General features: G+C 31.7%; 1 protein-coding gene across 2 annotated transcripts; it reads left to right on the forward strand.

The window, feature by feature from the left end:
• The first annotated feature begins 20457 nt into the window (after positions 1-20457).
• On the forward strand, positions 20458-29307 carry LOC137919424 (sodium-coupled monocarboxylate transporter 2-like). Of its 2 annotated transcripts, XM_068762498.1 has the most exons (10): positions 20458-20737; positions 20982-21106; positions 23091-23243; positions 24143-24362; positions 24786-25056; positions 25363-25451; positions 25615-25723; positions 26264-26425; positions 27194-27375; positions 29000-29307. In XM_068762498.1, the coding sequence occupies exons 1-10, from the start codon at positions 20526-20528 to the stop codon at positions 29295-29297; spliced, it is 1821 nt and encodes a 606-aa protein (XP_068618599.1). In that variant the 5' UTR covers positions 20458-20525; the 3' UTR covers positions 29298-29307. The 2 variants fall into 2 exon arrangements, with proteins under 2 accessions (XP_068618599.1, XP_068618600.1); XM_068762499.1 differs by lacking the exon at positions 26264-26425.
• The last annotated feature ends 42782 nt before the right edge of the window (positions 29308-72089 follow it).

Below are 72089 nucleotides of genomic sequence, written 5' to 3' on the forward strand. Positions count from 1 at the left end.
TTGTTATATCGGTTAAAGAAGGAAATCAGAAATCTACAACGAATAAAAAAATTTAATGAATTATAGTTTATTATAAATTGATAACGCAGTTCAATTACAATTATATTCTCAATATAAGTAAGCCTCTACCATTGTTTTGGCTGTGAGCAAAGTGTCAAACCTTATTCACTTCAATACAGTGGCTACCTATTAGTCTTGTTCCAAAGAAGTATCTTTCCTGAAACGGTTAATTTATAGAAATAATTACTAGAGAAGATTTTCGAATAAATTACAATATAAGTTTCTACTGAAATTGGCTCAAAAATATAGTTAAAAGTTGATAAAGAACGTTATCGACGAGTCTTTAAAATCAAACTGGCTGATGTTCAATAAATTCGCACATAAAATAATTGCATGAAAAATATAAGCATAGATAAAGGCATTAAAAGTTTCAGCACGTTGATATAATAACAAAAAATAAACGCTGTTGTACTGATCTTTAAGTTTGCCTTATTTTGGTATTGTATACCAAAAAATAAAGCGGGCATAGTTGACCATAGAGCGCTTCCAAGCGGTCCTATAGGAAATCAAGGGAGGCGTATGTCTAGACCTCCTTAGGCTGAAAATATAACGATGCTGATTGTATGTCATATATTGTTGTTCAACATTGGATTTTATATTTTAGTGAGCTTTTTTGTGTTATATTCTTGTTTGCCTCCTCGGCGAATTAAAAAATATCACAACGCTCAACTATAATAGGTCAACCTAGGTGACTCTGTTTCTTACCTTATATACTAAGATGGCTACAAGGGTAGCGGGAGACGGGTTATTCGTTTGTTAACCGCCGAAGTAATAAGAGTTGGGTAAGTATTATCGATTTTATATGTTAAAGGGAATTTAAGATCGTTCTTTTTTGTTCAATCTAAAACTAAAACAAGTTCTATTACACCTTAAATGTCTGTCTTGGTAGTAAGGTATATAATTAGAGAATATCACAACGATGAAACATATGTATTATTATTTAATAAAATGTGTAAATATGTTAAACGTGTATTTGTACTAACGGTTATTGTATTCCCACTGTTGAAAAGCAAGCTTGTCGATTTAGTAGTGATGGTTAATGCGGAAAATTTTGTGATTTTTTTTCTCAATATACATAAAGTTCTTCGGTAAGAAAAATACTTTATCATTTTTAATTACCGTGTTTATCTAGTTGGTACTAAACCTCGAAAATTTCATTGAAGTCCGAAACTTCTACTTCACATACCCTTACCAGATCATCAGATTGTAAGTGCCGAACAGAGTCTACAATAGACATAAATTTTTAACCAACCATCACGAAACAATATTTGGATTAAATTAAATCTGTCCTTCATAGACTTTGATTAGTATAACATTACCATTACTGAGTGAAACAATTTTACTGAATACAAAACTGTAATATTTTTACTTTAACTATGTTTTATTATAAATAATATATTCAAGAAGTGATGATTAAACTGGTAGTTTTATGTTAAATGTCTTTTGTCTTAAACGGTAAACTGACATATAGCTTCTTTAAAATTCAAATATGTGATCAAGATATTTCAGAGGATTTATTTACGTCTCCTAAAAATGAATGTAACAACAACAAACAACATTATTTACGATTATTTGAATTTTTTCAGCAATCTGAATGAAATTTACAAGTTTTTCCTAATGTCATAGGATCAGCAAGGGCGAAAAAAAGACGAAAGGCCTTAACAAAATTATGGTTTTATGTATAAAACTCTCATAAGAACGATACAATTGTATCAAATTTATTTCTATTTGTTTATATAGCGCGTTTATTCTTCGTCACAATACTGCAACGTATTGTTTATATTAGTTATCTTTAAACAGTATCCCTTTTGCTTACTTCAACGACATGTAATTGTGAAGCAACAACAGTGCTCCCTGCTCTGATGAAAGTTTGCTCTCAAGCACCATTTATTTGAACAATATCCACGACAATAATGTATGGAGATTAGGTAGCGGACAGACGCGCGCCCGCCGCTTGATCCGACGAGATACATCAACGTCGCGCTGGACAGTGGACATCCCCCTTTATGTTTGCCAACGTACATTCTACCTAAGTATGGAAATGGACTTCGTCTCGTATTTCGTAGATAATGTAATTTTACAACATTATAAGATTGAATTTTAGTTAAAGCCGTTTCACAAGTGTTAGAATTTTCTTATTAAAATATAATTTAATTTTTATTTATAAACGATATTATTATAGTTATTTTAATCATAAAAGGTACAATTATCAAAATATTACAAGTTAAATAATTTAAGACAATAAATTTAGAAGAAACTAAAAAGCGGAAAATTTAACTTTTACACGAAAGCTTCCATTACCGTGTTACATTTCTAAATTATGTGTACTATGTTTAAATTTACTTAATTATGTATCCTAAGCTATAAAAATCTTTAATTGTTAATGTTTCTGATGTAAGTAATTGCACATTTTTTACTCCGTCTATATAAATATCAATTAATAATAAAATTATTTAAACTCTTGTCTACACTTTGCATCCATGCTAAAGAGTAATTGCTTGGCAGACATTCGGACATGGCTTTGCATACCAAAGTATACTTGTTAGCGTTTGATATTAACGTTGACTCTTAGGACTTTTCATTGTTTTTTCTAATTAAGTAATTATTATTTCTTATTTTATGTATTGAAATAAGGTAACAGAATGATAGTTGTTATTTGATTCTGATTCCGATTGCCGTTGGTGCCGAAAGATTCTTGAGAGACAACCACGAGATCCTAGACGCGGCGTAGGTAGGCCTTCCGTTAGGTGGACCAAGGATATAGTTAAGATCGCAATAAGACGTTGGATGCAGGCAGCTCAAGACCGGTGAAGTGATCTTAGAGGTAAAATATATGACCATATAATTAAAAAAAATATTTTAGTATTTCTCGTGGTGTTCAGGTCTTTACGTATTTTCATTTCATTATTACTGTGTGACACAGAGCAGTGACCTTTTGAAACATCTGCTAGTGATATTTATATCTGTTATAAAACCCTAAAGTCTATATGTATAATCTGTGAATATTAATAAAATATGTATTCGAGATCTAACGAGTTCGAAATGCCTTTCAAGCTGAACTTATATTGTAAAGGCTTTACTAATAAAAATATACCTCTAGTCTTCATGACGTAGAATGGTGTTTAACGAGGAAATAAATCTGCTAGAAATGGTACAAAAGATTACCAAAAATACACTGAAAACTTACGAGGCTTTAGTTAAATTAGTGAGGAACTTTGCAGGCTTTTGCTATAACTTAAAGTTAAATATTTTCTATTTTCGCAATATCTATAAAAATATACATCGATAAACTTTTGTTTCCGAGAACGATTCGTACCTGATTAAGGTAATTTATTTTAAATAAATATTAAATCAAAGTGACTTAGCGCCTTGAATAAAAATTATTTATAGTAGTATAATAGTATTTAATTTAAGAATAGCATTTTACCTTTGAAAAAAACCGTTTAAATGTTGTCATACAAGTCTTCACATTACTGCTCTTACAATTTTATTTTTAATTTATTTATAGTAACAAATAACCATTAAACATCTTTAATTTAACTTTTAATACGTATTATAAAGTCTATAAATTTTTATTTGTTTATTTAATTTCGACAAACTATACGACGCTTAAAATTTTAAGATCCTGTAAAACCTATGTTTACTTAGATCACATTCAGTTATTCTTTATATCTGCGGCGTGCTTGGGACAATGTTTTCGTTCGATCAGTGGCTCGTGCCTCTGAAATGAAATTGAGTATTAGAAACGCAGTCGACGCAAGGACTATTTTCAATTTGTGTGTTAACTTTGTGCTTTGTTCGAGCGTTACAAAGTTAATGGCGCGTTTGGTGTAATGTGCCTCATCCCACACCAAATTATTTTATCTTAATTATAACAACATGAATAAGGTCACTTATTACAAGGCAGAAAACATGACAATGAGACTGAGACTCCTAACTTAAATCCAAAAGTATAGTATCTTAGGATTCTTCATGTCACCCTCTAGGGTACCGCAGAATCTTTCTGCCAACAAACAATGAGTGTAGAAACTTTATTCTGTATTAATGAGAATCAATTCTGGTGAATTAATAGGCAGAAGAGTTGTGTTGTATTCGACATTAGGAACGGAGCAGAGACTTATAGTAAAGAGCAGCTGGATTCGATTTTGTAGATCTTCGTATCTATATTTTCAGAGAAAGATACTTTTAACTTGTCAATTCAAACACCGGGTACTATATTATCGAAAATTTAAATATTGTGATCAAACGTAGATTAGTTCAGGATCTAGCCAGCTCATTATTATCAGTAAAACTTAGGCCATGTGTAACCTTCAGATAAGAATATTCGTTTCGACATTTTATGCTAAAAAAATAAAATATTAACCGGCGTCCCAGGGTCTAGGAGTAAGTCGAATCCAACAAAGCTGGCCTTTATATATACTCATTAAAATAAATCTGTTTCTAGATTAAGTTTACATTAAGTTTATATACTAAATATATTTTTACGTTATAATCGATAAATAGAATAATAGAGTGAGAATATGAGTCTGAATAAAATCGAATAATTAAATAAGTCATAAGTGCAAACTAAAAATAATCAAGATTAGAATTTATTAGAACCGTAAGGGTAGTTCAATTTTGGTTCCGTGTGTAGCAATAATGCGTAAAAAACTCATCTCCGCCACCCGACGTCCCCCGGCGGCCCCTACACCCTGACTACGGTGAAATATGATGTTTTCCCACTCCGCGCGGACGCGATTAGAAAACTCGTTGGAATGCTTGTGTTGTTCTCTTATGGGTGGTTCAGTTATAGTTTCTGCGATAACAATATTAACTGTCTTTATATCGACTTGACTACCCTGTAATGTTGTCTTTAATGTAACTGTATTTTAAGTAATCAGTTTGTTATTTAAACAAAAGTTAGGAAAATAGAGAGGTTGGTAGCAAGAAGAACTTGAGATATTACGCTTGATTCACCATCATCATCATTTCAGCCGCAGGATATCTATAGCTGTACATTGCTCTTTTTTTGGATTAACTGTAATCTTTCTGTTTATTAACACATTGAATCTCATGTTACAATTTCAATTTATCATAAAATAAGTACCAACGGTATATTTACTCGTATTTATGTAATGTTTCGAAAATTTGAAGTAAAAACTGTGAAATATCTTTCTTTAAAACATATTTTCCGGAACACCCAGGTACAGTATCCATATTCCAAAAACACCACATTTTTATTGTTTATGTTATAAATACTTATCAAAGAGCACAAGGTTATTTATTAATGCATGTACGAATGTAACAAAATTATGAATTAAGTTAAAATAGTTACGTGTTTATCTAAACATTAAGATTTTTAGACACTGATCTAGACTAGACAATGAAAAATATTTCAGTACTTTATTTTCGTAGATACGTGTGTGTGTTATAAATTAGCGAAATTGCACAAAATTATAAGTATATTATTAAAGTTTTAGTATGTGCAGATATTTTAATATGTAAATATACTGTGCTTGTTACTTATTTCTTTGAAATTAAAACTATAACAAACATGACTTTGATATTGAAACACTGATTAAATGCACTAACACTCAAATCAGAGTGATTGTTTATAGGTGTGATAGCTTTAATAGATGCTTGTGTATCTCAATTATTTTCAATAAGCTTTAAAGCTCTTAGACCTATTTCCAAACATCCTGTATAAAGTGATATGTATATCACTTTGAAATATGATATATTTAATTATGTTTTATTGTAATATGTTAGTCACTAGCTTCTAGCTATACTAAATCTACAGTGACAAACAATAATTAATTTTATAAGTTGTAATCGCAATTTTAAAAACGAAATTTCTTTCCAAATTATCATTAATTTATATAACATTTATGAAACCATTAGTTTTTGGGTAAAATGTACAATACAAAGATAGATATATAATAAAAACAAATACAATACGTAGATATATAATAATTGGGAACAAATGAGACATACATTCACTCCTTGTAAGCTTTTACATCTAAAACCAATCACTGTGTAGACATATAAATATTGTAAATCTCTTGGTAACACATAGAGGACGCACGGACAGCTCATTTCTTTCCGTTTTGATAATATTAGCATAAATCACGGACGCTGATCAGTCCGTGTCGAAGGATCGTATCCTATATATCACGCTAATGCTGATATGATATGTTAAATAAATAGCGACGCCTAAAGGATATTGGCTTTGGGCGGGAATCGATAACGAATGTGACAGGAGAACAAAGAATAACACAAAGGCAAGTGTGCATGGCTGTCTTAAATTATTAGTTCATAGAATTGTCTTCTATTATTATTAGTTTATTATTTGTATATTAACTTGGTTATTCATTTGAATCTTTCTTTTGTATTTAACTGTTCGACAACTGTCATATTAACCTATAGTTTTGGCAGTATATTCAAAACTAATAATAATGTTCTTTGCTATAGGTTCAGATTAATAATTTTAATTATTAATAACGTCATTAACGCTTTACTAGCAAAATAGTTTAATTTTGAAACATTTTTAAATACAAACACCTGCATTTTAAGTCTACACCTTTTCGACATTAAGAAATATGTGAAACCGTTTTTTTAAAACAATTACATCAATGGATTCAGTTGTTTTGTGACTGTCATAATATTTTTAAAGTTTAACTCCGAAGAAACGATTTGTGTGTGTTCATTGTGCGAATATTTTGTACATTAAGTGAAACCTTCTATTAACAAAATATTGCTGTGAGTAATATATGTGTAAAAAATTTTTATTTATAACTATTGTACATGTCCTGTAGAAGAGATAATAATTAGTTAATATAGTTAAACTAGTTTTATAAGAGTTTATAAGAGTGTCTATTTTCGTCAAAAAACTTTAAGTAAGTAGTAAGGCAATTTTGTGACAACGTGTGTTCATTTATATTTTTATTTGTAACATGAGTCAAAATAAATTAAAAATTAAATAAAATACTTATTGAGAATTTATTGGGACGACATTTGAAGGACAAACCGTAACAAAGTAGATTCATAATAATTGCCTAATAATTAAAATAGACGCCGCGGTAATGATTATTTTCATTGCTATTCTCTCAATGACAAATTTAATAGAAAAAAAGGTTGTTAAGCCGCTGTAAGGATGTTGAGGTATTAAAAATAATTATATTATTACTCCATGACAATATTTTAATGAACTGTCGGAGATTCATTTAATATGTCTATAGTCGATGTAATTGAATAACTGTTTTTTTTTGTAACTACATGCAGTGTTTATCAAAGCGATCAAAGGGGCTGATGGCTTCTTGATCCTATAAAAAATATTATGTAATGGTACGAGATGAGGTTCTTATAGGAGACCTTGAACTTAGTTACTTATTTTACTTATTTACAAAAGCACACAGGAAGCAAATGCATTAAAATGGTACAGTTAAACTTTATAATAAAATGCATTTTCTAAAATTCTGATGCACATTCTTATTTGAGTTGTGTACAGCATTCACGGGCCTGGCAAACAGCATTTGTCCGTTCTTAAGTTAGATTGGGTAGAAATGTTATTATTTTATAATCTTTAGCTTTATAAACAATACATAATAGAATCGTCAAGATATAGGTTTTAATGATAAAAATGTGGTTAGTCATTGAAATATTTATTAATTCCGATCAGCTGACAATATATATACATATCCACACAATCATTACCATCAACTGAGCATTAGGATGTCCACTACTGAATATAGGCTTCTCCTATAGATTTCCGGTTAAATACGGCCTGCATTCAGCGACTTTCGGCGGCTTATGGTCACCTTGTGAGTAAATGCACACAACACAATATAAATATTTATAGATACAATACACCAATCACAAAGTATATATTATTCTTAGTTCAAATTAAATTACGTCAGTAGATAAACAACGAAGCAGAGAATAGGGTATTACGAAAGTTGAAAGTCTAATAAATGTTTGTTGTATCCGGTTAAAAGAAAATTTGAAACTATAGATCTTTTAGATATCTGTCTATGGTTTACTAAATCGATATAAATATTTCACTAGATAGTAAATAAGGTGTGTCGCGTTCTACAAAGAAATTACACGTGCCTCTCTATCGGGTCGGGGCGCAGGGGGACAGTGACGTCACCGTCGCGGCTGCTACGAATAAATGTGATGGAAATTGGAGGATTTGTTTACCCATATTCTTCTCACACTTTTGACACTAAAAGGCGGAGCGGGTACCGCTCTATGTCTGTGGGTGTGACTATTGTCTTGTTAATGTAACAGTGTGCGTTCGTGAAGTAATAGCATTTATGCTTATACAGTATGTACGTGAAATTGTTATTTAAGTTTATAACTTTTTGTGGAATAAAATAATTATTATAATTTGTAATAGTATCACTATTAGTGTGATTTACTATCACGCTGTCCACCGCCTGCTTCGCATGGCGCGCAATTTCATTTGTAAGTGTAATGTCATAAAATCTCTGCTTGAAAATTTTAAGACGCCATTAATACTAATTAAGTTTTATAACACCTATATCTATTAGAGTTATATTAAGAAAATATGCATTTTTTTACTGAAGGCCCTCTTAACCTCGCTTGCGGATATAATTACGCAAAGTCCCGTCTTAGCTGACTTTTACTTGGTAAAAGAAATATTTCGGCAAAATTACAAGTCACTAAGCTTTGCAGGTCTAGGGATATTGTGATTAGTCATTAAATGGTCTATATATTATAAATAACTCGTATATATATTATAAAGTGATTGTAAAAAAGGATGTAAATTTACCAATTAGAGTTACAATATATCAAGCAATTAAGCGAATACAAATCAAAGTTAAGATGAACATTTAAGTCATTACAACATAGAGTAGCTTATGTTTTGTACTTATGATTTACAGACATGTAAAACATTTATGGCCTGTTGAATTACCAAAGGGCAGGCCACATGCGGCAGAAAAGATGACCTCTGGTGCCTTAAACTACTGTGGAGTGGAGACCACGGCTGGGTAAGCGCAACGCAGGAGGTTCACTCACAAGGTTGACCGGCAAGCCAATTCCAACTGGCTTTATTGGCAATCCACGAGGGAGGCATATGGCTAGATGTCTACGTCATACAGCTGAAATGTAATAATATAAAGATGGTTTTCGTTTTTATTTAAAGTTTTAGCTAATTAAAAAAAGTTGGAAGCGTTTAATTTGGTTCTCAAAAATTTATTTAGGTATATAATATTGATAACAATCATCCAGTTTTATTTGTCCGTGCGTATATGAAGTTCGCATGTATTTATTATATAAACCAATCGAAACTGCCGCTGCGATATGGATGCCGAGAACCGTGCCCAATTCAATTTATTTAGCAATTTTCAGAACAAAATATCAGGAAAGTGTATTTATCAGAGATCGACAACGGAGGCGTCGCTAAGCCAACACATCTATCCCAACACACCTCACATACAAACTAGAGTGCGATTACCTAATATATTCCGGTGTCGTGTGCCTCGCTCCATTTTTCTATTAGTTTCGGCAAGGGTGGCCAAATCTTTAATACTTATAGGACGCAATATATTGAACTTTGCAAAATTATTCAGCCTGTTATATAAAATTAAGTTAATTTAATTAATTTTAATAAAAATTTAAATTAAAATAAAAAATTATCCCTATGGACATTGTTTACATGGCGATTATTAGGAGTATTTCACTTTCAAATACAATATTAACAAAAAATGCAGTGGTGAAAAGCAACAGTGACGATACATCTAAAAGAGAACGAGAAGAAAAATGACCCGTGGAAAAAAGAATATTCCAGTAAAGGTATATTCACTCACTTATTGATTAATAATAATCAAGCTAAGTAAAGGTATTTTATATACAGGGGCATAAAATATTTCAAGTAATTTTGACGTTCGCAGGATGCGGATTTGTTTTCCAGTGCATATATTGATAATTCCCGTATGTCATACGATTTAGTGTATTTGTGGTGTCATTACTATATAATTAAATTATCCATGTTTTTTCCAATTTCTTAACAGCTGCGTACGCTTAATACAAACATCCATTTTTTCATTTCTTATTAAAGCAAAAAATGCATTTGAAAGATTTCTCATATATCTTGGTCCACATGTCTCTTAGGTCCAGCGGACAGAGAACTACAAATAGAAATACAGTTTGAAATACAGGGTAACTTCTAAACTTCCCACTTAACACGCTCGATATTTTTAGATTAGCCATTAGAAATTCACCATGGTGGTTGTACACTTCATGTCTGTGAAATTTGAACGTTGATATTTTCATGATCTTTGAAAAAGTAATGTCACCAGGATCGCGAAATTCGAAGGTTTGGTGATCTATCGGCAAGTGTTCTAAAGTAACAAAATCGATAAAAAAAAATTATCTGCGGTACTTTGGTATTGCACAAGTGGCTTATTGTTTGCATGTAGCAACGAATAATACAAGGATTAGTTAAAAGCAAAAAAAACTGCTATAAACACGAGTGGGCTATTAAATATTTTATTGTCCCCGGTAATTTTAATGCGTTCTATATTGTGAATAATTTTAAATGTATATAGTATAATAATGTGCTAAGATTGTCAATTATTATAAAAAAAACTATACATGGTAAACCTACTTTCAATTCCTGGAGATCGGCGGGACAGTAGTAGGAAAGTCTATTTAATTGAAAATGTCACTTGAAATAAAACAGGAGAGAGATTTTTAGCATATATATATTTGATGTTAATTTACAAATCAATAACGCTTTTATAATTATGTGAGGATAAAATATTCAAAAATATCTGATTCGGTAATATTACGATATGGCTTATTCTATTTAAAACACATAACAATTCTTTAGCAACAAAAGTATTGTGGGAGTTTCTTTAGTTACTTCTTTTCAGAGCTAACACACTTTGAGACAATAGTGGTGGACTTAGCCACCTATTGAGCCAAAAATCAACCTTATGAAAGGACAGGCCAGGGAAAGGTCCTCAAGGCTTTTCCGCCTTATCAGCAGGAGTTCGGTAGCCTGACAATCCAGTGAAATATTTAATGTAACAACAGAGCCGAAATTTCCAAAGCAGTCTTTAAAACTAGTTACTAAAAAAATTCACACAAAGTGCTAAAAGCGCATTGCCAACTCCAATCAGCTAAAAACAAAAAAAAAACTATAAAGCAAACATAATAATTCAACATAATTTAACATGTTAACCTATTTATAATGTTTACTCATAGCAATACAAAGAACTGTTCATAAAAAGTAAATGGCCTTTGCGAAATAAAGAAGTCCCTTTTTTCCTATATTATTACGAGAATTCCTAATAACGTACTGAAATAATGTAGCTCATATACGGCGCGAGAGGAAAACTTAATAGAAAGGTTGGGACACAGACCATGCTTATCTAAGAGCGCGTAAAATTTATGTTAATGACGCCTGCGAACGGGAAGCGGCGTACAGTTAAACCAATGGAGAGAAAAACATCCCTCGACATTGCGTGCCTATTATATGAACTATGGGAACCATTTGGAAAATATTTAAAAATCTCAATACATTCAATATTTATAAAACATAATATTATAAGTGCTTATGTTTCTTCCTTAATAAACGTACTACAGTCGCATAAAGAACCACAAGGAGAGCTATTTTCTATCCATGCAGAAATGAAGAAATTCATAGACGACGAACTAAAGTAAAGTAAGTTGAAATAATAGCGAGCAGGCGACACAGACAGATGAGATGACCGGACAAGCCTTAAGGTTCTGGAGCGCAGATCAAGGACCGGCAAGTCCATTAGAACGTCTACTACAAGGGCTACGTGGACAGAGTATTTAGTTGTTAGTAATTTATTAATATGTTTATTAATTTTCTCAAAAATGTTTTCATTTCCATACATTCTTCATGTCTTTCGTCCTTCTAAAAGTCTTTCATTGTTTGCTCTAATTTCCTTCACAGTACCTCTCATTCCTATTCACACTTTCGTTCCATACATCGCCTTGCTACCATTGCGTTTTCTTCAGGGTTCTACAATTTTTTATTTTTTTTTTCTTCATTCTTTAGCTTTCATACATTTGTTTAATGATTTATTTATTCTTAATTTTTATTAATTTTCTAACTATCTATATCGCGTCTAAGTTACATTTCTTATATCACAGCATTTTATCACTCCATTTTTTATACTTTTATTATTATTCTTTTTGATTTAATACCTTTTATTATTCTTCTTATTACCTTTTTGCAGAATTCCAAAAAGATCTGACGACACTCCTCTTTAAACACCAGTGAGACGATGTTCTCCTTTTGTACCCTCTCTGGTCACCGAGATTGTTATTCTGTTCTTATCGCACCAAATACGCTGGGGGCAGGTCACATCCAACCGGTTTTATTGGAAATACATGTATGGCTCTAGCAGTAAATGTCTTACGGTTGAAATTTATTAAGACTTTATCAACAAGTAGTTACAATTAATACCACGTAAATATTTATTGTAAAAATTAATGGCAAAGTAAACTTAACTAATTTCTAATTAGTTGATATATTTTAAAGCATGACTGTAGAATGTCGATTTCATTTCTGTTCGTTATTTATTTACCTCCATTAACGTTTTGAAGCAACAGCGAATAACACCCCGTGCCTTCGGTTTTAGGTTGCATTGATGTCAAATATTATTATTATTTCTTATGGTTATATACGTTACAATACTTTCGGAAGAATTTTCTGTAGAAAATTATCTAAAAGTAGCCGAAAATTCTGCTTGGTGTCTTTACAATATAGAATCTCTGTTGAAACATTAGCTAGAGAAAACGGATGCTCGGGGAAGGCAATTCCTTTCCTCTTAAAAATATTCCTTGGACAATATTTTATATCCATCTAGAACGCCTCACGCTTCTAAACATATCCATTATAAAATGTTGAAATTTAAATTCAAAATATCTTTATTCAAGTAGGCATTTACTTACACTTTTGAATCATCAGTTTTTTAAACATTATAAGTAGTAAGTACCTGCTCGGAACGCTGACTTGTTGAGAAAATCTGGCAATCATGTGTACATCATGGCATCATGTAAATGAGTTAACAAATCAAGGTCCACGCATTTCGATTAACGAAAAAAATGTTTATACTATGATAAAGATTATTTAATAATGTACTTTTAATTTTAGATTTAAAACCAATAAACGGATAGTTTAAAATATGTTGTGGAACTTATAATAATAAATAGAATATATGCGTACACCCAGACCCATGGAAGATTTGTTAGCAAATATAAGCTATATTGTGTATATGTGTCATTCTTATTCTAGAACACAGTTTTCTCTTGCTAAAAATTTGCTACCAGGCAACTAACAATGTTTAAAGACATAATCAGTTGAGACTTTTAATTATAAAAAGTGACTGACTGCAAAATATTCTTCAGAAGTATAACAACGCAAAAATGCTACGCTTCGAGCGTCCAATTCATTTCTCTCCATATCCGGTTATCGCCAGTTTATCATACGCCTCGAGCGCACTGTAACTGTACCCAAGATTATTTTAAGCTTCATCCCTCAACGTTTGATTAAATTGTCAGTTTTGATTTATTATCTGTACTGAATAGTTTTAGAATAATACAAATTTTATTAAGGTTTATATTTAGAGTTCGCTGTAGAGGAACAAGCCGTCAATCCGTAAAGAAAGATTTCTACCCATATCTTAAATAATGTTGATTTTTGTACCAGAGATTAAATATTACCCATATGTTAATTATCTTCACAGGAGACATGAGATGATACATTTCATTGGCTCGATAGCTTTCTTAGCTACGATATCCAAAACCGAAAAACGGTGATGTTTAGACAGACGTAAACTCTAAAACAGTTCCATCTATTTGCCCTATTATAAAATAATAGTTCCACCATTATGATTACAGCGATATTTTTACCATCATCTTTACAGCCGTACATCAACGGCTGTACCTCCTCATATATTTTCACCCTAGATTTCTAATAGAACCGTTTGTGATAGTAATGGTATAAACATATGTGTAGACGTTCTTAAAAGTATTTGTAAAAGCAATTTTACAACAGATCTTCTAACATTCACGCCACACGTGTTTTAGTGTATAATTTATTAATTTAAATTATTGAAAAGTAAATTGAAGTAAATGGTAAATTCTACTAGTTTAAAAGTATTTAATTATATTTCAAAATTCTAATTCTTGCGCTGCAGTCAGGTGAATCACAATTAATAAAATAATTAAAAGTAAGACCGAGCCAATGTTACTGTCGAAGCGTTTACAGAATTTGTCCGTGACAAAAAAAACAATTGTATTATCACAGTTTTTTAAACACATCTAATAATAATGCGTATCAACATAAAATTGGAGAGAACTTGATATTTTTGGAAGATTATCAAGATTATGCCAAGAATCGATGATACCAGAAAGAGAGAAAGGTTTTAGAACTTCGATGCAGGTCCGTAGGCTAGTTATAGTAAATTACTTCATGCACGAATTTACAGAAAATTCGCAAAAGTGCATTATAGAGTTGACCTTCATCCTTTATCTATCTAAACACATGTTTATATTTTTACATAGATGTCATTAAAATGACCAGTAAGTAATATTAACATTATTTAAGTATGCAAATGTTGGATAAAAAAATTACAAGATCTCTTAAAAATAAATCAATATAATCATTAACTATATAAACTATACAATAATTCCATAAGCTTATGAATCTCGTGTAATATAAAATGATTAGTGAGGTTTATTCACTTAGTTATTTATTAAATATCTAACGCCACATACATCAGAATTGAGTCTCTCTACTATTACAAATAAAAGGCATTCCGCACGCAGAATAAAACCTGAAGATAGAAAAAATATAATAATTCAAAATGGCGTCTGGCCACTTAATAACTGGCTGACACCATTGGGAAATATAATTTAATTTTTCTTTCACACTATCTCCTTTACTCTTTGAAAAGTTATACACTGCTATCCTTTTCTTGTATTTCCTTAGTTCGACTCCCTGCCTCTTTTCTCCTGAAGCATTTGCTTGTTCGGGAGGCCCCGTGTCACAGTGTTCTGGACAAGAAATATTTGCGATATTGTGTATTAGGTGATTTGTGTGTACGGAATGTACGCAAAACAAATTTATTGCACTACTACATTTCCATTAGAGGGATAGTAGGTTTAAAAAATAAACATAAAGAACAAACAATGCTTATTCACTTTTTATTACAATGTAAATATACACATATAAATAAACATTACGTTTCACTGCATTAGTTCATAATTTACAGTTCTAACGAAATTTTCATTTACTATTAAAGCACCGCTTCATGTTTATTGGCATGTTTACTAATGCATCACATGTTTCTAATGCCTTTTATTTCTTGTTTTATTATTTAACAATAAATTGTTGGAATAATGTTTCAGATACAATGCGACCTACATATCTATCTAGATATTTACATCAGTTAATTCCCCCATCTCCTTCCTTCCATCGGACGACAAGACGCAGGTATTCACGATATTAATAGACACTTGAAATCTTTTCAACCCGCACTAAAAGTTTTGATAATACTTTTATAGCGCGAGCAGCCAAGGTTTGTAACATCCTACCGACGTCGTGGTTTCCAGTTAACTATAACTTGGGAGACTATAATTCAAGAATGAATACATTTCTTCTAGGCAACTAAGTAGCATCGTAGACCTCGTCATTACTTAACATCAGACAAAACAGTGGCAAAATGCTTTTGGTGCTAACGGTCATAACCACATAGTATTACAAATGTCGGTAATCAATGCCGATGTATGTACAACCTCTATATACATTTATATGGGTGAGTAAATAGCTCTTTTAAAGTTTTTACGATCTTTTTTATTTCATTTTTTAGTATTGTGTACAGCAATAGTACGAGAGAAAAGAGTTTACAATAAAACAAAAGATGCGCTAAATTACGATTTTCATACATTGTGTACCTACCAGAGCCTATAAAACCTCATAGAGCGTCTCCACTTACCATAAGTCAAGGCAAAAACTGTATTTACGGAGGTCGCCTGGGGGCCAGGTGTGAGCATAATATTCTAATGTCGGTAAGAGCGACCCGCCATCCATAATAATATAACACCCGCCACCCTCACCTACACAGACCGCACTAAGTTTGTCTTTGAATACACACGTACTATTTCATATGTACCAACACGTTTGACACATAAAACCTATTTGTACGTTTGTCGTGTACTTTAATAAAAAACCTAGATAATGTTTACGATTACTTCATAACTTTAATTACACTCAAAATTCGCTTTAGCGGTATCCAGAACCCAAAAACTGCAACCTAAAGAACGACACTCCAGGTAATGAAGTAAAGAAGAAATCTTAAAGGTGATGGTATAACTTAAAGGTGTTAAAACATTAATATTTTAATTATTCGATGGCAAAGATTAGCTTCTTTATCATCATCGTGTCCGTCGACGGGCGCCTCCTGATGCACATAGGCCCTAGCTCAATACGAGATCTCCACGATGACCTATCCTGCGCTCCCTGCACCTGCTACTTCCCGCGAACGTAACTATATCCGCGGACCAACTACTCGCAACATTACATATTTTGGGAAGAGTAAAAATAATAATAAAGTACCGCTTACCTGTCTTTTATTGTTGAAATACTCTTTTTTAGAGATCTTAGTGACTACTATGTAACTATAATGTAGTTTCTATAATAATCTAATAATGAAACGACGTTCGCCAGCGACAGACATCTTATATGCCGAGCTATACTTGTAATATTAACTCTAATTCCCATTGTAATAAGGAGACAATTACTATTTAAGGGAATAATCTCTCTCTCCAATAATTCATCTATGGCATTAATAAAAAAAAACATTAGACAGAAGTTCGTTTAATAATATATAATTGTCGTCATCGTTTCAGCCCATAACCGCCCAATGTAAGACGTAGGCAGCGAGGGCGGCTTGTTCTTAATTGCCTGTGAATCGGGCTGTATTCGTATGGTGATGGACGTTGTTAGCCTTTCTGGTTTTTACAGCTCCTTCGAACATAGGTCTCGCGAATTTAAAATCCACAAGCTAATAAACTAAAACAAAATACTACTACAGATGTAGCGCTGGACGTGTTCTGGTTACTAATTGAAAAATACTCGGTTGTCGTAGACAGGCATGAACCTTTTCTCTGAAAACCTTAAGCAGAATCGATATCAGAGTTGTGAGAGGATCGTTTTAAGTAGCAGGTGAGTGTGCTACGTTGCACACGTATTCGTGGACGGTGCGATTAAAATTGGTTCCAGCTGCGAATCGCTTTATAAGTTGCTTGATAATTGTTGTCGAGTCGTCTGGAAACTTAAGGGGGTGTATCGGTCAGGACGGCGAGACATTCGAAGTTTCGTGGAAGAATTGTGTTATAGGTTACAGCCCCCGCAAATAAAGATTTATTCTTGTGGTGGCAGAGCGAAATAAATATGAGATTACACGTCTTATGAACTGAGCAGGATGTTCCAAATCTATGTTCAAAGTATAAAACAAAAACTACTTATTAATACTTAACAATTCTACTGTTAATATTCACGAATCTTTTATTATTAACACTTCACAACTCTCCACAATTCTTGGGTAGAGTTAATTTCCGATGTATTAATATTTACATTACATAATTTATTTAAAAATATACATTTTAATGCAATGCCCTCTAGCAATATTTACACCAAACTACATTCAGTAACAATACATAAGATTGTAAGTAGTATTATGAAGTGCACAAAGATGTCGCTTTTCTAAACTATGAGCGAGTAATAAAAGAAAGATCTAATAAACACAAATAAAAATAACTACATAGTTTAGTTATTAGGTAGCATATTTATAAAATATAATTTTACTGGTGTTCGTACGAATTTATTTATTTTAAACACAAATGAGAGTATAGTTTCATAGTGTTTTACAGGTTATAAAAGTTAAGGTTCTCGGAATTATGTAAACACACAAGACTGATTTAAACGAATTCTTTTTAACAGAAATATTGACTCTCTGTTGGCGGTCATAGTTTTAAGAAAGGTGGCAGCACATTCGATTGAAGCGTTTGTTCGTTGTTTGCTAGTATAAGAGTAAAATAGCCAGTACATATGAGTATTTGAGATAAAACTGAACCTATTAATACAACAACGAGAAAAATAAGAGTAAGGGCTAAAACACTTCTTACGGGTTTATATTCGTTTTTAATTTATGACTTTTTTGTAAAAGGGTGGCAGATTTTTTTGTTTCTAGATTCGAGAACATGGTAAAAGCTACCAACAAGTATAAAATAAAAAATATCTTTTGTTACTTTATACGAGTACATGTCTAGTTAGATCTATACATTCTACTTTTAATGACGTATGAATTGCGACAGATAGCACTACTTACTCCATTTTAGGATATGATATTTTTTTTTACTTTTTTGTAACTTTTATATTTAGACATAAAATGCCACCATGAAGTTATAATTTCGTCATAAGCGAGTGATATGTAACCATTTAAATTAGTTTTCATTTTCAACGCGCCATCTATCGAGATGTTTCAACAAGTTTTTTTAATTCCTTACTAACTTCACAGAGTAACTGTCACTATCTGACATCTGTGTGTGTGCTTGATGGCGCCCCACTACAATACAAAAAAGGAACGCAAACAGCAGCAAATAAAGTTTCTAAAAGAAGTAAAATAGTCATTTCAAATCATCAAATCTACTGTTCAATGTAACATTCAAAGAATTGATAAATACCTAGTCTAGACATAAATTGTGTTACTAGCTGTTTACATACATTTAAAGAAACATTAAAACGAATTTCGAACATCAGCTTCTACGATAAAAAAATAAACTTGTTTCCCGCCATTATTGTATATTTTTTTTAGAAATTATTTGTTTTTAAAATGGAGTGTGGCACTAAAGAGAATAGGATTGCAGTAATTGTACTGTACAAAGAAGGTAAGGAACCAGCTGACATTTTTGATACATTGAAAAAGCTAGGGATTAGACAAATGTTTGTGTATCGTACCATCCAAAGAAACACTTATTCTATGCTTTATATTACTGAAATTTTTGAACAGCGACATCTATCATTTAGTTGAGAAAACCATTGAACACCAGGGTGTGTTATGAAGATCGTTTAAAACCGACTGGGTTAAGTAAATGATACAGAAATATCTAAGATCATCTAACACAAAGTTGTACGAATGTCAGAAATGTTGCCTGCGTGTCTGCAATCATCTAATCAGAAATAAGAAACAACATTGTGTATTTGTTTAACGTCTATTGTAGTATTTACACTTTGATTATATGTGTTTATTTAGAAACACGCAAGACAACTATAAAATATTCTTATTTTTTTAAAGCAAAAGTGGTAATATTAGAATTTTTTTTTAATATTCATTATTATTATATCTGTTTGTTACAATTATAAAAAAAATTAAATTCCTTGGCTACTTTTCCGAACGCTAACGTTTTCCGAAGGTTCAGTAATGTTTGCCAGGCATTAGCACCCAATCAAGTCGAGGCTCGGCGTTTACGGGCGCCATTGATACAGTGAAAATGTAATAGTCGTAAAACACTCAAATATCACCGATATGTGTGTTTGGCACTAATCGGTGTAGCATAGCTCCTGAAGACGCCCCGTGGAGGGGTGAAACACGTGTTGAGTGATTTGGTGTTGGCGGTTGTGTGATTCGCATTGTTTGCCGCATGCGCATTTATCAGCGGGCTGGCGGGCGGTGCATTTCATTGCACGACTACCACTGCATATGCGGAAGTGGCTAAATATTGGTCCTTTTCTTACATCACCGATATTAATAAAATATGATATCTGAACGAATACAATTTTTTAAATTTATTCTTTAATTTTGAATGTTGTCAAGAATGTTTTAATAACGTGTTTATATACTATATAACGTGTATATATACTATATATATTAGTCAGAGAATTTACTTAAAATCGACAATATTAAAAACATTATTGCTTAGTAGCCTTTGATAGCTAAACTAATAAAAAAGATGAAAATTAGTTGTATTAAATAATATACTGAACCTTAGACTACAAAAATGGTCACGGTTGTCGGTTCTTTATTAATATCTCCTTCAATCTAATATTCGTTTATCTGTGTCAATAACTAAAATAACACTTTAATTTTACATAACATTCACGTGAACATGTTTCTTTAAGAATTAATGGTTAAGCATAGTCATTGATTTGTCACTTTATATTTTTAATGTTATTATAGCGCAATCAACTAACAAAAAATATAATTACAAGAAATTTAACAAACGACTTTCAATAAAATCCTTTTCGCGCTTGTTTGGACAGAAATTGACGAGAAATCCGCCTTTATCTGTAATGTCTCCTTTATTGTTGTTGAAATAGAAACATTGATAACAAAGTTGCCGAAGCAAAAAGACATCATTCCGCACCCAAGACAGATTGAGTGCTGATTTGTTTAAACATTTATTTTAGTTTTATTAAAATGTACGCGAGGATAAGAAATAATAGCATTACAGCATCACCCATATATTTCAATGTTGCTGAATATTGTTTGTTCGGAATTAACCTTGGTGTTATAATTGGTGTAATTTTGTATTTTATTTTCGTGAATAAAAAGTATAACACAGTTGCCGGATTCCTTTTTGGTGGGAAAAATATGTCCGTCATATCAATTTCTCTGGCCCTAATTGCTAGGTAAGTAAATTTTTGATTATTTTACTTCGTAATTTATTTTGAAAACGCAAATTAAAAACATAATTTAAATTATTAGTAAGATAGTTGTTGTACTGTCTCTAAAATAAACTAGGAAATATTTTAATAAGCACTAATTGAAATTAAAAATAAAGTGAAGAAAGACGAAAATGAATAGAGGAAAATTTATATTTTTATATTGACTGCAGTCTTATTTGATTACTTGAATTCAACTTTAAATTTGCAGCCATTTAACAAGTATTACTCTGTTGGGAGTGCCAGTCGAAATCTACCTCAGAGGGACGCAGTACTGGGCGTCAGCTCTATCACTTATCGTCGTCACTTTCCTTACAGCTGTCATTTATTTGCCAGGTAAATACCAACGAACATATTTAGCTTGGAATGCTATGAAGTCATCTTATACAATCATCATGTTACAGATAACTTAGGTCTTTATTTTACTATCATGCGGCTGTTATCCGATAGTTAAAAGCATATTCACTGGTGGTGATACAATAAGGAAGTAAAATGCTTTTAATTTTAAACGGTGCACCGTATTAAGCGATAGGCCTAATTTTGGCTCACTAAATCGATATTTGTTCATCTCACTTTAGCCTATTTCAGTGTTGGTATTAGATCACAAAGTAGTTAAATGCAGTGGCGTACCTAGGGGGGGGGGGGCGGTGGGTGCGGTCCGCACCGGGCGGCACTTACCTTGGGGCGGCATTTTTTATATTTACTTATAGTGGTAAAAAGCAACTTTTTCATTTCAAATTTATTTTCTTTCTTGAATAATAAATGATTATTATAAGTTTGATAATTGATTTATATAAATTATGATTAACTTTATGATTTCGAATATTATTCCTCGGTGTATATAAATGCATTTTAGTGTAAATTTTGGATTCTAATTCAGGAATAAGATAATAATTTAATTTTATTGTATTCATTAAAATTCGTTGAATTCGTAAAAGGATCTTTACGACTTTGTTCGGCAATTTTTCCTAAAATTTTTTGATGTCAGTTTATAAATGTCATTTCTTTTGAAAAGTTTGTATGATTACTTTGAAGTGATATATCAATATTTTTTTAAATCAAAAACTACTATTTGATTGACATATAATAGAAAAGGCGGCAAACTGGAGATCGCCCCGGGCGGCAAAAGTTCTAGGTACGCCACTGGTTAAATGTGTTAGTAATTACGTAGCTATCACAGTAAAATCACGTAATACAGGAAATTCTTTCAAAATTTTATTTGAAATTTATTTATTACACTCACTACTAATCATATTTTACACTCAATATAGTTTATCATAATTTAGGCTGTATGACGTCCCCGATTAGATATGGGTCTCTTCTATAGATTCCCAATAAGACCGATTGTAAACGCTTTGTATCCAGCATCTTCCGAGGACCTTGACTGGGTCGTCTATCTATCTTGTGTCTATCAATACAGAAGTGTAGTAACAAGTAGTTAATAACCTTTTGCTAAGTAGAACGACGGCGGTCTCCGCCGCCGTCTCATAAACCCTGATGATTATAAGAACCTTGCCTTTAAAATAAAGATTATAAAATATAATTCACACCAATGATTAGAATACTATAGCGATTCACGGTAAATGATATTAAAATAATTAGGCCCGAAATAAAAAATAAGTTCGCCTTGTCAAGTCTTGCTGTTAGCAGTCTGGCATGATATCATAATCAATTATGCATCCTGCTTTTAGGAACCTCGACTTTTCAGTAGCCAGTTAAAATAAAATAGAAAAATACTTGATTATTGGAGTACCTACTCCTGCGTATGTAGTACCTGATCATATCAGGCTTATTGGTGCTTAAGATAATCTAACAGCTGTCTCAATATTTAATGGTGGTTAAGAACTAAATCCAGAAATATATACCGAACTATTCATGTACTACAAATGTCCGAATTGTAGTTAATATTTAGAGTTCGAATCAGAAATAAGGAGACCCGCAGAAAATCTAGAGTAACCAGCTCGAAGAAGTGCTCGTCTGAAGTAGCAGTGAGTGGAGCACATTGCTCGTACAACCGACGGTCGTTGGGACCGAAAGGTTCTCGAGTGACCACCACAAGTCGTTAGAGGCAGGTATGGGTAGGCTGACGGGACCTCGCTGGATGCGGGCAAGTCGGGACCATGGCGATCTTTGAGGAAGGTCTATATGCCTTGCATTAGGCGTCTATTAGTTAACATGATGATGTTGATCATATTTAGGGAATAGGCATTTATAGTTCCACTTTTCAATATATTCCAGAGGCCAAAGGCAGAGATATATTAGAATTATTTATTAACGTTTCTCCGGATATGACATCTTATGAGATGTTTTGTGTTTTCAGTGTTCCATAAATTACAGCTTTCGTCTAGTTTCGAGTATCTTGAGATAAGGTTTTCGACTCACACCCGAACTATTGCTGCTGTCCTATTCGTTATCAGTAAACTGATGCTTCTGCCTATCGTGCCCTACGTACCTTTATTGGCATTTAGATTGGGTAAAGTATATGGTGCAATTTCTTTTTTATTTTATTCTCTTTTTTCTACACAGTATACATACCAACAATTGTATTTTACGATTATAGCTTCTTTATTGTTTTTACATTAATTTTTCAATCAGTACCTAAAATTTAGAATTTTTCATCAATAACTTCGTTTTTCTAAGAGAATTTTAGAAGTTTTTTTTGTAAACCATTCAAATTAATATTATCCTAGAAAGAATAACGATTAATGATTATTTCATTTACTTAGTTACGACAGAGAAAGCTTGTGTTTTTAAGCTGTAATTAATTAAATTGTCTAAGCACAGACTCTATAACTAACATAGCAACTAAATATATACTTAATAGTTATGCAAAAAACATGTTCAAAAGTGCAAAGTATGTAAAGTAAATTATGTAAATTTTTAGGTATTTAAAATTAAACACATTTATTTTACTTTTCTTCACGATTCTTTCAATTTTGGCAAATAATTATTTGTTGTCAGTAATTCAAAAAACATTTTGTAACTTTATCTTTAATTTTTTTTAATATGTAATAAGACAAAAATGAAATGGGATCTCGGGTACAAGTATCGAGAGCCATAAATATTTTTTTTAAAAGCCGCAGGTTCCTCCCTCTCCCTTGGCATAAATTAAACACATATTATTTCAATGGCTTCAAACGCTAACTAATTTTAAAAAAATAGTTTGAAATAACTAACGGCATGTTGAAAGTAAGCGTCATCGGTTTCTATTTCTGTTAGAAAACAACGTTCTGGCTAACAACCCCTGGGTGAATCACAGAAAGATTTTACCAAATTACCAAGATTCATAGGGGGCTACAACATTTTAGTCATTACTAACATTCCCCAAAAGTGTTTGAATTACCATATAACTTTTTTGCAATATAATTTCAGTTACCAACCCATTAGCTGGTCGAATAACAGCAGTGATTTGTGTATCATGCGCTACTTTTAGCGCAGTCGGTGGCCTCCGTGCTATAGTTAGCATGGGTATTGTGACAACATTCCTCGCTGTAGCTGGAACCGCTCTGCCGAGTGGACTCGCTTTATTGCCAATGGGATTTAAGAGGATGTGGGAAATTGCGAGTCATGGAGGGCGGTTGGTGCTTTACGAGTAGGTAGAGTTGTATGGATACATAAGTAAAAAAATCAAAAGCTTTAAATTATAATATAATGTAATGATCTATCTGTGCATACATTACTTGAGAGATTTACAGTTATGTACTAAAACTACGAGAGTTTAAATTAAGTAGAAATATTTATATTGCTGAGTAGAGGTCAGCTGAGAAGGAGTTTTATAAGATTCTAACCTTACGAGAGGTTGATTGTGCGATCGTTATAAAAAAAAATGTATGTTCAAAATCTAGCTAATTCTTGGTAAATAAATAGACAGCAAATTAATATTTCTTTCTATATTTTGCGTCATACTAAGCAGACGGTAGACTACAAGTGTTCAATTAAATGAAACTGAAGCAATGTCGTTATATCTATAATGTTAACATAATATGTAGTTTCGTAGATAAATCATTTATTTTAGTCCAGATCCTGAATTGGCGCATCACACGTCTTTCTTTGCTGTGACCCTGGCTTTAAGCACCAATTGGCTATGGAAAACAGCGCTCAGCCAATCAACGCTCCAGAAACTCCTAGCAGTGCCAACTATTGGAAAAGCAAGGCTATGTTTGGCAATCTCATGCGCAGGTGTTATTCTAATGAAACTGTTGTCGTGTTTTCTTGGCCTTGCGTTGTACGCTTGGTATGCAGGCTGTGATCCGCTTCGCACTGGACAAATCAAAAAGCATGAGCAGGTATAAATTTAAAGATTTACTTCAATTTAAATTTTCTTAATCGCTTACAATTTATTCTGGTCTCATTTGTAATGATCGATGGAGCTTAATGTTCTGGAGAGGAGACCATGGACCAAATGCAGCAGTGAACAGACGATCTTGTTATCGACCACGGAAGTTACTGGAAGCAGGCTTATTGCTATACGTCTTATTGATAAATATAGATATATAGAGAGAGGCCGATGTTCAGAAGTGGAACTTTTATGCCTAAAATGATGAGCTAATGTATGAATAAATACTTACAACTTTACCTTTTATATGTTGTAGCTAGTTCCACATTTCCTGAACAACTTGGCAGCAATGTTTCCAGGAATTTGCGGTATATTTATCATAGCCATATTCAGTGCTACTGCAGGGTAATTATGTCCATTTATTAAAAAGCCTTCATGAAATAGTTACTTACATTCCGTTCAATGTAATATATGTTTATATTATTATAACTACAGTTTCAATTTCATCTAGATCTTAAACTAAAAAATAATAAAAAATTGAAATTTACAAGTCTACCTTAACTTTCAGATGTATAGCGTCTTTAATTAACTCCATATCAGGAGTTCTCTTTGAAGAATTTATTAGGCCATGGATGCCTCAGAGCACAAGCGAACTTACGTGCTGTAAAATAATGAAAGTAAGTAATTGAGCCAAAATCAGCCGCACATCGTTAGTATTTGAGAACTTTTAGTATGAATAGTTAATTGAGGTCGAAGTCCTTAAAAGATTTTCCTACTCCGAAGGAAACAATAAAGTATGATTTTTGATTTGCTAGTGGAATAAATACAAATTAGTCAACCGGCTTTATTGGTGTGCTCACAGTCTCTGAGCGTGCCATGGAGAGGACTATTCTCGAGATTTCTCTGCAATGTTGAACGTGGAATGAGGAGATCTATAAACGACTGAAAGAAACCAATACAGAGGGTCGGTAGAATTGAAGTGGCAGCGGGCAGGCTACACTGTGCCATAACAGGTAGCTGCTAGGGCTTTAAGGTTTTGTCCACTATACCAAGGATGGGCAATCACAACCCAGGATATCCACCCATAAGATGGTGATGATGATAAAACAACCAGCATAACAAAATACAACTGATATTCAATGCTTTCGTTAAATCTCTATGATGAACAAATGACAAATTTTTATTCTGTTTAGTGTACGAAAACATTATTTTTTTAGGTTCTTTGCGTTTTAGTTGGTTTCTACTGTGCAGGTGTTGTATGGACAGCTAAAGAATTGGATCGCTTGCAACATGTCGCATCGGGCGTGACTGGTGTAACCGCTGGCACATTATTAGGGTTGTTTACACTCGGAATAGTATTTTCCCGCGCAAACTGTTCGGTTCGTAACAATCAATACAATTTTATAAAATACCTTTACAATTATATAAAGCGCCATCTGTGGATTGATTGATGCATTTGCTAGACTCTGGGTATGTAAAGTTCATTATTTAATTGACTATAGCGTCATCTATTTTAAATTACTGTTATTAATTTCGAGCTCCGGGAACTACTTGTCAAACGTAATTTTGAAAGAAACGATAGATGACGCATTATTACAAAAATTCAGATAAACATTACATGATGCACATGGCGTGTGTTATGTCGTTGATTATATCTTGATTATAATTGATATTAGCTGAATATCTCTCGTATGGCAATTATAACGATTAGTATATGAAGGCGTGGTAAATATGACTAATGTTATAATCTAACAATCCTTTATAAATTTGGAAAATAAATCAAGTTTGTTTGGCTAGCAAAATTCAAAGTATTATTTAGATATTGCCTTCATGTCCAGTTACGATAATGGTAAAATTTTTATAAAGGGTATGTGTAACTAATTATAATAATAGTAGATTCGGTTTCATTTAGTCTTGTACTCTCTCCTTTCTGTTCCTATTGCACTAGTTATCGATGATGGTTATCTAAAATATTAATTTAATCTCTCTTGAGTATATGTTTGTTAGTACAAGAAGCATATCTATTATTGTCTGCGTTAAAAAACTTTATATGTATGAAAGATATTTGGCACGAATAACAAATTTTAGCGCTAATTTGCTATTCACATGAAGAATGATTAACATTTTGTGTACTGTCCACGCAACAGGGCGCGCTGAGCGGGTGTCTATTAAGTTTGCTACTCTGCGGTTGGCTTTTGATAGGCGCTGAAAACGCTCTCGCCACGGGTGCGTTGACCTTTCAGGGCAAGCCTTTAGTCACCTCTGGTTGCGGTAAAGCGAATTTTACGCACATTTTCGCCAACATGACAACAATTATTCCCAACGCAGCGTGAGTATCTAATTAAATGTTATTTATAGGCAGTTAACTGTGAATTATTCGCGTTATAACGTACATCGTTGTATCGCGTAATTAAAGTGCTTAAATTAACGAGTTTTTGTCAACGGCAGTCGGTTAATACCAACATGTTTAGCATTTTTTTTGTGTAACTAATTTAAGTTCATAGATGTTTATACAAGCAACACGATAAATTAATCTACAATAATCAAACATAACAGAAAAAACTATCTCTTCTTGAATTATTGACTTTATTCGACCTTAATTAAAATAAAAAAGTTTATAAGCAATAGTTAAATACGTATATATTTATAAATAGAACAATAAAAAATAAAAAGATTATTTTACATCTATTTTACTTGACGTCCCATCAATAAGTCGTTTGAAGGCCACCACAGTTTATATAATATCTATTTTTTATAAAAACCGTTTTAGTCTCCGAATTACTCGTATGTAAATAAATATGTTAACAGAACGAATATATTACTCTGTGAATAATTTTATCTTTAGAGTATTAAATCTATTGAAGATATCTATTTACAAATTTCATAATTTTATTGTTTTAAGAACTTGAAATAAATATCATTTTAAAAAGATGCATAATATAATCTTCACATTTAGCCACGGCTTTTCATATTATTGATTGAATCATATGAATAATGATAGCTTGAACAATTTATTTTCATGGGAGGCTTTCAGTTTTGTAATAGCATTTTCATTTATTTACTTTTATTACGTCTATATTTTATATAAATAAATATAATAGATGATAGCCATTTGTGTCGACAGTGGTTTTAAATTGTAGAGACGTGAACGTTAAAAGCTTTTTTTTATTAAATGTACATTTCAATATTAGAATGACAGAGACATATCACGAAAAATCGAATAAAAGCATTTTCACTCGCAGTTATTTACTTTTTGCAACACCGACAGGGTGTAGTATTTCGTTGGCGTATTTCAATTTTTAATATTTTAACCAAAAAGTGTAAGAACAATTCTAATAATATTGGCGTAAATGTTTTACGCAAATGTTATTGTTACTGTTATGGGTAAGTTTTTTATTGATTACGCTTTGAAAACACTTAAAATAGATATAGATTAATTTTATTTCTCTTTAGATGTTCTAAAAAGGACTGTGATATGACGAAATATTTATATTCCATAAATTATCCACTTAGGATTATTTACGGTGACTCCTCGTGTCCCTTTCGTGTACGTCATGAGAAGAATGGTAGAAAAGCTAAGTTTTAAGATATAAATTAGAATCAAATTGAGCTTTGGAGATCCTCTGTAATGGCATCCTTCCAGTTAAAGCTACAAGACTTCCAAGCGTGCTATGATTTGAGAAAAGCCCACAACAAAATCAGATATTTTTTTGGGTATATTTTTATAATATCCTTAATTCTCTAGAACATTAACGCTAAAGCTGTATTATCACTTCACAAATCCTTCACATCATAATGAGATTTTATTACAAGTTTTTGTTAAATAGACTTGATTTTTTGGAGTTATTACATGGGAAACTTTTGTAATACCGTACATAGTGTTCACAAAATATTTACTAACTACTTAATGGAATCTAGAGATATGAATATTAATTCGTAATATCATTTTTCAGGACACAACTTCCAGTAAAACCGCTACAGTCACTATTTCGCATATCGTTCACTTACTGTCCGTTCGCGGGAGCAATTTCTGTACTTTTAATCGGTGTTCCTATGAGCTACCTCACTGGGAAGTCAAGAACAGATTCAATGAATCCCGACGTCTTCTGTCCTCTTACTCAAAGTTTTCTGCACAAATCAATTACAAGAAGCGTTTCTGAGTCAATGGAGATTGGAGCGCCGAATACCCAGGAAGTCTACATGGCGTTAGATGAAGCACTGAAACATTTAAAAGAAGTTATAGAAAGATAATAAAGTTAATTTTTACAGACTTTTTAATAGTTTATTTTTAATGGCTTATATTACAACGTAAATAACACCTTTACAATCCAAATAAGTAAAAAAATAATTGTTCAATTTGATAATAAAGTTTTGGATCTCTGTAAAAGAAACGAGACAATGATAATGGTTAGAATTTGCCTTCTGAATTATGGTTTCAATATCTTACATAGAATTCTGCTTAACGCGCCTTATATAAACTTAGGACGTTTGGCTGGGTGGAATTTACTATATTAGATATAACCTTCGAGATTTTACTAGTACTGCTAGTAAGCCAGATTTATCAGATATCGAAGTAAGCATGTAGTAAATAAAAAAAATTATTTTAAATGAATAACTACATATGTATTCATATACCGTAGAAAAAAAATAAATACTTGCTAACAGAAAAGCAGTCTTCTAACACATTTGGTCAAAAAGAGGCCCCGAGTAATTTTTGCTAGAGCCGGTTTTTATGATATTATTTTACAACAGTCAATTATATTAAAAAAGTAACTTAAAAAAACTGTTATATCTTTTATAACCATGTTAAAAATATAAAAACGTGTAAATGTAAAAGTAAAAGTCGCAATTGTTGAACTAAACCCATGAACAAAGAAATATCTCATAAACAAAGCTTTATTGATCATTGATGTCTCAATGGGTCTACGTTAAAGTTCCCCTTTGCAATGCAAATTATAATTGCAGTCTAGTTATAACCTGCAAACGGCTTTCTAAGAGGAACGAATCGACTAGACGGAACTTAAGGAATGTATGTTAATTCACAGTTCACAGTTCACCGTTCACAGAGAATTTCCTCCAACTTACGTAAATTGGTAGTTAAGCAAGCTTCAATCCTCTGACAATTCTTTATCATAAAAGTACATATTTTGTAAACAGATTAAAAAATTAAAAACCATGAACAAGAAAAGTTATAAATATTTATTCGTTTACAAACAATAGTCATCTATTTTTTGTTACAACATCTCACACCCTCCTTGCTTACTTGTCACCTTATACACACCATCTTTCTTACTTCTCTTCCGCTCCTAAAATACTACAGAAAATTACTTCTTTATATTATCGTACAGTTTTACAGTTATTTTTCTCCTCCTTTTTATCTATCTCATCTTTTTTATTCATATGCTTGTTCATTTTGTATTATTTTCTATTATTTTTAGTTCTATAATATGTTTATATTCTAAAATACAAAAACAGTACAAATTTTACTATTTTTGTATTTTTTATTTTATTTTACACGTTCCACGACACTTACTAATTTGTTTAATTTTTATTTATGACTTCATAAATTACTTCACTGCTACACTTCAGGAACGGAATGAGACTCTTTTCGTCGCCCATCCAGGAGGTGATATTTCCAGCCTCTATCTTCTTTCCTACCTCCATTTCAGTCTTTGCTTCGAAATGAGTGACAGCCGGTGACCAGGTGCACGGTCTGGTCTACCCCCGGGAGGCATAAATATTAATGCCTTTGTATTTGAACGGAACAGTATGTTGTAAAATAATTTGCTTAACAAGTAACATATTTTGACATATTACTAGGCGTATATGTTCTTATTTCAAAATCATGAGTAGCGAACCATAGTAACGCTTATTATCGTGTGAACGTTTTGCCATCACCACTTAATGACTCAAAGCTACGTATGTATAATTTTTTACATCGTTGACAGCTCCGTCCATGTATGACATGAACGCCTTGAGTTGAGGCTTGTTATCCTATTACACTAATGTGTTTCACCATTGAAGGCTTTGTCGTCGTTATCAGTTAGTATCATATTCATACATTGATTGACGTATACAAAATAATATAAAATCTGTCATACGAATTACCATCGCTTTTTTCAAAGCTTAGTTAAATATTATGTGAGAATAACAGACAAATTAGCAAAATAAATTCTGACAAAAAATAAAGGGCATCCAATATGTAAAATGAGCAATGTACCACTGGTACTCATTTTAAATTGTGTCCTCTTTTTGTACTACTTTGATCATCATCATCATCATTCCATCTGTAGAAAGTTCATTGCCCTATAGGCCTTCTCGATAGATTCGAAATTTGATTTCCGAAGTCCGCTTCCTAGAGATCCCGTTGGAAGTGTATTGCATCCAATGTTTTCCGACTATTCATTAAGGTCGTCTGTCTGTGTCTGTCTGTCAAGGTACTATTTTAATATTACAATTAAAAGACGATGCTCAAGTTGTCTGTCATCCAGTCTAAACTTGTCTTACTGGAACCATATCTTTCTCATTACATTTTCATATAAAATATGTGTTATTTTAATATTTTATAAAGTAATGTACGTATAATGTTAAATATTAAAACATTTTTATTTATTTATAAAAGGTACGATTTGCGTGCCGTGTAAACATTATGGAGAAAGGCAAGAAGCGTTTACGACTTACCTTATACATGGGACATTAATTCCAACGTTTTATCTTAAGTGGTTAGCGCTTTCAATAATGCGGGGTCGGTAGTTTCGTTTGATTAAATATCTATGTTCCTCAATACTAATACAATTCTTCTATAACTTTATATATTACTTGTAATTTAAATAAATGAGCTTTTTTTTTAAAAAAAAAGCTATGTTTAGCACAGGAATCTAAGTTTCGCGGATAAAGTAAAAAAAATATTAGCAATGTACTTTGCTTCGGATTTAACGAATATTAGTGGAAGTAATATGGCAGAACAGATGGCCGCTAGACTTTTACTGTTCTGGAGCGGAGATTGTAGAAGCGCAACGTAGGACGTTCACCCATAAGGTAATCGAATCCTTAATCCAAATGATGTTGTTGGAAATCTATCGAAAGAGGCCTATGTTCAGCAGCGAAACTAAGGAACAATTAAGAAAGGGACTAATATATAGCTACTTCCGCTATGCAGCAGTAGTCGTGCAATGAAGCCCGCCGATAAATGGGTGTGCGGCAAACAATGTGAAACACAACTACCACCGTTATTTCACTCTACACTTGTTTTACCCCTCCACAGGGCATCCTCAGGAAATGTTACACCGACCAGTGTCAAACACCGAGTGAATACGAGTCACGGTAAAATACGGTGCACTTCATTGCATGACTACTGCTGCATAGCGGAAGTAGCTATATATTAGTCCCTTTCTTAGTTATGATGGACTTTCGCAAGGTAACGCCTGAATCTATTAGATATAAAGAACGATTATCTGTAAGACAAGAAAGTTTACCGTACTTAATTATAGCTCCCCTACATTATGTAATTACTTGAAAGATTAAGACATTTATTTAGACATTTTAATATGAAATATTTTTACAAGCCCTATTAGTCTATTTTAGTAATTCTTACAGTAATAAATCTTATGGGTTACTTTTAGGGTGTCAGGCTCGTATCGATACGTTATTGTGCTACAAAAGGGTCCTGTTTAGAGAAATATGTAATATAAGAGCTAGAGATTCTTAGAGAACAGTTTATGATAGTACATACTAGAAATATAAATATATATTAGTATATACATGCACATATATATAAATATATATCGCCCCATGTATACACACATACTACAATATTATTAATATAAGAAGTCTTATGGTTAACGCTACAAATAACGTTACGCTTGTTTATCTTTTCTCTAAAGTTCGTAAAAGTAGTGACTTTTTTTGGATAGTTCTGTATGGTTTTACAATACAGTATCATAATGTGTCTAAATTTTCATTATTAAACTTAAGATATTTAGTAAAAAACAATTACTAATTTAATAATAACTATAAAGGGTTTTTTATGATAAAGTTTACGAATGAATTGCTTCATTTCTTGTATTAAAGATATTGTGAAAGTGATCACAAAAAACACATAATTTATATATAATAATAATAGTTTTTTATTATTTTCAGTATGCGAAGGAGCTTTAGGTTTATCAATTTTAGTTTCTATGGTTCGTACTCATGGTAATGATTATTTTCAAAGATTTAATTTATTATAAAAATGATAAAATTTTTATTTATAATAATTTTTATAATTCCTTTATGTTTTTTAAAAAATAAATTTTGAATGGTTCAAATAATAATAATAGTGATTATATTTTTATTTATAAATTTAAGTATTAATATTTATAATTTTAGAAATTTAAGATATATAATAGGTTGTGATTTAATTTCATATGGATTAATTTTACTAAGAATTTGAATTTGTTTATTAATAATTATAGCAAGAGAAAATTTGAATAAAATAAAATTTTATTCAAAATTTTTTTTATTCAATATTGTAATTTTATTAATTATATTATAATTAATTTTTAGTGTAATAAATTTATTTTTATTTTATTTATTTTTTGAAAGAAGATTAATTCCTACTTTATTATTAATTATTGGATGAGGCTATCAACCTGAACGAATTCAAGCAGGAGCTTCTTTATTATTTTATACTTTATTTGTTTCTTTGCCTATATTAATAGGAATTTTTTTTTATTTTTCATAACTTAAATTATATAATTATATATTTTTATAAATTTTTTAGAATAGATTATTTTTTATTATATTTATCTATAATTTTAGCTTTTTTAGTAAAGATGCCTATATATTTTGTTCATTTATGACTTCCTAAGGCTCATGAAGAAGCTCCGGTTTCAGGTTCAATAATTTTAGCTGGAATTATATTAAATAGTAATAATTAGAAGGTTATGGACTTTTACGAATTATAATTCTTTTCCAAAAAATTGGAATAAATATAATGTTCCAATATCTTTATGATTAGTAGAATATAGTCATTTTCGCTAATAAAATGGCTGAAGTATAAGCGATAAATTGTAAATTTATTTATGAGAAATAATCTCTTTTATTAATTAAGTCTTATAGTCAATAATGATGTAAAATTGCAAATTTTAAGGAGTAATTTTTTTTTACTAAGGCTTAAAGAATTTCTTTTTTTATAATTTTGAAGATTATTAGTTTACATAACCTTATATAAAAAAAAAGTTCTTAAAATTATTCCTAGTAAAGAAATTATACTTAATAAATTAATAATAAATAATGAGTTAATTTTAGCAAAAAATTTAAATCATTTTATTTTTAGATAATTAAATATTAATGATGAATAAACAATTCGAATATAATAATATAATAAAATTAAACTTATTATGATAAAAATAAAAGTAATAAAAAAAGTTAATTATTTAATAAAAAATTAATAATAATTCATTTAGGAAAAAATCCTAAAAATGGCGGTAATCCTCCTAATGATAAAAAATTAATTAAAAAAGAAATTTTAATTAAAGAATTTATATTAATAATAAATAATTGATTAATAAAATAAACATTTAATAAATTAAATAAAAAACATATAATTCTAATTAAAAATGAGTAAAAAATAAAATAAAATATTCATAAGTTTTCTCTAATTATTAAAGCTGCTAATATTCATCCTAAATTATTAATTGAGGAAAAAGATATAAGTTTTCGTAAAGATGTTTGGTTAAATCCTCCTAAAGCACAAATAATAGCATTAAGAATTATAACTATAATTAAAAAGTTATAATTTATATAATAAGAATAAAATTATGGGGGAAATTTTTTGTCAAGTTATAATAATAAAACAATTAAATCATGATAATCCTTCAATAATATTGGGAAATCAAAAATGGAAAGGGGCTGATCCTATTTTTATTAATATAGAAGAATTAATTATAATAGATAAAAAATAATAAATTTCAAATCTTTTAATTATAATTATTTTAATTAAAATTGAAAATAAAAAATTAATAGAAGCAATTGCTTGAGTAAGGAAATGCATGAGAAATGCTGAGTTTGTTGTAGGCTCATCATAAATCAGCGTGCGTTTGGGGCCCTTACACCTTTAAGTAGGAATATGTTGTCAAAGGGTGCTCAATCTGGTATTCTATTCATAACAGATACAAGTGGTCACTGTAAATGATCCTATAAGGGTCATAAATAAAAAAATAAACTTCCTTGTTTTCGTACCCTGCAAGGTCCACGACTATATTTATACATTTATTTTTAAATTTGATTGAATTAATTAATTTCGTGTTTGTGAAATAAAATTCTGAACAACAATAATATACGTTAGGCTAATGCAAACATACCTTTACAAAGTGTAAAGTTTTAGGAATATATGTAATAAATTTATCGTACGTACGTATCCTTACCGATTTTCCTAATCAATGCATTCCGATAACTACAATTAATCTTAATGCTTTCCATATGAATGGAACTATGACCGTAATTGGGCTATTAGGCATATTGTCGCCGAACCGACCATTTTGGAACCATTACCTCAAATTGCTATCGAGGAAGTCGAAATGATCGTTCCGGTAACTATAAACTATAATACTATAATGCCATTGGTATATATGGTGAAATATGGTTTTTGCGTTTATTATTAGATGATAAAAATTCTTTGACAAATCTGTTGTTTATGTTAAAGAGTTGATAAAACTTTAAGGTTTAAAACTGCGGACTGCATTCGTTAGTCACGGGTTCGATTTTGAAAATTGGAAATATAATCTGTAAACTATCGACGAAGGAAAGAAGATCTTAAAATTTGTAAAGTCTACCAATCCCTTTGTAGAAAAGCCTGGTCTTACCATAATTGGATGCTGGATGTAGGCTGTTCCCGACCGTTCTTTATCAAAACCTATGAGGGAAACCAGTATCCTGTTGCGAACGACCTACCGTTCAAATGATGATGATTATGTAATAATAGTAGTGTTTTATAGTATGAAATATGTGTAAACGGAGAAACTTGAATAGATATAACATAAAGATGTCTAATTTATATGCATTTTGGGCGAAGTTATTGAAGCAGGTGGTTCAATACCTGCCAAAGCCCCTTTAATATAAAATATATTTGAGTGAGCGTGTGCCAAGCTCCTCTCATAACTACAAAAGGCAACAGAAAACGGAAATTCGCTTTCAAAAGATGCTTGTAGCGTAAATCCTAGTATATAAATAGCGTATAAAGTTACATAATGCTTAGAAGCATTCGCGTTACCCGCTTTTTAAACCATTGTTATTTGTGTAATTTGTAATATAGGATCTCTAAGACGGTGAAGAATAGTCACGGTGTGGTTGGAGATTTGATATCAAGTAACGAAAATTGTAGCAATAATTATGCAAAATTGTCATGCAACATCTTTCATTACTATAATTCGTCTGAAATTATTTCCGTACACTAGAAAAAACAATCTATGTTTGGGATTTATGTATGAAATTGAATAAGGAATGACGAGATCTGTAAGCGGATTAAAATAACCGACTTTAACAAGCAGAATTCAAAGTTCTAGTGGTTGTGGGTCGGACATATAGAGTGCAAGACAGCCGCCCGCTAGAGTCTTCAGGTAGAGTAAAGAGTAAGACCACGTATCGACTAACTTAACATCCACACAAGGTTGGAAGACTTTGTTAAGGTCGGTAAGACGGATGCAGGTCGCTTCCAACAGATCTTATTGAAATCTATGTGGAGGCCGATTTCGTCTGACGTGATGATTAATTAATTATTAACATTACAATACCGTGATATTATAGATAGGATAAGTAATAATGCAGCATTCAATTATCTATATCTCACCAATAGACTGTAAGACTTGCTGTAAAGCTATGCTAGAAGCAATTTGTACGATATTATATCACATCTCAATGGAGGGAAAAAATAACCGCTCCAATCGTACCTACCCAGACGGCCTCTAGCAAGGGTGTATTGCAACAAAACATAAACAGAACAAAGGAAAAACCGTACACCGTCTACGAAAAGGCGAGTATTAAATATTCTTCGCAGTAAGATGACTGTGCGCGCAAAACGATTTTACATGTCAGATAATAGCACCCGCAAATGGTGCAAATAGAGAAAAAATCAATAAACGAGGCGTAGCGTTCTCCTGTCGGTCTGGACATTTACACTTTTGTCTCATTTGTTTAATATTCGTCCATTTACATAATAGTAAACGATATGTAAAACTGTTAATTTTAACATAAGTATTCTAAAGCACACTGAAGGAAGAACAAGAAAATCTAATTATGTCTTTAAGATCTTCGTTTTGACATTTAACTAAAATGTGTTCATATTCCTAATTTACTAAACAAAAACGAGACCATTGAATATATTTTTACTGTGGGACATAGAAAATTTATTCAACGTTTAATAAAATATTTTTGTTTGTATGAATTATTTTTGAAGTTTTTCTACAATATTTTACATAATTTTCAAGACGTATAGTGATCTTGCAGAGGAACACTGACAAAATGTTATTTTCGTAAAGCTTAATATTAAAATCAAAGTTATATCACATATTATAGCTAATGACGACGGTATTATAAACATCCTGACATATCTATTTTTGTAATAGTATTAAATGAAATGAATTGTATTAATAATATGTACAAATTAATTTTAAAAATTGTAAATAATATTTATTAGTTTCTCATTAAAACAGACAATTGCGGTTCTGATTTTTAATATATTTTACAGGGATATTTTACTTTTATAATATATATATATATATATATATATATATATATATATATATTACTTGTACGTAAATGAACCAGATCTCACGTGAAATGAGCAGGTTGTTTCCAGACCGCAATTCATTTGGTGTTCACCATATAAATGCCAATGGATGTGTGACATCGCGTAATTGCGGTATATTGCTGTTCAATCGACTCTGGCCATTTGGCAGGAATAAGGTCAAATGTTCGTTATAGGAAAGCAACCAATTTAAATTTAAATAAATAAATCAAATTGATGTATCATATAGAGGTTGATTGTTTATGGGTTAGTTTTAATCGGATAAAATTTAGATCAAGCTTCATAGTTTTTATACCTATTTCGAATCAATTTGTATAAAATGATCACCTTGAAATATGTTACAATAATTTGTTTTTTCTATTGGAATGCGGTAGACCTATAATTTCTGGCAGTACAAAGTCTTCAGGGATAGATATCCGAATGGAAATGCTTTTTATTTTTGAATCCGTTAATTTTTGGATAGGATGTTACACATATTAACTGACGTAAAACGAGCTTAAACCTTCAAAGCTTTTACATATATAACCAATTGCTCTCTATATAATATTTTTAAACTTAATCTTTTCAGTTATTCGGCTATTTTAGAGTTATTAAACAGGTTTAACTCTCTCGTATGCCTGCACTGGTTTCTGTTGTAAATAGTTTAAAACTTTTTCAGCGGGCAAGTATATATGAGAGAAGGATTTTTCGGGAAAGTTTATGGTTAACATATCGTTTTAATAATAGAAGAGTAGTTATAAAAAGGTGTATAGGTGTATGTATATGTAATAGGTATAGAAAGATATTATCGTGTTGGTGTTTTTAGGTCAAATATAATGCATTGTTTGCTGATTAAATGCTGAAATTTTATAGGTATATATGTATACAGATTAAATAATTTCACGAATAAGACTAGAGGCTATTCTCAATGATTATATATTATACACGTGAGGGACTTATGTTTACTCATTCTTGTCAAATTTATTCGGTGTTTGAAAGTTGTACTTATTTAAATTACTAGATAATAAAACGTAAAAGTTAACGTAAAAATTTATGACTCAAGCTCTGCAAGTCTATGGCAACCGCTTTCTTTAATAAAAAGCGTATCAAAACGTGGCGGTAAGTGTTAAGTCTTTATCAACATTTTTACGTATAAATAAAAAAATATGAGACGTTAGATACTCAAGTTAATACTTACTTTTGTTTATCTAGTTATTTTTTATTTATAAATGATTATTAGTATTTATTAATAAATATCCGAAATTAACTTTTCTAATATTCTAAAGTGATAAGTCAATCGAGGTTATAAAAAAGATAACCGGAAAATATTCATAGTCACTAGAAACTTAAGGCTTTATGTTAGAACCTGCCTTTGTCTGTTCACAATACGCGATGCGGTTTTAAAAATTTATGTAGCGTGTCTTAAACCTTGGCATGGACTATCTGTAAGCACAACGCTCCCTTTGTCTCAAGCCTGTTGTAGAATTTGAGAGACAGCTTGTTGTATGTTCTAGGTTTTGTGTAATGATACGAAAACGTCATCTATTTTGAATACATGTTTGCTTTTATCTTTTATGAATAGTATTATTAAAAGCCGCGAACGTTGAAAAACATTTTCTGGTAATCATATAAACATCGAGAACGTTTCCGTTAAGTGTATAAATTTAAAAATATTTTTTTAAATAATCAAAATTCGGACAGACATCAAGTTGCGTTTATCAGTTATCAATAATCTGCAAATAAATTTTCACGTTAATTTTATTTTATTCATTCAAAGTAATCCTCCAAATCCAAATCCTCCTATCCAATCTAAAGTAACCTGTGAAAGAATGAGGAGACACGGAGACAAACGAAAGTAACTGCAAATTTGCAAATTTAGGTGTCGTAGGTGAGATGCCCGTTGGGGTTTTTGAATTTTTTTAATGGAGACCATTGACCGTCAAGTCCAGTGTATGTATCTTGTGGATGGACGTCCAGCTGACGAAAGATGATGATCGTTAAATTCGATGCAGGCCACTTCTCACCGGTCCTATCGGAATTCTATTAGTGAGGCCTATGTCGATGACTTGTGGACATTATCAGAAGAATTTCCTGTGTTTGATTAAAACAAGATTTAAATTTACTTCCTTTATAATAGTATCTTTGAACTTAGAAAATAGGAGTTCCAATAGATATAACAAAATACTTTGTCGGTTTTTTTTACAGTGCTCTTTTTACCAAATTTCATTAATTCTGTAATAAGAGCAATTCATTATTAAATTTTATTATTATGTGAAGCTAATTTCCGCTGCAAACATATTTTTGTAAACCAGAATGTTGCGTTATTATTTGTACAGAACTAATGGCACGGGTAAAGCTTGCCACATTGTATCCTGTACGGCGGCGTCCCGCAGGATACGTAATCGGAAATATAAGCCCGCAACCCGTATTAAAACAGAGTTCAGACGTCGACATTTTACCTTTAGAAAGGAGTTAGAAAAGTTTTTCTCGGCTACAACAAATCCGTGCGGAGCAAAGCGTTGTAAAAAACCAGGTAAAGTTGACCAGAGATATGTACTGTGGATTCGCTTTTTATGGACCATGTTTTACAATTTTCTGGTACAGTTTTCGATTTTGCAATAATTAATATGTTACAGTAAATATAAATTAAAATATAGAAAGAAAATATTATATTAATAGAATTAAATGCTATGTTATGTTATGAAATCTGCTTCTACTTTTTATCGCTTCTTTTCTTTTTTTGCTAACTATTGTACCTCTGTTTTGTCTCATACATAATCGAAGTTAAACCTCATAATGGTTTTTCGTTGTATGTACGAGTATATGTGTAAATTTGGGTTCGGTCTTTTACTAACTTCGTTTTACATTTTTGCAATGTAGTTTAGAAATATTACCATAAAGCCTACGATATATACTATGTAACTTGAAATATTAAATACAATGTGTACAATATAAAAGAAGAAATATATTGAGTAACGTTATACAATCGACCTCGACTATTAATGCGTTAACTGACCCGGTATTAATCTCGATTTCCATAGGTATGGTTCCGGGCTAGTAATTGATCTATTAGGCATATTGTCGCCGGGTTCATGAATTCGAAACTATTACCTAAAATTAGCACAGAGGGAGAAAAATGGCCGTCTCGACGGAAGATTGACCGGTAAACGTTTGTTTGAATATTACATATGCACTAAGAAATATGAGGCTGAAGGTAATTGGTGTGCTACATATGAATATAAATCCATTTTTATAATAGATTTATATGCGTGCAAAATGTCTATTAATATATCATTTGATTTCTTTCGTTGGACATCAGGATGCACTAAGGATTTTGCTACTAGTTTAATATTGCAATACCCAAGAAATGGAACCACCTATCGTGATCGCCTAGTAGAATGATATGATGAATATACAATGGTCATATATATATATATATATATATATATATATATATATATATATATATTGTGTATTATGTACTAGAGAGAAAGATACATGTCGATGCCAGATCGTATTGTAAAATTGCGTAATTTTTAAAAATCAATTATTGTATTGTTAACATATAGTTTTTAATCACTTAATTGTTAAGACAAGTTTGTTATAATCATCAAAATTACAAAAGTCGCAAGAATGAGAAAAAGAAATGAAGACTAGTCTTTAGGTGATAATAAATTTAGGCCGCAATAATATTTAGAATTCAATATTTTTGTCGATTCTTGAAATACTTTGAGAATAGGATGATGCAACATTTTTCTGACAAGTCTAAAACCTTCATTGTTACTAATGATATCACTGTAATGTAAATATGTAACGACTTATAATATTTTGTTTTGAATTATTTAAAGTTTAAATTAATTGTAGCTTAATTTAGTGAGACGCTTTGCTATCATTTTTTTCAATCGATAATTTATAATATTTTACTAATATTTTAAGGTTTTCGACAGGCATACATGATTAAATATAGAGATAGGAATTACAGAACCTATGATACGAGTAATTTACATAATGTTATACTGTTATAGTGCCAAAAATAAATTAAGATAACTTAATGTCTATATTTTGTTAAAATCTAAATGCATAACAATGTCTTTTTTTCTACTGTTTTAAAAAGGAGTGAATTGCTAATACTTATGACTCTAATCTTGTTGGATGTACTGTTTATCCAACAATAATAATAATATACAAGAAAGTTTGTTTTGCGAAATTACGATATAAACACAGTATCTATTACGCGAAGTCACCGACAGAAATGCTTCGTAAACAACAAAGGACATCATTTCTCCCCTGCTGAGTGTATGTACAAGTGCTTGACAAATGCATTAAATTCATACCGCAAGCGACCGATTTAGAGCTGTTACTCGACTCTTACCTTAAAGAATATTTTATACGAAATAAACTCGTTTGCTTCTTATAACCGTAACACGCCGTGACTTTCCGCCGTATTAAACTTCCATAATTCCTTTAATTTATGAAATTAAGTGGTTATATAAAATAGAATTTGAAAAAACTGAATTTTTGAATACGCTTAGTTACCAGACGACAAAATATAACACGGTGACTGAATTATTTTTTAAAAGAACTTTTAGTACCTCAGTTTGAAGTTGCATTTTTGTTCATACTATCAAGTGTTAAAACGAGCTAAGAGTTCATGTAATAAAAAGTGTTAAGTGTCAAACATCCCCTCCAGAGTTGTCCAAAAACAAATTCTTTTCAAATATAGAATATACCTTCAGACATGATTAATTTTGTCAATATTTTATAAAATCTGAAAAAAAAACAGTAGGAATAGGCAATACTTAGGCAGAAATTTGAGTAAATACGCTAAAAATAAAAAAAAACTTCTCTATCTCGTTTCACATTCTTCATAATTTATACATCACTGTTTAAGAATTTAATTATTTTTGATTGAGACTATAGTTGTTGTTACGTATTTATGAGCAGTTCAGAGATGTGTTTATAAAATATTACAATAAATTTTTCGTCTCTTTCATTGCCGGGAGCTCTTCACTCATTATCAAAAACACACGAATTAGCTCGAGCGTCACCGCAGGGCCAAGACATTCGTACGGCAGATCACCCTGAATCCACCGCCAGGGTGTTGTTATGGGATGTAAGACGGCATAGTCTCCCTGCGGATGAGGAGCTCCGAAGTTATTTATCTTTCCCACTCGGCTGTTTTCTTAAAATTACTTTTTTGTACAAGAAAATAATTGCACCTATGAATCGCAGATATATTGATATAACGTAAGAAGATCGAGATCTAGATTTTCATAACTGGATGATATGTTATCATGGAAATTTTAAAATAATAAAAAACTGTATTTGAAAATTAGTGTACTTATTTTCGTTTAAAATTCGATTCATACACAAAATTATGTGTACGGAAAATACAATAAATAAAAATCTTACCTCTGGATCTATTTCGGAGAAACAAACTTTTACTCCCCTTTTTATTAGTATTTTATTCATACTTTAATTTTACTATTACATTAATTTAAAATTAATATTCATTTTGATTTTTTTCTTATTAAGAAGTAATTAAACAGAATAACCTAGAAGTAAAAAATAAGAGATTTAACATAACACTTAACACTGAACAATATTGAATTCCTAGGACATGGTTATTATTCACAGTGCATTGTTTGAGCGGAGCGTATAATTCTAGTCTCTGCGAGTCTCATTTAAAAAACAATATATACAAATTTAGTACTTCGGCATAACTTACGAATAAGTATTTCGACTTTAAAAATAGACGGAGAGAAACAATAACTATTTTTCCTAACGAAGCAATGTCAGTGACTCGCTGTTATGTCTAGTTTAGTTACGGTTTTTACATTACATATATATTCACTTGTACTATAAAAAATATGAAATAAGAAGCAGTGAAACGTGGCTTCTCATTTCGGGCCTCATTGGTAAGTTTGCAATCGCACAAGCCTTGGTTCAACGAGATCAAATTAGGGGGCGAGGAATAAAAGTTATTTATTTAGACCTGTAAATTGGCAAGTTGTAGCGGCATAAGGCAGGTCACTTAAGTTTCTAGAGTGAGACAACGGACTAAGTTGCACGGAGAAAGACCACGAGGTTAACAGATGACCTTGTTAAGGTCGTCCAAAGACGCTGGATGTAGGCCGCTTCTCATCCGTCCTTTTAAAGTCTATGGGAGAGGCCTAAGTCCAGTCGTGGATGTCCTATGGCTAATGTTATCAAAAGAAATATAATGTAACTAGTTTAGAATAACTCATAGTATAAACAAATTATCAATAACTTTATATACCAATTTTACATTAATAATGTTTTGTGCAATAGAGTAGTTCACTGTAAGAGAGACGACCGTTTTCATATCTCCTGTCTCTATTTGAGGTTAAAGATAAAGGGATTTATCCGGCGACGTAATTCCTAATAGGTCAATTATGAGTCGGGGCTTATTCGTATGGAAATAGAGATTATTATCAGAGACTAGTGCAATTATATCGGAAATAAATTGAAAAACGGTATTTACCTCCTGTTCTCTATTTGTTAACAAAATTCTAGTAGTCGTGTATAATGTATTGATTGCAAATGAATATCAATATCTATATAGGTGAATATCATCAATGAAAGCTATGTATTATCAGATATACTAATCACATGTTTCACGTGTTTTAGAATTGTTTTCTTTATTTGAAAAGGCACAGGCATAGGAACTAGCACTTTCAAATCGACAATAAACATATACTCGTAATGGCGGTAGTGTTATCCGAACAGGAAGCAACCATCGTCACAGAAGGCAGTTTTGTTGAGAAGAACCGATGGGAATCTTAATAGTTATTCTTTTTAGGAATATAGTAGTTTTATAAAGAATGCTTGACAATAATTGGATTCCAGAGTGAGAACCAACAAAAATTTAATTCCTCGCATTAACATCAATATAGTATTCTTGAGTAGAATAATAATTTTCTTAATATTGGTTTTAAATCTCTCGAGTAGAAGATCTGAAATTGACTGTGGAAGTTTATTGTACATTCGTATACCTTATTCCATAAACGATTTATTTAATTCTTGGAGACGAAAACTATGAAAATACAACTTATTTTTATTACTTGTATAACAACACTGATAGACGTTTCTCTAGTTATTTTTATTTTTATTATTCATTTATTTAAAATAATAACTAATTATGCGTAGAAATAAAAGTATTTGCATATTGGCGAACAAAAATGTAATTTACAATTTGTTTAAAATTACAATTAGACCTATTTTACTATAAAATTTATTTTATATGAGACAAAATATTAATATCTGAACCGTGTTTTGTACCTGGTGGGCTAATAGCTTTGTACTAATAATATTTACCAAAAATCTGCTCAATTCCTGTACGGAATGCTTTAACATTCTCCTTAGACAAAGGTGGAATGTTGTCAGTAAAGTTCACGTGCATGTCTGAGCGGGACGTGTGACGTTAATTTCGCAATCGTAGCACATTTCTTGTATCGCAAAGGAAATTAAACACTATATACAAATATACTTCTTGTATATTATATGTATTGCGTACTAAATATGAAACATTTAAAATAATTTATTAATTTACAACATATTAGGGGGACCGGACAGTAATGTCGCTTTCTTCAGTTAAAATCACACGACTACATTTTTAGAAACTTTTTATTTCTTATTATCAACAATACATTCACCATCGCTATCAACGACTTTTTGCCACCTATTGTACAACGTTTTTCAAGTACGTAATGTGCTACCAAATGACAATCAAAGTTCGACATGCGCAGAAACGACATTACTTTCCGGTTGCCCTAATACAAAATAATATTTTATTATTACTACTACTATTATATATTTATATTCTTATACTACTATTATATTAATAATACACCTGTAAAACTTTTAAAAAGTTGAATACGCTCATTTTTCTGCAAAAATCAAGGTCACTTTTAAGTTATACTTTCAAAAAAGTGATCACTGTAAAATATGTTACATTAATTTATATCTTGTATTGGAATGCAATGGGCCTATTGGCCTGAATTAGCACCTGTCCCTGCAAAATTTTGGAATTTTGGACTTTGTACAGACAGTTAAGTCATTAGCCTATCGTAATGTAACATATTTCAGAGCTGTCACTTTATACAGGGTGAGTGGAAGTAAGTGTAAAAGCTTTTTGCTGCATGAGCTATACATTTACCCACTTAAGGCTTTTACGCATATAATCAGTCACACTGTTTAAATAATTATAGGACGGAGGTTTAAATATCGATTAAAATGGCGAAATTTCGTTGCTACACAAGCCGGCATCATAAACTTGACTACATCAAAACGGTGATAACGGGAATAGTTCAGATAATTTGGGAAGTAAAACAAAGTTTGAGGTGCATTAATTATATTCTGTTAGCTGGCGAGTGCGAACTTTGAAATAAACTTTAGGTAATGAACTTTCGGATTTCGTGATTTGTGGTTACGTGAAGGTGTTTACACAAAGGTGAATGCCGTGTGTGCTAATGATCAAAGTGTCAGGCTTTTATTACGTAAATGTTCTGTTTGTTCTGAGTTTGGACAAATAATTTTAGGGTGCTAATTTTGTAAAAGATGCTTATTTAAAATACGCTTTAAAAGAAAAAAAATATCATAGATGCACTGGTTGCGAATAACATAACCGAAGCGCTACTTTTTAAATATCACGTTTTAAATGAGCTGAGAAAGAGGACGTTGGTTATATGTTTGTTATATATTGGTTATATGTTCAAGAGTGGACGCAGTACGGCCAAAATGATGATGTTACACTTCAGGTTGCTTCCGTAAATTTGACGTCGACCATTACTAAAAGAGGATCATTATATCTGTTGATTGTTTTAAATAATAACCAATGATTTAATTATAGACTTGTTGTGTCCGCTGAGCAGTGGCAGCCCAGCGATAGAGGACTGAGATGATGGATAGATTGCGATCGTAGGTCGGAGTCTTGATTCGCGGGATATCATCTTAATTCATACTTTATGCATTAATTATATAGAATAACCATTACTCACAAATAAGTTTCCGATTAAGGATGGGCAGGATACCATAATACCACATTGAGTTTGAGGCAGGCTTATGCCTCATAGTAAGCGTCTTTGGGCTGAAACGACGTGTCCGTAAAATCTTAGTGAGTTTACAATAATTTCTATTCAAAGTCTGTATTATAAATGTGATCATTTATATGATGTTTTCAGTAGATTTAGATAAGGCTGTTTAGATGAATTATATTTTTAAGGCCCCCATTTTTTCATGTTTCACGTTTACCTTCTTTTCCACATCGCCTTACTTCCCTCACCATTCCTGATTACATTTGGTTCTCATATCACAGCGTATATATATTTCTTCTCTTTATTTGCAGTTTCGGTTTATTTTTTTATTTAAATTGTATCTATTTATTTATTCCATAATCATCGGTAGACCTTACTCTTTTAGATCTCTTATATTGTGGTGTTTACTCAAACAGCCGTGTCGCTAAGTGATTTATATTATATTCGTGTAATAAGGTCTTAGCTAGTAATTTACTGGACTAATGATATGTACCATCTCTTATATGAAGGTAACAACCGCAAACAAAATGTTTTGGAGTCTTGTGTCAAAATGTTATGTAGTAAACTGTATAATGTGCAAAGCGTAACACATGTCAGAATATTTTATAAATAAAATCAAAACTATTGTAATTCCGGGAAATTGGTAGTCACTTTTATATACAGTTTGATTAGTTATATATGTAAAAGCTTAAAAGGGATGACTGTATAGTTATATAGATTTGATATCAATGATCACACCTTTTCAAAGTTTAAGAAATAATGCGCAATTTATTATTTTTGATGACAAATTATTTTTTTTTTGTATTTAAAATTCGAATTTCAACGTATTAAAATATTTTTTTCTGTCTATCCATGGGAATATTTCCAGAGTGATCATTTTATTCAGGATGATTGGGATATGTAATGTGAGATGGATTATTTTTTATATTATTATGGATACATGTTTGACATTTTTTTACATTAGGGGTATTAACGTGTTTAATTATTATTACCCAAAAAACCTTTTGGGTTACAGGAAATGTGTAGCTCTTTTTTGTCACTATAAATAAATAGTAGTTGCGCTAATGCTTGTATTAACAATAATAACACACGGGCTAAATAAAGTAAACAATGTTTTTCCTTTTACTTATTTTCTTATATAATGTTTGTACAATTCCTTAGTTGTCGTTGGCAAGCCAATTTATTTTTATCGAATGTTGTTTAGAATTCTGTTTTATGAATTAGTATGTGATGCAACGCCAACAATATTGTATCACGTTCAGGCGTGGTTATTTAAATTCCGGCGTGACAAACATTAAAAAGTCTCCTATTGTTACATGTATTATAATATTCATAAATTTACATCGCAAAGAATTTATTTTTTCGAGTTCAATGTATAATATACCACACGACTAAGCTCACTCGAATTTGAAAGCGTAAATAGCTCATACGCGACTAACGGGTGGAGGTGAGTTACCTCACCTGCAGGTAAAGGCGAGGACATCGATGGTGGTATGATTTAGGCGGTGCATTTACGTGTATACAGAGACTTTTTACAATTTACAATTTCGACGCGAATGTCACTGACGCAACAAACACATATGACGGCGTCCGAAATCAAAATGGACATTCGAATTTGTATACGAGTGCACATGAATATTAATAATTTCATTCGAAAGAATTGTGGCAGCGGTGGTCAGCATTAATAAGCGTGAACGCTACGAACTTTGTATATTTGGGCTACAGCATCTCAAACATCGTCCCCTGTGACACCGAAATTAGACGGATAATAAGAAAAGATAACGGCGCCGTGGGAAAATTAGGGATTCTATGTAAAAGAACATATAAAAAATATCCTAGCAGAAATTCGTAAAGGCCTTAGTTTTCTCTTAATTCCTTCATAGAGCCGAGACATGGAAGATGAAAAGTAACCGCTGTAGATGCGTAAATGCTTTCGAAATTGCTACTAGAAGAAAATGCTGTGCATCCCCTTGCCGGAAAAATTAACGAGCTAGAAAGATAGATGGCCTCTGTATTGCATAGGCCTATATCTTTTGCTCACAAACAGTTCTTGGGAATTTTAGTTACCTTGCTCGAAAAGATGGAGGAGACTTCGAAGGGGTAACACCAAGGGGGAGAAGCCCAATGCGCTGAATAGATTTAACCGTAGCACTCTAGATAAAAAGTTTACGATGTCCTACCTGTAGCTAACAATCGCAATCAATGACGCAGGTTCAAAAAAAAGTGATCCACAGAGGGTTTACGATCCTCAGAAATAAGGATAACGACGCGAGGAATCCATGAACTTATTGCGTAAATTAAATGTGAGTCAGGGCATGTGTTCGGTACTATGTTTTCTTGTGAAATCTACTTTTAACCGAATAATATTTTACACCACTAGATGTAACTAAGAATTAGTTTCGTTTTTGACCAATTTGCAAACATCGTTGATTAATAAGATACAGCCATCTCCTGTACTTCGTAAAATTTATGATTAAGTTCTATCCACTCTTTAACATATATTATTTAATCTTTTTATATCATTATGTGAAACAGAGTACTCGCAAAAACAGAGTACTTTGAAATATATTTTGTTATTATTAAATAATAGAAAAAATAATAATCATCATTGCGATAGTTAAACTAACATATTTAGTTTTGTCTAATTATCAAGTTAATTAGTCTAATCTCTCGCCGAACTAATATTACTAATGATCACTTTATTTACAAATTGTGAATTTAGTTTCACCTTGTAATTATTCAAATATTTCGTATTAAATAAATAATTAACCTAATATTGTTGAAATTTTCAAAAAGAAAAAAAAATGGCTTGTTTCTAGTAAACAATATCTTTAAAGCGTTAGCACTTACTTTATGTCACACTTCCATAAATTTCAAGTAGTATAATTGCATATACAGGATGATCGGTAATAAAAAGTTTTAAACCTTTATATATCTCTCTCCTCTTTAAAGTGATCACTTTTAAATATCTTATAATTATATAGAGATATTATCTTTCTTATGTAAAAAGTGGTGGTTTATTGTTAAAAATTCTAGATTTCGAGTTTTGATCCTCGGTTTGCTCAGCTATTTATATAGAATTGCAACTCCCGGTGTAATAATTATTGACAGAAATTTTGATTATTCAATGACAAGAATTCAAAGGGTATCTCACATTTATCTGTGTGAACGAGGCCTATGCGGTGTATAACTACTGTTTTTTATTTAAAAAAATAAACTTAGTTCCAACAGAAATTATAACAAGCATACAAATTTATTTAACACATCATATTTTTATAATAAATTTCAGTTCGTAGCACAAGTAAGTGCGTTTTATTAAAATTTAAAATTGATTGACTGGGGCTTATTTTTTACACTATTATATTGTTTTTGGTGTAAGTCTAACGCGCTGCCTACAGCGCCACCGACGCTAATAAAGTTTTGGGTGTAATATCATAAAACTAGCTAAGTAACTTGATACCACGAATTGATATGGATTGATGTATTAACGAAAATAGGACTTCCTTTTAAAACTAGTTTTAATTTTATTTTAATTCACAAAACAAAGGGGAGTACGTATCAGAGATCATTTTTTATTAATTATTATTATCGCTTCTCGGCCTATTGACTAATATCAAAGTGTAGTTTCGAAGTGTATTGTATTGTAGTGTTTGAATTCCAAAACAAAATCAAAGCTTAAAATAAAAGAATAATTCATAAAAATCTAAATTTTAACGAATCGTATTCTTTTTTCAAACTCATCACTTCCCTATTAAAACTTTGAAGTCTTGCAAACGCTGTTGAAACATTTTTAAGTACTGTACTTAAGTAGAAACTTGTAACACATTTTGAATAATATCAAAATAGATTACGAAATTTTTCAAAAATTGCTGATTTATAAAGTTTTAGTATTAACCTAAAGTTGAATTGTTACCTCATTATGAAAAGCACTTCAATTTTAAAATTATCGCAGTATAATGTCTGACCTATACCAAAAATAGTTCTATTTGTCAATTTATCTATTAGTCATTCATTTAACCGCCTCTTTAACATAAAAAATATCGGACTAAGTTTGGAATCCATTAGGCTAAAGATACGTTTTGATAAGTTGGTTAGTCATTTTAAAATTTTATTATAATGTGCAAACCCATTCTTTTTTTAACGGTAAAATTTGGTCAGAACATATTTTTTGATTTTAAAAATTTTGGTAACAACATTTTTTATAAAGTTTGATAATACTTTATAAATAGCGCTAAGGGGAAATGATGTAGAAATTATTGAGTAAAAAGTCGGTGTTATTATTTTCGAGAGTTGCACGGTGAAAAAAAGTATTCTTAATGAAAAAAAATTTCGCTTTACTTTTCTTCTTGACGTCTCCATTTTATTAAGGCGTATGGATTATAATGATACATCAACTTCAAGTCAAATAATTTTTATTTCATTCTTAATCAAGATAAAACGGAAGGTTACGTTGCCCATTTAGTTAAAAGAAAGTGATTAAACACAAAAAATCTTTTATTGTATTAACAATAAACGAATTTAGTAAATGGTAACATTTATTTACTTTTTAAGCTTTTGTCAGTAAATTCACAATAATTTCAATACTATGCAAATCTTCTTGATATAATTTAATCTTTTTACACTATAATGCAATTTAATGTTATGACACCGGTGCAGTTCTGGGTGACGTAACTTCTCAGCATTCTATGGATACCATGAAAGAGGAGATCCGCAGAAGAACCAAGATCACCGACGTAGCTTGAAGCATTGCTAGTCTGAAATAGCTGTGGGCGTGGCACATCGCTCGTGCAACCGATGGTCGTTGGGGCCGAAAGGCTTTCTCGAGTGGCGTCCAAGAACCGGTAGACGCGGCGTTGGTAGGCCCTCTACAAGGTAGACCGACGACAAAGTAAGGGTTGCGAGAATCCGCTGGATGCTGGCAGTGCAGAACCGGTCATCGTGGCGATCTTTGAGACAGGCTTATACCTTGCAGTGCGCGTCCATCGGCTGAAAAAAAGAATTAGAATTTATTAGATTTATCTGTTACATGTTTTTAATTTTTTTATTATTTTTCTCTTTTTTTGAATATATGTATGAATATATAGATTATGCATAATTAGATTACAAATTTTCATGAATTCTCGGAGAAAAAGGACATAATTTGTTTTACGTCGAAAACAGTAGATTTATCGACATAAACTCTTGCAATTCGCCATTATGTTCAGAAGCCGGTATTATTTTTGGTCCAAAATTCAAATTCAATTTAAGGCAAACTCCTAGAATTATTCAGGAAAGTAGGAATAAAGTTAAGAATAATGCACTTTAAACTAGGTAACCATTTTCTTGTAAGTGCTTTTATGCGAGGTCTACATTTCCATAATGCTTCCGGCATTCGTTGTTTTCAAGTACGTCATTTGTTATCTAATCGACTCATTCTTAAGACTTTTTACGGAAATTAAAAAAAAAAACTGAATGTTTTACATAATAATTAGTTTTATTTTGTATGTAACTAATCTAATTTGCTAAGAAACCAAACATAAACTGTACTGAACTAAATTTATACAGACTTACATTGGTTAGTGATAGTCATATTTGATGGCAAACTGTAGCAAGTAAACCTTGCACAAAAAACAATGGTATATCTACGGTAAATCTCGCTTCTGCTAGGTAGAAAGACATATAAACGGAAATATAAATATTCCTATTTAAAATCTATAAAATAATTTGTCTAAGGGTAACAGAGACATTGATTTTAAGAAACAGTAAAGACTCAAGGTATTTGTTTATTAATGTAAACTTATGGGCTATTAACGTCAATTGCGGTAAATATGGTGAATAGCTTTCATACAAGTACGATATTGATTTTAATGGTGCACATCATCATCATCATCGTTTTAATTATAGGAAGACCACTGTTGGACATAGGCTTCATCGATAGATTTCTAATAGACTTTAAAAAGCCCTACATCTACCGGCTTCTGAAGATCTTCATCTGGTCATCTTGTGAGTGAAAATCTTACCTTAAAAAGATAAATATTAATGCAAAAATAATTGTTTCAAATCACTAGTAAAGTGTATTCATTCCGTGCATTCGAGAGGAAAAAAGAGAGTAACGAAAACAACAACAATTCTAAGAATTGAGAATGTCACATCTGAACTGTGAAAAAAATGCACTCGTTGATGTATTAATGTATGTATTTTGAATTCATAAAAAGTAAACAGTAGTCATGTCATAATGAGTCTTCGTAATGACTTCAAAGTCAAATTACCTTTCAAGAAAAATTCTTGGTTTTCGCGTTGGTAACAATCCACCTGCCCCCTACAGTGATAATTCTGCAAATAGATTATTTTAAATGCTGTTAACGAGTTACTTCCAATAAAGTTTTTTGTATAAACGCAATTTAAATATTTTTTGCAGTAAATAATAATTATTCTAGTTTGTAATTAATATTGTCGTTTATGAAATAAGAAAAACATTTTATTTCAAAAGGATCAAAAGTAACAAAAAAGGCTTAAAAGCCCTGCATGTCGAAACCATTATGGAAATTCGGACTCACACAAAGGCACTTCCAAGAACGCGGGTACCTGGATTAAACTACATTACTTCACATTTAGACAGGATTTATGAATAAGTTTTTTCTTACATTTGCAATTACAGATATCGTATACAACTAAATATATAAGGTTTATTGGACTTAATTATAATGCAATATTAAATTTAAATAAAAATCACAAAAGCGTCGTTTAGTGTACTTTTATTTAAATGTAGTGCTTACATTTACGTTTTTCTTCTGTTAAATTTTTTCAAATTTTTTTGTATGAAAACAAGTAATGAATAAAATTATTTCTGAATTGCGGAGATGAATAATTTGTAACGGCAGTCACGTGGCTTACATATTTTTAGCTCCGCCATGCTTTTAATTGAGTTTTCCCTTTCCGATTTAAACGAATTTCATATTTTTTATCCTATTTATTACAGAGATTTTCGATTTTACTATTTGAAAATTCATGTTTCGAAACATCTTTATTCAAATAAGCATGGCATTAACATGCATTTTTGAATCTTCGATGATTTTAACATTATAAGTATTAAGCTACAACCGTCTATGCTTTCCCTGAAATATGGCGAGCATCAATTATGTTTCAGTTGAGTGACATCATACTGACGAAACGAAGCACCAAATACTCGTACCCTTTTCACCGCGAGCATACCAAAACTCGATGTACCAGTTTCGGTACCATCACTTGCTTCGGCACATCACATGCTTGATAGAATTATTGATAGGGAGCATACCATTCATACCATCACGTGTCTTAAGACGTAGTCACAGATGGTGCTGTCCAAATTTACACATGATTTCTAAAAACGAGGCAACTTTATTTTTAAATATAATAAATCGTTGAAAACAAGTGGTGCGACAATGTTTTATTCTGTAAGCGTATAACGTTTTAAGAAGATTAGGGAACAAATGCATTTGCCTAAAATATTCCACGTTTCAAAGTATGTTGAGTTCGAAGGTTTTCAAGGCTAAGACCTTTAAAACATGCTGCTTCGGTTACATTTCTAAGGCGACACCTGTGTCCTATTTCCGCCGGATAGATAGTACCCACATAATACTTATTACGTAAAATATTGCCAGATTAAATATTTATAGCTAAACGGAAAGGAAATGGCAAAGAAATTATGCTAGAATTGCTTTCGTATAGTATAAAAATTAGCCAAATCTAAACTGTACAACTATCTACGTGTGTGTTGTTTTAAGAGTAATTTTAAATAAATAGTTTTTTTTTAATGAAAATTGTCTTTTTTAATGTACAATAAATAAATTTACACATCTTCCAAAAGTGTCATGTACCATATCCACAAAAAATATATATTTATATCAATCTTATACAATGTTCTGTTTACACTTCTCGCGGGAGTTGAAACATATTTGTTTTATTTATATGCAAAACAAACGTAACACAACGTGAATTGTGGAAATACACTATTATGGTAAGCCGCACTCGAGGGATTCTTCCTAGAATATCAAAATAAAAATGTTTTGACGCTTGATTATACAGGACAGAAGTTAAATTACAAACGCGTTATTTTATTGAGCACTATTGAACGTTTACGGGTGTAAATTATTCTCGGTCAGAACTATCGTAGGTTAATACATAATTCAATATAAAATCATGTATACATATTACACGCATTTTGATTCTATTCCCCACCGCTTCAATCTAGTAAACGTGACGAAAACGCCACATTCCCTGTTCTTGTTAGACATGAGACTGGCCCCGGTAGCAAAGAACCATAGTTATACAATAGGAAAGCAACAAAAATTCTGAGGAGCAAACACTGGTACAGCACCTTTTACAATATCAAACCTTACTACCACACTTTCTGTTCCAAGGTATACTGATTCTGAAATGTTTAATGTAACCACCCGAGCCGAGGCTGAGAAACCTCGGGCATGGGTACTACTAGACCTGTCTAAAGTGATTACGGAGCTCCGTAATCACTTTACAACTGGAGAAGTTGCAAAATTAACTCTCTAAAAGTATTTATTTATTTACTTTATAGGAGACAGACAGTAACAAAAGGCAGTAAGAAAGTACAAACTTAGAAGCTTAGAAATATAAAATTAATTACAGTTGTTACCTTATAACTATCTCACTGAGAACACATAATGATTTATGGTCAAACAATGAAAAAACAAATAAAAATAAAAACAGACAAGGATCAAAGACTACGGTTTATACATCTATATTATGTTTGTTTATATATTTATATTATGGTTTAAATTGCCTTGTATGTACTCAGTAATTTGGAACGAAATTGTTTTTTAAAAGATAAGAGAGAGCACGAGAATATATCAATATCGCTAACATATGAATTGTGGAGGTCACATATTCTTTATAAGGGTGCACGTTTACCGATATTTGTCCTAGCCGTTGATAAAAAAAAATTATAATTGTGAATAAAAAGATGTGTAAATAGCATGTTAGGTGCTGCATAAATGCGTATGCGGACCGGCGAGCGCAGTGTAAGATGGAAAAATATCGGACATAACTCAATGGATAGTCAAGTTGAGGGACACTTAAGATTCTGAAGTGGAGATCACATAGCGGTAAGTGCAGCGTATGACAACCACCCCCGAGTTTTACAGACCGGCACGTTAAGGTCGACGAAAGTCGCAGAAAGGTTCCTATCGGTCTTATTGTAAAACTTTGGGGAAGGCCTACATCCAGTCGACGTCTTATGAATGAAACATAAATTTTATTTATAGCATGGTTGGTGAACTTATTAAAATTATTTGAATGATGTATTATAATATATTTTATACAATACTTTCAATAAACGGGTTATGAGTGCAAGAGTAAGATAAGAATTTAATTTGGTCAAGTATTTTTGCTACGACCAGTAACGGGTAATTTTACTAGTAATGGAAGCTCTTAGAGCATGAAATAATACCTACTAATTATAGATATAATTTTTGCCGAGAACTTGCGCATTAAATTGGTTATTGTACCAATCTAGATGACTTCTGAGGTTAAATGACCTATCAAAAATTACATCTATCAAATGTTAATATTATTCTAGAACAACGTAACTTTTTACCGTTTATAATTTCTTTTAATATCTGGCTGATAATTCTAAACATAAACATATAATCATGAATAGAAAATGTATCACATTGATCAGAAACATTGACCTGATCGTTTCTACAAACGCTTATAAAACAATATTTAATGAATAGTCTTTTAATTTACTTAAATGTGAATGCTTTTCAGTCAAAAATATGTTGTACATAGCTGGAAATACTTGAAATATGTAAGAGAATTTTAAATTTAGAGTTTAATTAAAATAGTGTATCGCTTTTTCCAATACTGTTACGTTTTTTTTTTCTTCAAAAAATTAAACATTTAATGTCTTTCGTTGCTGTTTTATTTATTGTTGATTTTTAAATATTATAATAAAGATTATTAGAATATAAGGCTTAAAGCGGCCCTTCGAAGCGACCAGACTTTTTTAGTCAGGCTTCTTCATAAAACTGATCTGAATAGTTGGAAAAAATAGATAGTGCGCGTATAAATCTTGCCTGTCTTTACATTGGTATTAAATTTACAGATTTGGATTAACCGTAGTGTAATTCGTAATGATTGCTCTTTGAAAATTTCAGTGCTAATTCTATGCGAGTTGTAGAAGTTTGAAAATAAATATTTTTTTTTCAATTTAGCAAGGCCTCTCGTAGCCCTTTTTCTATTTAGAAAATTGAGTGGTCAGCAACTAATTACCGATTAATTAGTCGTAGACCGATGTTGTATAGAAGAGTACTTGCTTTTTCGCTCTTTTTACTATTCAAGTTTATTGCAAGCTGAACAGTACAGTGAGCACCTGATTAAAGCATTGGGATAGAATGCAAATGTTTTTTTTTTTCCAATCAGAATATTTTTGTTACAATTGCAATACATATAGTCATTATTAATCATTGCTTGCTACTGAATGTATATTATAAATTTCTATCTAAAATCATAGGCCTCCTGCATACACTATTAATAAGACCGATTAAAAAGACTTGCATTTAGCATCTTCCGACGACCTTAAGTCATCCTTCAACTTTACGGGTGGATGTCCGTCCTACCAGTCATTGGTCTCCACTCCAGAAACTTAAGGCTCTGCGGCTATCTGTTCTGCGCGCTATTGCAATATATAGTATCAAAATATTTCTATAACTTCACGCGGAAATAATTAAATGTTTACTTTTAATCTTTTTCAATATTATTTAAATTTTACATTCCAACATTACGTATTATTTTAACACAAGTACAACATAACATACCGCGATGTTTGTTCATGACGTGAGTTAACTCGTTTCGGTATGAAATGTTTATTCGTCTCTCTGCGAAACCCACTTTTAAATAAGAATCAAAACAAACAGATTTATTAAGCTTTTGATCAAATAAATTGCTCCTGGCTAACGTTCTGTAATAATATTTCGTACCAATACATTTGTTGCAAATTGTATATTTTTGACGAACATGGCATAACTGTGAATCATAGACAGACGTAAGAGAGTTGTAACTTTTTTTTTAATTTTATGGGTAAAATAACCTACTCCGGAAAATAAATACAGTTAAATAATAGTTTGTGTATTAATAGCAAGCAAGTATGTTTTTAAAATATAGCTAAAAAGAATCTGATGTAATCTATCTATTCAATAATTGCACGACCTTGTTTTGCAATAAACACAAGTTCCGACTTGATGGACTCCAGCAAAATATATTTTTCATACTATGATATTTATTTACATTTTTACATGTATATTAATGTTACAAAACATGTCTTGTTGGAATTGAAAAATGATAGACCTGAGCTATATAACAGTAACCTAAATTTGTTTATTTCTATAAACCGTGCTCGTTGTAAGTACGTTACGTATTGAATGTTACAAAATGAATGTTAAATCCATCCGATTCTTAAAATAATGAACACCGGAATTAATAAATTTATTGAAACTGTTTTGCGGATGAATATTTGTCATGTCACAGTGCGTGCGGCCGACCGACACAGATGTAGGTAAAAACAATATTTGCATTGTTAACAGCTAATTTTAAAGAAGTTTAGAGGATTAGGTTTTATTATGATTTAATGTTGAGCGTAGAGTAAATTAAATCGGGTTACTCTCGTTAGTTTAATTACAAAATTATTTTTAATTACATTCACCAATTTTAGTACAAATATAAAAAAATATTTAAATTTTGATAATTTAAAAGAGTACTTTATGACCACGATAGTGACGGTGATCATTCACTGGATTTTTTTATGGCTTACCACAATTTCTCGCTCACTAAGACATTTCTCAAGCACACATTTAGGGGATATTTATTTACATGAAGACTAAAGAATGAATTTATTATATAAAGACTTTCGCTTAATGCTTCCGTTGTAAGAAGAGCGTCCTTTCCATCTTAAGCCTTTCATTACCTTGAACAACTTGTCTCTCTATAGTGCCGTCTTTCCTTCGTATAAAGTGTCCTGAATATGTACAAAACTAAAGAGTGAACGATAGTCAGGAGGTGTGGCTTGATGTTGAGATCCAGAAGGAGAAATATTTTGCGCAAGACTTAGGAAGTCAAAAAGGTTTTATAGAAATAATATGAAAAAATTATACAAATCAATTGGTTACATATTTAATGGAATCAGGCGTTACTTTGCGGAAGTCCATCCTAAGTAAGAAAAGGACCAATATTTAGCCACTTCCGCACATGCAGTAGTAGTCGTGCAACAAAGTGCACCGCCCGCCAGCCCGCTGATAAATGCGTATGCGGCAAACAATGCGAATCACACAACTGCCACCGCCAAATCACTCAACACGTGTTTCACCCCCAAATGCCTCGTGAAGGGGTGCACTTTGTTGCACGACTACTACTGCATGTGCGGAAGTGGCTGAATATCGGTCCTTTTCTTAATTAGTTACACGTTTTACCATTGAAAACTTTTACAATTTTCTTCAAATATTTTTGAGGGGAAAGAGTTATGTCTAATATATTTTAATTACAGTGGTTAAAGTTTAAAACGTGCTTATTATTTTGATCATCATCATCATCATATCAGCCACTGGACGCCCGCTGCAAGGTAATGACTTTCCCCAAAGATCGCAACGATGACCGGTCTTGCGCTGACTGCATGTGGAGACTTCCCTCGACATTAATTATGTTGTCGGTTCACCACTCGAGAACCTTTTTTCCCAATAGCTGTTGATAAACCCTGCTCACTTCTTTTTACTTTACTTTTAAAAATAGTAAAATAGAAGTAAAGTAAAGTAAGAGAATATTATAGTAAACCAAAAAAAAAATGTTAAATATCCCAATTACATCACGTATTTTGCTGGTTATTCAAACTTCGCTTTAAAACAAACAAAACAAATAGGTTAAGCTTTTTTAAAACCGGTATAAATTGTTTTTCATAAGGGGTAGAGTAGACTACAAATAAAGTACTCAAAAGCAACTGCCGGAAGCATTATGGTAATTAAGACTCGCATAGAAGTTGCAAGAAAATGTTTACCTTGTTTAAAGTGTATTCTTTTAATTAAATTAATGTATTTTACTCGTCTTGTTTACTGGTAAAGATACAAGTGTTTCTGGTGCTTATCAGTACAGGTATAACATGAAACCGCTCCTTTTGACAGCAAATTTATTGCACACGTTGCTACGAATCATCATGAATTGCATAAGACTATCCAAAATTATAAAATATGTGACAGCTTCAAAGGCATTTATAAATATATCGATATGGTTATATGTATTTATAAGCTTACCCCAGCACTTAATAAGTCTGCAAAGTTTTAACTCAATAAAACGTGCAGGCGGGTGGATATATCGTTAGGAGAAAAGTCAATATTGACTTTCCATTAAAGTAAAATACTAAAATATAGTGACTTTAAACATTTAGAAAATAAACTTTGTCTATTAATTGCTAAATATCAGTTTATTGTAAATATAGTTTACATTTTTGACCTATATTTAATATTACATATACGTCGTTGCAGCCCATAGACGCCCACTTCAAGGCATAGGCCTCCCTCAAAAATATCTATTAAGATATATCTCATAATCCCCACGCCTTTGCACGCGGGTTGGTGATCGCAGTGAGGTATTATGGTACGTAGAGAACGCTGCTGCCTCTGTTAAATAATTTGAATGCAGTGGCAATCCTATAAAATTAATACACAGTGTGAATTACAATAGCCCGCAAACGAACCTGCAACCAATAATCACAAGTACTCAATGCTAATGTTATATATTTTCGTAATAATGCATAATGCATTGTTGAAGACAAAAAAATCGTTATTGGTTATCGAAGATGCAGCAAAATCATAAGTGTTTTTAAACTTTGAGTATTTTATGATAAGTCAAAAATGTAACTGTTCAGAAATAGCTATAACGATGTCTTTCTAAACCGTAAAAATTAAAAAAAAACAATATTATAATTTAAAACCTTTGAAACTGATTAAGAAATTACAAGAATAATCTAAGTATTTTGTATGAATACTGTTACTATGGCGAAGAAAAAATAAATTTAAACCCTTCATAGATGATACTTATCACGCTAAACTACATCAAAAAGATATCGAGCCCTGAAATTTATTTGATGAGTAAAGGTTAAATAAATTTCTAGACTGGATGAGTAAATATTACAAGATGGTAAATACTATATCCCGCTGACGGTACGTTTGTTCATAGAGCAGGATTTATATGTATATATTATCAAGAACCTTTGTATCTCTACTAAATTTTCTGTTCATAAATTATAAGCGAGTAACAACTCTAACATAGAAACAGCGATTTAAAACATAGCTTTGAAATAAAAATATAAAATGCATTAACTGTTTAACCTTTTATAAAAATGTTATAGCATAGTTTCGACGTTAAAAGTGATGTTTTCAACAAATAGAAATACGGCTTACTGTATACCTCTGTTAAACAAGGCTAGAACAAAGTACTAGGGCTTTTTTAAATACTGTGAATTTCACGTTATTCGAAGTATTCTAGAAACTATACTTGCGGTTAGTAGCGGAAGTTTCAAAGTATTTCAAGTCTTATACAAAAGAAAAGTTGGTGAAACTTGCTCGTGAGATGGAATTTGTCGCAGACAGTGTTGCTACGTATCAATATAATAGAAGAAAAATGTATACAATGATTTGTTAAGGTTTTGATGGAAGCTGATGCGATAATTTTCTGTGTTTTATTTTATGATGTAACTCAATTGACTATTTTAAAGAAAACGTAACAGATGCAAATGTTTTGTTATAAGTCACCAATATTATTGGAGTAATAATTATGAAAAACTGTATGGAGGTAATATTGTAAGTATATTAAAAATATCTGATTTTTATAACCTTGTGATTTTACCTTAGATGTAAAAAAACCATTTGTCAATATGTTTTTGCTTGCGTTGTGTTTTTGTCATAAATTTTCTCGCTTCACTGAGCTCTTCCACGTTTTTTATGGAAGGAACGATGTGTTCGATGTGGATTTATGCTTTTGTTCCTTTTGACACTAGCTGCTGTGTTGAATTATAGTTTCAAAGATATATAGCGATAGATGTGCGTGTAAAGTCTGAAATAGCGAAAATGTAACTGTCAACAACGTCTTTTGTTAAAGTGTAACATGCGAAACCGAAGATTGAAAAAGGATGTTTTTTTTCCATTGTGAACCACATCTACAAATGTAATGCAAACTATGTTGATATGATAAAATTTCCGAGTTTTAAATTTTTGTACTGAATTATGAATGAAATTTTTTTTATTACAGTGCAAATATAGGTAAAAAAAGTTATGATTTAAAGTGTGATCCTTCGTCCATACAAATTATATTCCAGTTATATCACAGAGTTTATATGTGAGAATAGTATGATTCTGTACTATTATTAATATTATTAGAAGTACTACTATTACTACTACTCTTATTAGAAAGAATATAATAAAAAATCACAACTTAAATAATTGTGCATGTAATGTTGCTATAATTATCTCACAGTTAAAACATTATGCGATAAACTTTATAATCTCCAATATTACACTGCTTATTAAATACACAACGTTTCGTTTTAATTGAATTTTAAATAAACTGTTAGCAAACACGTGGATGGTAATCAAGCGTGTAATGACATGTAGTTGATTACACGACAGGTTGAACGATCGATGTGACTAGACATTCTTGATTTTACATTCATGTGCAGTATGAGATAGCTCGTGTGTTCATATCACCATTAAATATTAAATGAAAAATAATACGTAATCTTTTAAAATTGGATTTTTGCCTATGTACAAATATTGTTATAAAAATACAAAATATTTTGAAACGGATGTTAAAAACATGTTTTAAGTGCCTCAGAAAACATAAAAGCGGCGACACGATAGATGTTTATGATAGTAAAAAGGTTCGCGCCGAATGACATCGTCATTGGCAGTAAAAAGTGTAATATTAGGAACCCGAACCTTTGACAATGATATTTATCTTTACTTCATTCTTACAACATCTTTTTACTAAACGGTTTGATCGTCTTTTATGAGAAATTCTCTAGATTTGCATCCTTTCTTACGTAATGTAACATTATCTGATTGCTTTGAGCGTAGTCCAGACTGTGGTCCACCTGGTAGCCCACTGTCCCACATTCGGAGGACTTCGAGTTGACTCCGAATGCCGGTTAGGCACGAAGATTTGCGAGGATTCTATAGCCTCGCTAATAAATGACGAAGAGAAGAGACCAACATTCCTTCAATTTTGCAGGGAAATCACGACAAAAGTAATAAATAGAAACAAAAGTTGTAATGTAAAAATAAATGTAAATAGTAAAATAGCAAATAAGGTAAAATAAAAAGAAATGTAAATAGAACAAAATGTGTAAAAAAATTATAAAAAAGATAAAGAAATATAAAATAGAAGAACGAGGTGAAGAATGAAAGGATCAAATAAAAAGAAGAAAGAAAAGTACGAAATAAAAAACTACTATAAAAAATAACATGAATGAAAGAAGAGCCCGGGAATAAAAGTATTGTATGACAAACTTATTAAAAGAAAATAAAAATCCTTATTCCAAAAATAAGATACGGAATACGGGAGGCTATCTTCTCGTACCCCTACCTTATTTATTATAATATCTATATACTTATAATATCTATTGGGAAATAGCGGAAGCCATAAAAACATTATCTGAGTTGAACAATAATTATCGAAGACTTGTGAATAGATAGCTTCCAATTAATAATACAAAATGAATAAAGCAGTAGTTTATGGTAAGTTTTATAATGTCACATTAAAAAGATTTTACGTTATATTTCAACAACTGGTCAGTCTTAAACTTAAACAATCAATACATTCAATTATAACAAGGATATTTCTTTTTTGTTATATGCAACTGCTTTACTTTTATTAAATACAAATTATAAAAGTGGGCAACCAAAGTTAAATGAAGAAGGTTTATCTCTTATTTTTTTTTTCAAAAAAACGTGATGCTGCGTAAATATTAACAAAACGGAAAATACAGAAGGCATTTATTTATTTTGGTATTTACTTATTCGACAGAATAATATACTGATACAAAAATATTAATAAAGAAAACGTACAAGCGTACTGTTTTTAATAATAATTAAAATCAATTTTACCATTAATGAATTATTTAATAAAGACTTACGCTGAGAACTTTACTTAAGTAAAAGAGCCACGATTTAAAGGCACATCGTAACTTTAAGACAATTAAACTGCTTAATCGTCGTCGCAAGTTCCTTTCACGCCATATTCGACTTTGTTAAAGAAAAGGTTTATTTAATGCGGCGAGTACCCATTTACACTTACAAATTTAGCGCACATTTTTCTCCATTAAATTTCCAGACTTCATCAGTCCAGTAGGTTTAAGACAGTGTCTTTCAGGGATTCAAAAGTTAGTAGTACATCTTTAACAATCAACTTACCAAGCAGTAAACCGAACAATGTACTGTGGGATTTACAACACAAATATTTATAACTTGAATGACAAAAAATGACAGCTGTTAAGGATGACTTTTCTTATGACGTAACTTGTCTATCAAGCGCTTTCTGAGCTTCATCCTTGTTAACTAATTTTAATAAATAAAAAGTGTATTTTAAAAATAAACACCGCAGATTAATCTATAAAGTTTCATTTAATAGTGTAGAGAATTCTGCAACTTTTTTGTTCTGAGCTGCTCACAATTAAAATTATTCCGGTATTATTGTACACATTAATTTTTTACCTAAAATATACATACATATCTATATTCATACGAACTAATGTACATTGATTTTTGATTGTTTCTCTAGAGATAGGAAGAGACTTGCGATCGTAGGCCACGAGTTCAATTCCATGCATACAATCTTACGTAATTCAAACTTTGTTCATTAACTATCTGGGATTGCCACTGCTCACTAACTAGTTTTAAAGGTATGAGCTGCAGAATCTTCTTTGTATCCGCGTAGCAAAAGATCACACTGCTATCGCCAACCCGCCTGTTAAGCATAGTGATTATGGGACATCCCCGATAGATACCTTAGGAGTGACATATGCCCTACAGTGAGTGCCTATAGGCAGACATGACGAACGACGATATTAATAAAAAAATTTACTGTACATCTTTACATGCATATGTTAGGTGATAAAGAGAAAATGCCTTCTGGAGTAAATCCGTCTGTTGGTTTTAAATTATTTTTTAATTTATTAACTTTTATACGAGTTATTTAGTAGTTTAAGTTGTTATATTAGGTTATTATAAGTTAGATAGGTTGCAGCTGTCAATCCCGTAGGTGGCAATATAAATAATTGTAGATAGTCTTTTTTACACCATAAGAATTGTGTTTGCCTACCATCGATTGTTACATTGTAAACTTACTATATTAGGCCTGTGTATTTATAAGTTTCGATAAAACTGCACTATTAAAATCATCGATGACTTTAATAGACATTATGTACTCGTATCCAAACTAAGTAATCAGCCGTAATATGTTTAATACTGGACATAGACATCTTAAAATTTCTAGATATTGTTGTTTTATTAACCGGTTGGCAGCTTATAGTGTAGGTCGCGTGTTTACCTTGTAAGTGGGCGTCCTTTGCAGTGCTTACCGATTCATGTTTTCACTCCAAACTTCAACTTGTCAATATGATGGACTAAATCGGAGGAGATCCGATCCCGGATCCGGATGATATGATTTTGTAGAGAAAGCCCTCTCCATAGCTCGAGTGAGTACAGTATGTAATCACTAGTAATAAAATTTATCCTATGCGCAAAAGTGTCTGAATTTTTTAAAAAAATAAATTTCGTTTGATCCCGTATATTTTGCTACTATATTAATAAATCAAATAGAAAAATTGTAGTTTAATAATTCCGGATGATACTCATATTATAAAGCTTAAAATGAAAAATGTTACGTTTATTTCGTGAAACCATTTCTTGAATGTCGCTATTCAGAAGCATTCCCACGCTTTCTTTGGCCCATATTAATTCCGACGTAACATTTTAAATACAAATTTTCCGTTTAACGACAATGTTATGGATTTTAAACCATAATTGAATTTTAAATTTATCTAATAATATTACGTGCCTAAATTAATTACTTATTATAAAAAAACAATAGGTTTTAACAAGAAAGAATTTAATAATATTCTAGAAAAAGTTTACCAAATAAGTTTGCTTACTAAGTACAAGAAAGCGGATGTTTTTTGTACAAAATAAAAAAAAATATTATTCCATAGCACACAGACTCTTATATACACATTGATTCTTTTAAGGATAAGTCAAAAGAATTAATAAGAATATATAGCTGATTTAATAAACCCTCTCTCTAAAACGTCTACGACATGTGTTGAACCGCATACTACGCTATTTTAGATTTCTTAAATAATAAATGTTCGTGAATATCCAACAAAGGATGGTTCGCAAGGCTATTCAAATAAAAAAAACACCTATGTCTTAACAAAAAAGTAGCTAGGTGCTTCCTTCGATTTAGGAAGTTATAACTAAAATAATTAAATGTTAAACTGAACGTAACACTGCAAGATCTTTAAACTTATACACGGAAATACGAGAGAATAATAATTTACAAGTTTAAAGGTATCTCGTATAACTAATATATATGGACCTTGAATAACTGATTCCTACTCGCCTGAAAATCTGCTAAACGTGAGTTTTATTTCAATTGATAAAGTCATTAACAACTAGTTATATTCATTATCATCATCATTTCAGCCATAGGATGTCAACAGCTGGACATGAGCCTTCGATATAGATTTCTGGTAGGACCGATTGTAAGGAGCCTACATCTAGCGTCTTCCGTTGACCTTAAAAGGTCGCTTCACACCTCGTGAGTGTACGTACACACCTCAGAACCTCGAGACCACGCGTATTTGTCTTTGATGTACTAGAAGTTATGCTGCTAGCCGGTCTAGGCTTTGTGCAGCTTCATTGAAATTGAGTCCGTGGAAACAGAGGTCCATGGACTAAAAAACGCTGAGGTTCGTATCCCAGTTACGACGAAGACGTCCACACACGGAGAACTATACCCGTGTAGGTGTACAGTGTAGTGAATGAGGTGTAATGTATGCAGAACGAAGCAAGTACTACTCAGCGGTCGGGAGACACACGGGCCTCTCAGGACCGCCCTCGCTTGAACGCGGGTTAGGCGGACGCGGCCGCAGTGTCATGTGTAAGTGAGTAGCGCATGACATGTGCATCGAGACCGTCGGGGCTCGGTGTGAGGCGTGTATTCTGGCGTTGAGACGGGGGAGCGGATATTATTAATATTCCGCTTTAAGGACGGAGAGAAGTGCCGAGTTCTCCGCAATACAGAGAAAGCGCTCCGAGGGACCGGAGGCTTTGCGGAGTTTCGCGACGAGAATGCAGACCTCGTCGAGGTCTACATTGACAAGGTATGGCGCGAGGGTTTTAAGTTTCTTGTCAGGTGAAGGAGACCCGGTTAGGGGTTTGGTGGATTTCAGTTGCTCATGAGCCACCGATGGGGCGGTAGGGAGGGTGGCGGGTTTGCCTCTCGGGTAGAGTGGCTTCGCTCAGGCTGAAGTGGCTGGGACGAAGGGGGAGAAGAGGTTTCGAAGTGCGCTTCGAAACTTTCTCCGCGGGAGCTGAGGAGGTTGGTCGGGCGGTGACTTTGGGAGGGCGGGAGGCCGAAGGGCGGCCTGCGCGGCGCTTTTTAGGCGCCTTGAGACAGCCCCTGTAGTTGGTGGGGTAGCCTTTGATCTTACAGAGGACACACGCGGGTGGTGTCTCTGGACCGCAGAACGGGGACAGTCTGCAGTTCCGTGATCCCCTAGGCACTTGACGCACCGGGGGCGAGAGAAGCAGATGCCGCTGTGGTGAGGGGCCTACCACGCGTTTATCCACTCTGACCGCTATGTAGCTTACTACGTAGTGTAAGTACATATGGGCTTCACAACGAGGTCCAAAGTGAGATTTTTAATATTATTAATAAGTTTAGGTTACTTATACAAGTGTCTTCCCCTGGTCAATAATTTAGCTGCTAACCATAGTTCAGTGGTCGAATGATAATTTTCGCAACACTATCAAGCCAGGAGGCAATGCGATGTATTGTGTTACTAATACTTTTCTGACTGCGGAAACAGAGAGATTGGCATCAGGAAAGTTTTTACCTTCTGTCTGTAAAAAATACGAGAGCACAGTGCTCTTTCTCCTGGTGCTAGTATGCCAAAAGATGTTACTTTTCACGGAACAAATTATTCAGGTAGAACAAAGACAAGCAGTAAACAAAAATTTACTTTACAACATATGATAATAATTACAATTTAAAAACGCCTGTATAACAACTGTACATAACCGTTATAGACTAATAGTTTTAAAACCCAGGTGAGTTAGTATACTACAATTATTTTTTTAGTACACTAACATTATTTTGTTTATAAAACTCCCCGAGTTTAAGTTTTAAAATAGTTTCTTTAATAATGATTCGTACCAAAAACTGTTCTGAAACTAATAGAATTCAATTAATGAACCTTAAACTCCGTATAACTTCCATAAATATCCATTTCTAAATTACAATGAATTGCAGAATAAAAGTTTTTTGTTATGCAGGGCAGTATTAAAAATTTCATTAACAAAAAAATATCATCAATCATTTTACTAGTTTCAAGTTATATGATAAGAAACGACAGAAAAAAAATCTAACTTTGTAGAATGTGTAAAATTTACATTAATAAATTGATAAATTATTATTGTACAGAGAGGAACAAATGTAATGGCTGATTTTAATAGTAGTGAATCGCAAATATCTTTTGTTGATTTTAAGGAATGACTGACCGGGTGGATTTATCAGTCACGATATTGCAGTGGTTGAGTGAGCATATTGTAGTCACCGCCGAGGCTTTTTTAAAGAGTAATGATTTATATGTAACTGCATGTCGACAATGTTTTTCACACTTTGGTATTCGACGCATATGTGATGGACCAGCTGTTAATTTAATTCGTTTCTGGGCGCAGATTTCGCAGAATTGATTTAGCTATGACCTCCCCATGGTCAAGGCCTAGACTAACTTCAAAGACTACGTTACTGCTCTTCAAGAATCCACAACCCTCGGCTGTAACTTAAGAAAATCATCACTTTGCCCCAAGCTAACTATTTGGTTACGCCTCACGTGAAAAAGCCAAATCCACTAGCGGTATACTTGGACCCTTTTTTTTCGAAAATGGTCATGTGTTCAGGTAGTCGAATGTCCATAGTGTAAGCTCATCCATCGTGCTCTTACACACGTGGTCTCAACAGGAGAGCGCAATATTATATATGGCTAGAGCTTCGATAAATTTGCTTCAAGAACCTTCTTCCCTAAAACTGATTAGTCGCTTTTGGGATATCCACCGAGGGCACCTGACTTAACTCCAACGGGTTATTTGTGGAGCTACCACAGAGAGATAATTTACAATAACTCTTGTAAAATTAAAAGAAAATATTTGTCGAGAAAACAGGCCAATTTAACCAAATTTACTGCAGAGTATGGCGCATAACACAAGGCTTCGTTTTGAACTGTGTGTGCAAATCGACGTTTGGATGATATTAAAAAATTAAATTCCGCTTTTCTGTTCTATCGTTCAATGCCTATATTAAAACATGTGTCAATTATTACATTATTATTACACTCTGTAAAATTTTAAATTTCCTTTTAGAAAACCGCTTGAAAATCCACACAACGGCGCATGTTAAACGTAAGTAAAAAAACAACTAATTATCTCAATATAGTCTAGATAGAGTTATAGAGATCATCTACTTACTTTTCATTGATTTGGTAAATACAAGTAAGTTTGTGAAATGCTCAAAACTTTTTTCATTTCATGTTTTTTCAAAAGAAATTGGTTTACCTTTTATCTAAGTTCGATGTAACGTCAGAACTGCCATTAAAACTGGTGGGTCTCCTTAGCTAGAGAATGTCTACATAAGTACCATTATATTCACCGTATATATCGAGAAATAGAAGTGTTATCATTATTTTTTTACTTTTAGGCCTTCCTAACACAAGTAAAAAGAAATTAATTTATTTCAAAATTATATATTGGTCATTAATAGCTTTCTCACTACCTTATTTTCTATTATTTTAAAATCTATGTAATATTTACTTTTAGAAAAAGTTCCAGAATATTTAAAGCAGGGAATAAATTTAAGCAAAATTTATAAAAGCAATGAACTGATCATCTTCAAAAAGTTATTATCTACGAAGCGATAATTTATAATAAGGATTTCAGCTTTATTTCTCAAAAATCACAGAAAGGTCAACTGTTATTTTGTAAGAGATAACAAAACGAAAATAAAATTTTAATATTTGTTTTCATAACAGCGTAAGAATTTATTAACGCTTTAATTTTTGCGGGAAACTTTGGTATTAAAACCGTTTTATCATCTTTAAACTATAAAACGAAGAAATCGTATAACATAAATGTAAACATTGTTCTATAAAATACTGCCAGTATTTTAAGAGAACAAACCATTTATCTTTTTCATTGTGCATATTCATTCCCGGAAGAACGACGTATTTATTTAAGTCGTATGAAGAAAAGTCTGTCGTTCAACATGCTCAAACTAAAACAATAGAGAAAAGCGCTATTTCATAACAAACGTATGTACGTAGTACATTATACCGAGACACGTTAATAAAATACATTGATATTCTCGCAGTACGATGTATTGTTCGTTTCCTTTTTCTTTTTAGCGGAACAAATCAAGACTTCGTGACTTTTCTTACCAGGTCTGTTAAATTTATTGACGACAGTGATAACTTTAGTTTTTTTAAATTTCGTTGTTACTTTTATACACATTGTTAAAACCGAACAATTTTTCTTAAAACCTTTTTTTAATTACTTCCATTGTAGTAGTGCAACTAGTCTTTGATTATGTATGTATATTGTAACTTCTATGGTGTAAGTTAACTTCTACGGCCTTCAAAATTCGTTTGTGTATTTTTATTAATCCCATTTTTATTTTCCATTCAAGTAGACACTCGGAGTCAGTATCGATGAGATGGTTGTATGAGCGGTCTATGGGACTTGAAACATTTGCCTCCAGTACCAAATCTGAAATGCGTCTAGGCGTGCTTAGTCCGGTGTTCTCAAGGTCCAAAACTCATTGTTGATAAAGCACAAAAATGTAGGTCGTTCTTTTACTCCATCTCTCTCATCCATTACAGTAGTGATTATATTAACGTACCGGTGATACTAAATGAGGTTGAGACAGTACGCAATACTCGTAATATCTGCATATATACACGGACTTGTCACCGTTGTAGTTGATTTAAAATTCTATTTTTAATTTTTTTTTTTCATCTAGTTAAAGCTCATTTTCTCCGAACTGAACATCGTATTTTTTATTTCCATTTAACAAACATTGTTAATTTAAGTTTATATTTAACATGCTGTAATATTTAAAAAACCTGTTCGTAAAAGCAAATCCCGTTGGCGGCGAAACTTTAACATCTTTCATATCGTTTGAGTGCATCCATGAACCTTTGCGAATAAAAATATATATAAAAGTATGCGATATATTTGTAAGTGAATTAGTGAATGAGTTTAAATTCTGCGTTGTAACATTTTTTTTTATAATATTATTTATGTATGTTATTTATTCAAATGTCATTATCGTTTTTAGTTCTGTTAATCGTAGCATATCTAAAGTTATAATACGAGTATGTTATGGAAAATATTTATATATATTTAATGTTCAAGGAAAGGTTTCAGACTAGCAACGATTTTTAAGTTTCGATTAAACGATATGTAAAATAGAATCAGTTCGCTTATTCCTTCTGATAGCTTCCATTGATAAAATGATCATATGACGTGTAAACATATGTATGTATTTTTATTTTAGAATACTACTCGTCTTTCTTCTGTTTCCATACTATAGTTGTCTGTAAGAAATTACCTTACCTTTTCTCCAATAATTTTTCTTTACTATGCATTTGGCAACATTTTCAACGCCCAATAAAAATGGGGTTTTATAAGGCAGCAACCTTCTGCATACTGCGCTAAAGTAGAATCGACTTTGAATTATTGTCATTTAGACGGAGCTATTGTGAAATACGAGATACGAAGCAGCGCAAAATTCGCGAAAAGTTTTGTTAGAAAATCGCTCCGGTGTAAAATATTTTCTCTGTTGAGGTCAACTTTTCGATTGAGAGTTATTTCTTATTTATTTCTGTAGACACAGTGTTGTCGATTTCTCTCTATTCAAAAC

This window comes from Battus philenor, unplaced genomic scaffold (genome assembly GCF_028537555.1).
Source record: "Battus philenor isolate CCGP_79_NKW_IND1 unplaced genomic scaffold, ilBatPhil1.0.hap1 SCAF_16, whole genome shotgun sequence".
Lineage (NCBI taxonomy): Eukaryota > Metazoa > Arthropoda > Insecta > Lepidoptera > Papilionidae > Battus > Battus philenor.

Bases quoted from the DNA above. Each gene is read 5' to 3' on its own strand.
- LOC137919424 (XM_068762498.1), top strand. From the start codon at position 20,526: ATGTACGCGAGGATAAGAAATAATAGCATTACAGCATCACCCATATAT. The intron at 24,363-24,785 runs GTAGGTAGAGTT...CATTTATTTTAG, and splicing joins GGGCGGTTGGTGCTTTACGA to TCCAGATCCTGAATTGGCGC. The intron at 25,724-26,263 runs GTAAGTAATTGA...TTATTTTTTTAG, and splicing joins CGTGCTGTAAAATAATGAAA to GTTCTTTGCGTTTTAGTTGG.